This window comes from Eretmochelys imbricata, chromosome 6 (genome assembly GCF_965152235.1).
Source record: "Eretmochelys imbricata isolate rEreImb1 chromosome 6, rEreImb1.hap1, whole genome shotgun sequence".
NCBI classification, from domain to species: Eukaryota; Metazoa; Chordata; order Testudines; family Cheloniidae; genus Eretmochelys; species Eretmochelys imbricata.
In genome coordinates, this window is record NC_135577.1 from 6917243 (window position 1) to 6971316 (window position 54074).

Here is a 54074-nt window from a genome sequence, read left to right on the forward strand (position 1 = left end):
GTGTGGCTGGGCCAGGAGGCGGGGTATGATGGGGTGTGGCTGGGCCAGGGGCGGGGCCTGCTGGGGTGTGGCTGGACCAGGGGCGGGGCCTGCTGGGGTGTGGCTGGGCCAGGAGGCGGGGCCTGCTGGGGTGTGGCTGGGCCAGGAGGTGGGGTATGATGGGGTGTGGCTGGGCCAGGGGTGGGGTATGATGGGGTGTGGCTGGGCCAGGAGGCGGGGTATGATGGGGTGTGGCTGGGCCAGGGGCCGGGCCCTGTTGGGGGTGTGGCTGGGCCAGGGGCGGGGCCTGCTGGGGTGTGGCTGGGCCAGGAGGCGGGGCCTGCTGGGGTGTGGCTGGGCCAGGAGGCGGGGTATGATGGGGTGTGGCTGGGCCAGGAGGCGGGGTATGATGGGGTGTGGCTGGGCCAGGGGCCGGGCCCTGTTGGGGGTGTGGCTAGGACAGGGGGAGGGGCCTGCTGGGGTGTGGCTGGGCCCAGGGGCGGGGCCTGCCTGGAGAAGGGCGGGGCTCAGCCGAAGAGCTTGAGGAAGCAGGGGTGGCAGTAGGGCTTGTCGTTCTGCTCCTTGAAGGTGCCCTTGTTGAGCTGCTTGAGGCAGAAGGCGCAGACGAAGTGCTCGGGGTGGAACTTGCGGGCCATGGCGGTGATGCAGCGCCCGGCGATGGGCTTCTCGCAGCCCCAGCACAGCGAGCCCCGCTGCTTGTGGTAGTGTGTCTCGCAGAAGGGCCGCCCGTCATGCTCGAAAAAACTGCCCTGCAGGAACGGCGCGTAGCACTCCTGGGGGGGGGGGAAGGGGCAGGAGGGGTGAGTGCACGCACCGCCCCCCCACACGCTGCCCCGGCTTCCCTCCCCTCGCCTCTCCCTGCCTGGCCCCCTCCCCGTCCCCCCGCCTCCCACCCCCCGCACTGCCCCATCCCCCACGGCCCCTCCCCCACCTTCCCCAGACTCCCACAGCCCCCTGCACTGCCCCATCCCCTCATCCCCCACATTGCCCCCTCCCCCGCCGCTGCTCGCACTGCATCTTCCCCTCCCACTCCCCATCCCCCACAGCCCCTCCCCCACCTCCCCCCACACTGCCCCCTCCCCATTCCCCCCATCTCCCCCCACATTTCATCTTCCCTCTGCACTGCCCTATCCCCCACAGCCCCTCCCCCACCTTCCCCAGACTCCCACAGCCCCCTGCACTGCCCCGTCCCCTCATCCCCCACATTGCCCCCTCCCCCGCCGCTGCTCGCACTGCATCTTCCCCTCCCACTCCCCATCCCCCTGCACTCCCTCCCCCACCTCCTCCCACATTTCACCTTCCCTCTGCACTGCCCCATCCCCCACAGCCCCTCCCCCACCTTCCCCACACTCCCACAGCCCCCTGCACTGCCCCATCCCCTCATCCCCCACATTGCACCCTCCCCCACCGCTGCTCGCACTGCATCTTCCCCTCCCACTCCCCATCCCCCTGCATTCCCTCCCCCGCCTCCTCCCACACTGCCCCCTCCCCCTCCCCCACCTCCCCCTGCATTGCACCTTCCCTCTGCACTGCCCCATCCCCCCACTTCCCCTGTGCTTCCCCATCTCCTCCCCGCCCAGCACTGCACATTCCCCATACTCCCAGCACTCCCCCATCCCCCAGAGTGCCCCTCCCCTATTCCCTCCATGGTCCCTCCTACCCCAACATTGCACTGCCCTCTTCCCCCACCTCCTCCCCCGCTGCCCCCTCCCCTCCAGCCCCACAGCGCTGTGCCCGGGCGGGGAGGGGGGGCTCACCCTGCAGACAAAGCACTCAGGGTGCCAGAGAGCGCTGAGGGCCGAGATGTAGTTCTCCAGGATGGCCTGGCCACAGCCCTGGCAGCGCGTGGAGAAGAGCTCGTAGAAGTCCTGGCGGCAGTACTGCTGGCCGTCCTTCTCATGGAAGCCTGTGGGGGGAGACAGAGAGCAGGGTGCAGTGCGCTCCTCAGTGACTGGCCGCACTGCAGCAGGCTGGGGAGGGTCACTGCAAGTGAGGGGTCTGGGTGCTCCCACAGAGAGGTTGCAGTGGGGGGCAATGCTAGTTGGGGGACTGGTCTGCCTCATGGAGGGGTTACTGGGGCGCAGCCTAGGTCCCCTGAGAGGTGGGATACAGTGGGGCAGGGGTGCTCACTCACCTTCCTCCCCGAAGGGCCTCCCGCACTTCACACAGCAGAAATGCTCCGGGTGCCAGTTCTTGTCCAGAGCTGTCACCATTTTCTGGAAGGGACAGAGTCAGGGTGTGACACTCTGTGCCTCAAAATAGCACCCTGGGCCCCCCCACATTCACCACTGCAGTATGATTATGAAGTGTTTCGTACAACGTATGCCTTGTGAGGTATCATTTCAGAAGTCTTGAGCCATTGAACATTGCTATCCCGTTGGATTGGACATGTGATCGTTGTATCTGATGTTATGAAATTTTGCTATGCGTGTGTTACTGGAATAGGTGATGAGGTTGGGAATCGCCCACAGCGAGCCTTTGAGAGGCAACAAAGGAGCGCCTAGTAAGACAGATTTACATCAGGACCAACCAGACATGTGTTGATGGCCCATTAAGGGGAATCGACTCTTCCAGTGGCCATCCCAGAGACTCCTCAGAGAGGGCACGTACCCAGTGAAAGCCGCCTAACCCACATCACAGCAAGGATCATTCTGGCAGCTGGAGGAAAGTATAAAAGAGAGAGAGTGACATCATCACTTGGCCTCTCTTCTCCCCCGTCTCAACACCTGCAAGAGCATCTGGAAGACAAAGACTTTGAACTAGGGAGATTGGTCCCAGGCTGGGAAGGGAATCCAGCCTGTGTATTGAGAACTGTGAGCTGCCGGTACCATCTATTAGGGAGAGAAACTGCTTGACTCAAATCTTGCTTAGTCTGTAGACTTTAGAGTGCAAATTTATTCTTATTTCTTCTGTAACCAACTTTGAGCTCTATGCCAGCTACTTATAATCACTTAAAATCGATCTTTCTGTAGTTAATAAATCTGTTTAAATTTCGCCTAAAACAGTGCAGTTTTGGTTGAAGTGCTTGGGGAATCTCAGCTCAGGTTAACAAGGGCCATCGCATGTCCACTACCCTTTGTTGGCGTGGCAAACTAATTAATGAGCTTTCACTGTCCAAGAGAGTCTTGAGCAGTGTAAGACGGTATATTTCTGGGGTGCAAGGCTGGGGACTGGGGTGATTGGCTGGTGCCTCTCTCTTTATATTTCATGCCTGGCTGAGAGAGCCTTCATGCAATTTTGCTGGGTGTGGGGCTTCCCATGCTGATGGCTGAGTGATCACAGCACCTGGAGGGGTTTGCTGCTTGTCACTGGCATAGCTTTGTGAGAGACAGCCCAGGCTGGAGAGTTAAGGAGGCACAGTGGTCTCACAGTTTCAGGTTGTTCCCCGGGGGGTGTCTCATCACACAGGGTGAGATGACCCCACTTGCCTGAAGGGGGAGCTACCACCCTAGAGTCCACTGCACCACACTACACTCTGGCGCTGCATTGCCAATTCCCCACCCACAGCCTTATGTTACACTGCATTGCCCTGCAGTGTTCCGTGTACTGTTGTGTCACCCTGCATCATAGCACACTGCATCCCATAGATTCTCACTGCTTTCTGAGGCATTACCCTGCCTTCTCTAGCACTGCACTGGCAATCTGTACCGGTCTGTTTTATGTCAATGCACTGTATCCTATCACACTGCAATCTGCAGCCCTACATTCCATGTCATAACAGTGCAGTCAGTGCACTGCATTCCATAGCCTCACCACACATGCTGTTGGGTCTCACTGCATGCAGTCACTACATACAGTACTGCATTGCATTGTGTTTAACTGCACTCAGTCACTGCATTGCTCGCACTACACTCTATAGCACTATACCACGGTATATAGCACTGCATTCGACAGTGCTGCATTGCACCATGTGGCACACTGCTCTGTCACACTGTGTATAATTGCATGCACTACACTGTGTCTGTCTCACACTGAGGGTACACTTTTGCAATGTGCTGCCTTGTGTGGCACTACACTAACACTGCGCTGAATTGTGCTGAACTGTGCTCTCACACCGAATGTCACTGCATGCCCTAATGCTGTCACACTACAAGGTACTGCACAGCACGCTCACACTGCACTGCATTGTCTGGCACTGTGCTCTCACACTTCATAACACTGCATGGCACTGTGCGCTCTCACACTGCACTGCATTGTCTGGCACTGTGCTCTCACACTTCATAACACTGCATGGCACTGTGCGCTCTCACACCGCACTGCATTGTCTGGCACCGTGCTCTCACACTTCATAACACTGCATGGCACTGTGCGCTCTCACACTGCACTGCATTGTCTGGCACCGTGCTCTCACACTTCATAACACTGCATGGCACTGTGCACTCTCACACTGCACTGCATTCATTGGCTCCGTGCTCTCACACTTCATAACACTGCATGGCACTGTGCGCTCTCACACTACACTGCATTCATTGGCGCCGTGCTCTCACACTTCATAACACTGCATGGCACTGTGCGCTCTCACACTGCACTGCATTCATTGGCACCGTGCTCTCACACTTCATAACACTGCATGGCACTGTGCGCTCTCACACTGCACTGCATTGTCTGGCACTGTGCTCTCACACTTCATAACACTGCATGGCACTGTGCGCTCTCACACTGCACTGCATTGTCTGGCACTGTGCTCTCACACTTCATAACACTGCACGGCACTGCGCGCTCTCACACTGCACTGCATTCATTGGCACCGTGCTCTCACACTTCATAACACTGCACGGCACTGCACTCTCTTACACAGCACTGTGCAGCACTGCATTCTCCTGCACTGCACTGTGCTCTGAGGGAATGGCACCAGCAGGGTGCTGCGTGGCCAACTCACATCCAGGATGGGCTCGTTGCAGAGGCCGCAGCGGGGCGAGAAAAGCTGGAAGTAGTCTCTCTCACAGTAGGGGGCGCCATCCTTCTCGAAAAAGTTGCTGCCCCCCATCTCCTTCTGGCAGTGGGTGCAGACGAAGTGCTCGGGGTGCCAGGTGTTGCCCAGCGCCGTCACCACCTGGGCAAGGGCGGGTGGGAGGGCAGACAGATAGATGGATGCACACCCATTACCAAGAGGAGAAAAGACTCAGCTCCTCACTTCTCCAACTTCCCACACTGGCCCCTCCCTTTCCCCTTGCTAGTCCTGGACTCCCACCTCCACAGGCCCCTTCCTCCCTCCCCCCATTTCCCCCAACCCCTCCTCGTCCGCCAGATAGCCCCTCCCCTGACCTGCCTCCCCTCCCCCTCACACCCCACCTGGTGCTCCTCCTTTTCCCCCACCCTCCCCCTCCCCAGTGCTGCACGGTCCCACCCGCCGTCCACTCTGTGCCCTACCACATCCTCCGCATCTCCCACCCGCTCTTCCAATCTGTCCCTCCCCTTCCAAAACTGACCCCGCCCCCTCCCCAATCTGTCCTCCCCTAATCCACTTCCCAGTCCTACCCCTGATTGCTCCCAAGTGCCCTGCTCCTCTGCGCGCCCCCAGCCCCTGAGTCCTGTACCCACCTCCCTTATTTCCCCTCCCCCTTCCCCCCCAGGTGCCCCCAGTCCTGTCCTCACCTGCCCAGCGATGGGTTTCTGGCAGGAGGCACACAGCCCCTTGGTGCTGGTGGAGATCCCCTGGCGGCTCAGGTCCGACTGCAGCATCACCAGCATGCTGTCCAAGTTGCCACCCTGCGGGGCCGGCGCTCCTGGGGGGGGCGGCCCAGAGGGGCTGGGGCAGACGGATGACATCACCGGCTGCTGCGCCAGGGAGACTCGGGCGGGGGCCGGGGGTGGCGCGGCCGAGACCCCTGGGAGCTGGAAGGGAACCGGCTGTGATATGAGTGCTGAGACATGAACCAAAAGGCGCCCGGGCGATACAGCACCACGCTGTGTCCCAACGGAGAGCAATGCAGGGCACACCACACGGCGCCAAACCAAGCTGCCCGTATTGGCACCAGGCAGGGCTGACTATGGCCCTGCAGGAGCCGTAACCACAAATGACACCAAACTGTTCCACAAAGCACCAATCGCATCCCATTCATTGCCCCCATCTTCCCCCCCACCCCTCCAAGGAATGACACAGGACACCAAATTGTGCCCATCCCTGCCACACAGCCTCTGAAGCACCACAACGCCCCGTGCCCCATGGCCACAAACAGCACCCTAACTCCCTGCCCCCAACTCACTGTGCCAGGCGTTACGCCAACCAGCCACCCCAAACCTGGCCACAGCCTCTGCCACTCAGCCATGGTGTGTGCTGGCCAGTCTGTACCACAGCACCCCCTTACCCATGCCAGGGCAGATCAGAGCATGCCACCCCAATGCATTTCATGCCACAGGCCATGCCAGCCACCATTCCACGCCAGGTGATGCTCTGTACCTCGGGGGAACACCCTGCATCCCCATGTTCATCCTTATCATGATTGTGTGGTAGCCATTGCAAAGTTTGTCATGTCGGGTGTCTTCAGAAGGCTCATGATGGAACTGAGCATTGTTGTTGTAGTGATGTTATAGAAATTGTTGTTATAGTGATGTTGTAAACATGTTGTAATAGGTGTGTGATTTCATGTATGTAGTTATGAGGCTGAAAATGTGTCCTCACGGCTTAAAACAAGCCCAGGCAAAATCTCTCCAGGAGCAGAGGGGCAGTTCACACCTCATCAGGGCATGTATGGGACAAACCCAGCCCAGCCTCACAGGAACAAAGGACACTGGCCTAGGCAGCAACAAAGGATCTGCTGGGCTCTCGAGTGAGTCATCCCCCTTCCCTTGGTCAGTCAGGGACTACGATGAGGTAATGCTCACCTGACTCTGAAGGGGTGTGAGGGGCAAAGCCAAGAGGGAGGAAAGGACATGATAAAAGGGAGAGACATTTTGCCATGCTCTCTCTCTTCCACCTCCATCTACAGACACCACCACCACCAAGTGACTGAAGTGCTGATCAAAGGGGAGAGCCTGGTTGAAGGGCAACCAGCCAGCCTGTGGTGAGAAGCATTTAAGTTTGTAAGGACACTGAAAGTGTTAAGATCAGCTTAGAATGCGTTTTGCTTTTATTTCATTTGACCAAATCTGACTTGTGCTTTGACTTACAATAACTTAAAATCTATATTTTGTAGTTAATAAATCTTTTTGTTTATTCTACCTGAAGCAGTGCGTTTGGTTTGCAGTGTGTCAGAGTCTCCCCTTGGGATAACAAGCCTGGTACATAGCAATTGCTTTGTTAAATTGACAAACTCATATGAGCTTGCAGAGTCCAGTGGGCATAACTGGACACTGCCAGACGGAGGTTCCTAGGGTTGTGCCTGGAACCGGAGCTATTGGCTAGTGTCACTCGGTTGCACAATCCAAGCAGCAGCTGGCCAAAAGTGCTCACTCACGTAGCAGGGAGCATCTTAAATGCCAGTGGCTGTGCGTGAACAGCCCAGGAGTGGGGGTTCGCACAGCAGAGCAGGGTAAGGCTGGCTCCCAGTGTTGAGGATTGGAGTGACCTAGCAGATCACCAGTCCAGATAACACCAGGGGAACGTCACAGTGCCATGCCAGACTAATACAGGTTTCTGCACTACGCTGTACCCTGCTGCTGGGATATGGGGCACCACGCCAAGTCATCTGTTACCTACCTTGGCATTCGGTGCCACACCCATTCCGGTTAGACAGAGAATCCCACACCAGGCACTCGCTGTGTTCACCTGTTCACCAGGCCAAACCGGCAGCACTGGGCTGCACCATGCCATGCTATACAATACCCAATGCCATGCAGCACCATCCCAGCAAGCTACAGAGCCTGATGCTGCCCTGTGCATCACCACACCCAGAAGAATGCCACCCTGCCCTGTCCCACGGCGGCAGCTCGCCACCCCAGCACTGTCCAGTGCCAAACAGCACCACACGGCACACAGCAGCAGGCCAGGCTGAGCCACATACCAGAGTGTGGGCTGCCAGAAGGCTGGTGCCAGGGCAGGAATGTGCCCGGTGCCTGGGCTCCCGCAGGGCGGCTGTAGGCAGGGGACAGTCAGAGTCAGCTGCCCGCCACACGGGTGATCTCACCAGGCCACGTCTGATCCCAGGCAGCTGCCAGCTGTCCCCCAGACTCACCCCTCCTGGCTCCCCTGTGAGAGGGCACGCGCTTGTGCACCACCTTGTCCTTTTTCACACTCACAATCACAGCCCCCGTCACCCATGTTGGCACCAACACCTGTGGTTTCTCACCCACGCCCAGATACTTGCCACAGCCACTTCCACACTCCCTTGCCCACCTGCTGGGTCGCTCTTTCTTGCACCCCCATTTACACACACACAAACCAACCTTTGCACTTGCTTGCACACATATACTGCGTGCACGCCTGTGGGCTCATGAACTTATTCCCACATGTTCTTTCTTGCATGTTCATTTCCACATCCACACAGACCCGGGGTCCCTTGCACACTGACTCTCACACTAATTATTGTGCACACTTATGTGCACACACTGCCCCTTGCGCACTCATTTGCACACACTGCCCCTTGCGCACACACTCTCCCATGCTCATTTGCATGCACTGCATCTTGCACACTCATGTGCATTTGCTCATTAGCACACTTGCTCTTCCATGATCATTTAGAGGCTCACTCAGACACGCCATTGAACCCTCATTTGTGCATACATTTGCAAACACCACTTCTCACACATGCTTTTCTACACATTCTCCCTTGTCCACATACCAGCCTTTGCTCGCTCTTGCTCTCACGCACACACACACACACACAAGTCCCTCCTCTTGCACACACGTGCCCCCTCCCCCCATTGCTTCTTTTACTCCCACACTTACTGGATCCCATTGCGGGACAGGAAGAGTCCGAATCCCATTAGCCCCCACCCCCAGACTGAGCTTTGTCCCCCGTAGTGCCTCTGTACCAGACTCACGTTGCTCTGGACTCTGAAGTCCGACAATGAGGCCATGAGTTTGTCCAGCTCCAGGGTAGCAGATGTGGCTGATGGCTTCACAGGAGGGGGGGTGGAGCCAGCCGAGCTAGGAGGGAAACGACAGCATGGTCATTGGGCCCCCCAACTTCCCACCAAAGGCTCCCAGTGCTGTTTATACAGGAATCCCTCACCACGCCTGAAATGCATATTCTTCGGGGGGGGGGTGTGCAGGGGCTGATTATACAGGGATTCTTCACCTGACACTGAGATGCAGCCACCTCTGGGGTGTTGCCCATTCAGTACTGAGTCTGGACTCCCAACCAGTGGGATATTTAACCCCAAGGACCAACGGCCAGAAATGGGAGGGTCACTCACTGGCTTGGGGACCCCCCTTCCCCAGCATCCTCTGGTTTCTCCTTCCGCTTCTCCCCATCAGGGCCCTTGTTGGATGGGAACTGGGACATGATTTCGTCTGGGGAAAAGACAGACAGACAAACGCACACATACATACACAGTGTTTCCATTAGTTGCCTGCAGTGACCAAGCATATCCACCAGGGGAAAATATTTCACAACCATAGGGAGAGATGCTAAGGCCTAGAGTGGCCCCAATCCCAGGCCAATAGAGCATGCCAGTGCCCCGGAGGGGAGCCCGGATCCCGGACCAGCAGGGGGCGGCAGTGCCCCAGAGGGGAGCCCGGATCCCGGACCAGCAGGGCACGGCGGTGCCCCGGAGGGGAGCCTGGATCCCGGCCCAGGGGGTGGCGGTGCCCCAGGAGGGGAGCCCGGATCTCAGCCCAGCAGGGGGGCGGCGGTGCGCCAAAGCAGCAGTGCCAGGGGAGAGGATGGCAGCGCCCTACCTGTGATGTTGAACTGTGTGGCGTTGAGCTCCTGCAGCAGCCGGTCCAGCTCACAGAGGCCGGCACCCAGCACCCCGCTGGACGAGGAGAAGGGTGGTGCGGCTGGCTCCTTGGGCCGGGGCGAGCGGGGCTTGCAGACAGTGCTGGGGGGGAGCAGAGGGTGAGCAGAGTGCGGGGAGCAGCCCTCCTCCCCCAGCCACCTCGCAGGGAGGAGCCAGCTCCCACCCAGCCCAGGGAGCAGTGGGGAGGCAGGGCGGGATGGAGACGCTATTTATAGGGAGCCTCTTAATGGACCAGCTGGACCATGGCCAGCAGGGACTGGGCCAAAGCCAAGGGGAGGCCTGCCTGCTGCCACCCCTGCCCCATCCCCGCCCGCTTCTCCTTCCCCACCCCACACTCCCCACCGCACACTTCTCCTCCCCTGCCCCAGAAACCCCACCCCCGCCCGCTTCTTCTCCCCTGCCCCCACCCCTCCACTCCCACCTACTTCTCCCCCGCCCTACACACCCCACCCCTGCCAGTCTCTCCCTCCCTTCCCCCAATGAGCTCCCCCCAGCTCCTTACCCACACTCATACCCTTCACTCCCTCCCAGTACCGCCCCCTGTAGACCTAACCCTGCCGTGCTTGGGACCCACCTGTAGAGATGCTCTTTATCGCCCCCGCTGGGCGGGGCAGAGACAGGCAGAGGGTCCATGGACATGGCCTGCAAAGAGAGAGACATGAGGGGGTGCAAGGAGTCACTGAATGGGCCTCTATTCACCAGTGAGATGAGATTGCTGGGTCTCAGACTAACTAGGGAGATGCAGCCACCTCTGGGGTGGGGTGCAGAGCCTGATGAACAGCTGCACAGGGATTGATCGTCCCAGCTCCCTGCAGCTCAGCGCCCCCTAGCACCGCGCTGGCAGATTGGGGCCAGGCCAGCACTGACAGAGGAGAGCGCCCCCTACTAAGCCCTCACCCCACTCCCTGCAGTACCCCCCTAGTGTTACCTGCTGCTGAGGGTTGTAGGGTGGAGGAGGGGGCCTGGCCTCAGGCGTCCCATCCTGCCCCAGCCCGTTAGCGTGGGCTGCCCCAGAGTCCGTGAGCAGTACTGGGCGCTTGGAAATGTGAGAGGTGGTGGTCTCCAGATCAGCCAGCAGGGCATCTGTCGGGGGAGCAGAGAGAGGTGGGGGGTCGGGGAGAGGCTAGGATGGATCTGGGGTGGACTGCTGGGGGGGGGAGGGGGCACAGAGAGGGAGCAGGGGCTTGGGGAAGCAGAGACAAGGGACAAGAAAAGGAAGAGAGGATGCCCAGGCCCGGGGCTGTGGAATTAGCATCAAGATCTGTAGTTTCCCAAAGCTGGGGAAGGCCCCTGGAGTCCTGATCCTCTATCCCCCACTAGACCCCACTACCCTCCCGGAGCTGGGATAGAACCCAGGATTCCTGATTCCCAGCCCCCCCCCTTACCAAAATACTCCACTGCCCTCTCAGAGCTGGGATAGAACCCAGGAGTCCTGACTCCCAGCCCCATGCTCTGACCACTAGACCCCACTCCTCTCCCAAGAACAGATTCAACCTTTAGCAATACAAATGATTCCCCGAGGCAGTGCCCTAGGAATAGCCACGTGTGCTGTGAACATGGGGAGCTCATACAGTACGTACCAAACACCACTATACGGGGGCGAAGCAGGAAAGAAGGGGAGCCAGAGTCCCCTGGAAAAGGAGACGGGACAGAAGGAGATGGGGGGGCAGATGGGAGGAGGGACAGAGGGGCACTGGGATTAGCACATTCCGTGAAGGGACAGTTCCCCGCCACACTCCCTGCAGCACAGCGCCCCCCATTGAGCCCCCCCATCCACTCCCTGCAGCACGGCAACCTCTGCTGAGCCCCCCATCCACTCCCTGCACCTCCTAGCACCACAGGGGGGCCACCATTGACTATGCGGGGAGAGCACCCCTGCCCCTCTCCCACCCCAGCCAACTCCCCCCTCTCATACAATCACTCCTTTGTGGGAACATTTTCCACCTCAGACTGAGCCCCACAGAGGCCTTTTCATTCCCCAGCAGCCAGGAGCAGCCAAGCCAGGGAGGGGCAAGACCACAGATCACACACCAGCCCGACTCAGCCCTCACCAGAACCCTGGGCAAGCAACCCAGCACCGCAGTCAAAGGAGACCCTACGATAACAGAGTGTCCACTGCCCCCCTACCATAACAACACATTGCTCTGCTCACAGGAGACCCTACGATAACACAGAGTGTCCACTGTCCCTCCGACCATAACAACCCATTGCTGTGCTCACAGGAGACCCTACGATAACACACAGTGTCCATTGCCCCCCTACCATAACAACCCATTGCTCTGCTCACAGGAGACCCTACGATAACACAGAGTGTCCACTGTCCCTCCGACCATAACAACCTATTGCTGTGCTCACAGGAGACCCTACGATAACACAGAGTGTCCACTGTCCCTCCGACCATAACAACCTATTGCTCTGCTCACAGGAGACCCTACGATAACACAGAGTGTCCACTGTCCCTCCGACCATAACAACCTATTGCTGTGCTCACAGGAGACCCTACAATAACACAGAGTGTCCACTGTCCCTCCAACCATAACAACCCATTGCTGTGCTCACAGGAGACCCTACGATAACACAGAGTGTCCACTGCCCCCCTACCATAACAACCCATTGCTCTGCTCACAGGAGACCCTACGATAACACAGAGTGCCCACTGCCCCCCCGACCATAACAACCTATTGCTGTGCTCACAGGAGACCCTACGATAACACAGAGTGCCCACTGCCCCCCTACCATAACAACCCATTGCTCTGCTCACAGGAGACCCTACAATAACACAGAGTGTCCACTGTCCCTCCGACCATAACAACCTATTGCTGTGCTCACAGGAGACCCTACAATAACACAGAGTGTCCACTGTCCCTCCGACCATAACAACCCATTGCTGTGCTCACAGGAGACCCTACGATAACACAGAGTGCCCACTGCCCCCCCGACCATAACAACCCATTGCTGTGCTCACAGGAGACCCTACGATAACACAGAGTGTCCACTGTCCCCCCGACCATAACAACCCATTGCTGTGCTCACAGGAGACCCTACGATAACACAGAGTGTCCACTGTCCCTCCAACCATAACAACCCATTGCTGTGCTCACAGGAGACCCTACGATAACACAGAGTGCCCACTGTCCCTCCGACCATAACAACCCATTGCTGTGCTCACAGGAGACCCTACGATAACACAGAGTGTCCACTGTCCCTCTGACCATAACAACCCATTGCTCTGCTCACAGGAGACCCTACGATAACACAGAGTGTCCACTGTCCCCCTACCATAACAACCCATTGCTCTGCTCACAGGAGACCCTACGATAACACAGAGTGTCCACTGTCCCTCTGACCATAACAACCCATTGCTCTGCTTACAGGAGACCCTACGATAACACAGAGTGTCCACTGTCCCTCTGACCATAACAACCTATTGCTGTGCTCACAGGAGACCCTACGATAACACAGAGTGCCCACTGTCCCTCTGACCATAACAACCCATTGCTGTGCTCACAGGAGACCCTACAATAACACAGACTGCCCATTGTCCCCCTACCATAACAAACCTGCACAGCATGCACAGGAGGCCCTACAATAATGGGCACCCTACAACAACAAAGCAGTATTCTCAGCAACTGCTTAGGGGAGACCCTATAAAAATAAACCAGAGCTTGTAACCCCAGTGCTTCCAAGCACTCTTCAACAACAAACCATTGTGTGTAAATTCACCTCCCTACAACAAACTATCATGCGTAAATCCAAGTCCCTACAATGACAAACCGTGTGTAAATACGAGACCCTATAATAACAAACCAGCACATGCCACCCATATCTCACACGAGGCCCCACCCAACCAAACAGCTCCTGCTGCTCACGAGCAACCCTACAATAACAAACCAGCGTATAGAGCCTTGTGCTCACAAGAGACCCTACGATAACAAAGCAATCTCGTAAATGTCCCTGCAGCAAACAATTGGAGGTGTTCAGCCTCACGGCCCACAAGCAACCATATAAAAATAAAGGAGTCCTTGTGGACAACCCTACAATAACAAAGGAGTGTCAGAAGCCCTGGAGGTCCGGAAGAGACCCTACAATAATAACCCAGCATGGGTAGCCCTCCCAAGTGACCCTACACTAGCAAACCACTGCTTGTGGTCACAGCCCTCACAGGAGACCCTACAACAACAAACCACAATGAATACAGTCCCTCTGTCAGTCACAGGAGACCCTACAATAACAAACCAGACCAGGGGACAGAGGGGGAAAGTGAGATTCAGGTTTAGTGAGCCCAGGGTGAGGGTTGACCATCCAGCCTCCATGGCTCCCCCCGCAGCCAGAACCCCTCCTCACCCCGTGGTTCCCCCAGTCCTGGTCACACCTGCTGTGGGCTGTCTGCCCCACCCTGCTGGTTTGGGGCCAGGAAGAGAGGGCAGCAACACTCCTGCTGGGAGGGGGTGCTGGGGAAATCTGGCAAGAGGGGGTGAATCCTGGGGTGGGGGGCTCAGTGACCCCCCACACCCGTACCCCGGCACAGACATGTCTTCACTGCAGGACTCACTGGGGCTCTTACCTGGATTGGGGATGGACAACCTCGGCAACCCACAGCTCAGCACCCCATCCCCCCAGTTTAGCTCCCTCCCCTGGGATCCAGCCCCTGCTCTTAGGACTCAGACCCCCCCAACCCAGATCCTATATCCTGGGACCCCCCTCCCACAGCCCTGCCCCCCCAGGCTCCTTCCTGGGGTGCAGCCCCCAAACACTCTTCCTAGGACACAGCCTCCCCGCAGCGTGAAACACCCACCCATCGCCCAATAACACAGCCCACCCCCACCCCTATTCCTGGGACACATTCCCGGGACACAGCCCCACATCTCTTCCCACCTCAGCACTGCCCCCGCCCCCTAAGGCACAGTCCCCCCCCCCACACACACGTGTTAAGGGTGGAAGAGAAGGAACCCTGCAGCACATGGGTATAACTTTCTGAGGGGGGCAGCAGGGAGGGTGCTGGCGGGGGGTGGGGGGAGGTCCCTGGTTATTAGCGCCCCCTGCAGTTTGGGCCCCACCCCAGGCCCCATGAAGCCACAGGAATGTGGTGAGAAATTCCTTCTCCTCCAGATGGAGACAGGCTGGGGAGGGGGGACGCACCCCCCCCCAAAAAAAATCCTCCTTCCCCATGCCCTGCCCGCTCTGGGGAACGGGGGGCGGGGGGGAGAGAAGGATGGATGGGAGCAAAAAGCAGCCCGCAAGAGAGAAAAAGTTGAGGGGAAGAGAAAGAGAGAAAGACAGGAGCGAAAAGGAGAGGAGAGAGAGAAAGAGAGGGAAAGAAGGGAGTGAATGGGAGAGAGAAAAGAGGGGGAGAGAGAAAGGAGAGAGAGAGAGAGAGAGAGAGAGGAAAAGGGAGAGAAGGAGAGAGAAAAAGAAGGTAGCGAATGAGAGAGAGAAAAGAGGAGGAGAGAGAAAAAGAAGGAAGTGAATGAGAGAGAGAAAAGAGGGAGAGAGAGAAAGAAGAGAGAGAAAGAAGAGAGAGAAAGGGAGAGAAAAAGAGAGAAGGGGAGAGAAAAAGGAGGGAGCGAATGAGGAAAAGGGGGAGAGAGAAAAGAGGGAGAGAGGGAAAGAAGGGAGTGAAAGAAAAAAAGAAAGAAGGAGGGAGGAAAGGGGAGAGAAAAAGAGAGAGAGAGAGAAGGAAGGGAGGGAGGGAGGGAAGGAGAAAAGGAAGGGAGGGAAGGAGGGGGAACAGGGAGCGGGGCAGCGGGCGTAGGGCGAGGGGCTGGGGCTGGGGCCGGGCTGGGCGCGGCGGGTCCCAGCCTGGCAGCGGGTCCCTTACCCAGGTCGTCCATGGCGGCCCGGCCCCAGCGGCGGATGGAGGCAGAGCCCCCCCCGATCCCCTCCCGCCCCGTGACGCGTCTTCCCGGAGAGCCAGGGAGCCCGGCTCCGGCCCCTGCGCGCTGACCATGTATGGCAACGGGGCATCGCTCGGCGCGCGGGGCTGGGAGCCCGGACTCCTGGGTTCCAGCCCCGAGGGAGGGGCCAGGGGCCAGCGGGTCAGGACAGGGACGGGGGAGCCCGGACTCCTGGGTTCCATCCCCCAAGGGAGGGGAGTGGAGACGAGTGGGTGGTGGCTGTATGGGGAGCCCGGACTCCTGGGTTCCATCCCCCAAGGGAGGGGAGTGGAGGCGAGTGGGTGGTGGCTGTATGGGGAGCTCGGACTCCTGGGTTCTATCCCCCAACGGAGGGGAGTGGAGACGAGAGGGTGGTGGCTGGATGGGGAGCCCGGACTCCTGGGTTCCATCCCCCAAGGGAGGGGAGTGGAGACGAGTGGGTGGTGGCTGTATGGGGAGCTCGGACTCCTGGGTTCCATCCCCCAAGGGAGGGGAGTGGAGACGAGTGGGTGGTGGCTGTATGGGGAGCCCGGACTCCTGGGTTCCATCCCCCAAGGGAGGGGAGTGGAGGCGAGTGGGTGGTGGCTGGATGGGGAGCCCGGACTCCTGGGTTCCATCCCCCAAAGGAGGGGAGTGGAGACGAGAGGGTGGTGGCTGGATGGGGAGCCCGGACTCCTGGGTTCCATCCCTCAAAGGAGGGGAGTGGAGACGAGTGGGTAGTGGCTGGATGGGGAGCCCGGACTCCTGGGTTCCATCCCCATGAGTTGGGGAGCTGGGACCAGCAACTGGTGGGGCTGGGAGCCTGGACCCCTCTTCTCTTTCCCTCCCTCCCTCTCCCCCCCCAAGCTAGGCATAAACAGGCTAAGCCATTGCCTAGGGTCCCCTCTTCCTTTGGGGGGGCAAAACTACTCCTGCTGAGGGCCCCCAGTGGGCCAGCGCTGCCCTGGGAGGCGAGTGCAGCTTGTGGGTTAGAGCAGGGGCTGGGAGCCCGGACTCCTGGGTTCTCTCTTGTGCCATTCCCCTCTTGCTGCTGACGCTAAGGGAAGTGGGGAGGCCGCAGGGCCAGGGGGGGCTCCGGCTCGGGCTTTTCTGGCTGGGACGTTGGGAAAAAACTGTCACCAAATGAGAGAATTGGCTGACTGTTCACAGGATGTGGGGAGAGGGGCCGGGGCCGGAGCCAAGAAAGGGGGAAGAGAGGTCCCCCAGCCGGGAGAGCCAGAGGGGGGAGCGAAGGGCAGATCCCAGGAGTGAGGGAGGTGGGTGATGGGGGGGGGGAACAGAGGGAGCCAGGAGGGACCCCTGGCAGTGATAGTGGGGGCAGGGCAGGCTGGGGGAGGGCTCCCGGGGCAGGGGATGGAGGAAAGGCTGGGGGGGCTCCCAGTGGTAGAGGAGAGACTGGGGGTGGGGGAGAAGAGGAGAAGCTGGGGGTGAGGAAGAGAGGCTGGGGGGGCTCCCAGTGGCAGTGGATGGAGGGCAGGCTGAGGGGGCTCCCAGTGGCAGAGGAAAGACTGGAGGGGGAGGAAGAGAGGCTGGGGGGGCTCCCAGTGGCAGGGGACAGAGGAGAGGCTGGGGGGCTCCCAGTGGCAGGGGATGGAGGGCAGGCTGAGGGGGCTCCCAGTGGCAGAGGACAGAGGAAAGACTGGAGGGGGAGGAAGAGAGGCTGGGGGGGCTCCCAGTGGCAGGGGACAGAGGAGAGGCTGGGGGGCTCCCAGTGGCAGGGGATGGAGGGCAGGCTGAGGGGGCTCCCAGTGGCAGAGGACAGGCTGGGGGGGGGGGGAGAGAGAGGCTGGGACAGCTCCCAGTGGCAGGGGACAGAGGAGAGGCTGGGGGGGCTCCCAGTGGCAGGGGACGGAGGGCAGGCTGGGGGGGGGAATGACACATCCCAGGCCCCGCACTCAGGAAGTGGCCCTCCCTTCCCCCCCCCAGCCCATCTGGAAGCAGTTGAGCAGCAGGCCTTTCCTGTGACACAGGGAGGGGAGGAAGGGGGGGGGGGCCCAGCTGGAAGAGCAGCCAGTGCCAAGCAGGGAGTCCACAGCCTGGTTCCCCCCCACCCCCGATCCACCACCCCCATCCTTGTCCCCGTGTCCCCAGCCCCTTCCAGGCTCAGGCACCGCCCCCGCCCCCCCAGGCCGGGGGCAGATCCCACACTGCCACTGCCCCCGCCCCCGCCACACCCCAGCCAGGTGCAGAGATGGGAGATTAGCCTCAGCTGGGGTGGACGGGGACAGACAGGAGCAGGGGCGAGGAGCCAGGACTCCTGGGTTCTCTCCCCAGCTCTGGGGGGCCAGGATCAGGTCTAGCAGGCTGGGGAGTAGGAGCCAGGACTCCTGGGCTCTCTCCCCCATTCGAGGGGGGTGGGGGAGGAGATGATGATGCTGGGAGCCAGGACTCCTGGGTTCTCTCCCCCATTCGAGGGGGGTGGGGGGGGGGAGATGATGATGATGGGAGCCTGGGCTCTCTCCCCAGTTCGGGGGTGGGGGGGACGCAGCAGAATGAAGGGAGACAGACACATGTGCGTAGCGAAGCCCACCCTGTATTTCTCCACGTACAGTAGCTTATTCAATACGCTCCCATTGTACACACCCATCCCCTCGCCCGCACAGAGCAGCAACCCCGGCTGCCCCTCACCATTCCCTGCAGCATCCCCCGGGCCTACCCTACCGGGAACATAGGAAACAAGGGGGGGGCAGATCTCTGTGCAGACAAAGCCCACACACTGCCCTGCGCCAGCCTCCAGTCAAGCCCCCCCCCCCAGCTGCTCGCTGTGGCCTCAAGTGGGGAATTGGGGTGCCCTGTGCTGCAAAAGTAGGGACACCCCCCCCCCAAATACACCACAATCCCTTCCTCAGGGAAGGTTGCAGGCAGGCTCCCACCCTGTGCCATAGACCGAGGGAAGGGGAGATGGCTCACTCCAGAGAAGGGATCCCAAATTTTCCTGGGGGTCAGCGGCTCATCCCCACTGCCCTGATACCTCTTGCTGCATAGGTCCCCTATACCCATTCCTCACCTTGCCATTACCCCATTTCTCCCCCTCAGTCCCCCCCACTATCAACCTCCCCACAGCTTCCTGACCCCCAACCTCCTCTGTTCCCAAAGCCCGCCCCCCCCCCCGAGGGGTACAGAGAGTGCCCTAAGCCCAGCCCCTCCCCCCCACCCAGAGGGGCATGGGCGGTGCTCTCAGCCAGCCCCCTAGCCTAGGTCCCATCAGTGCCCATGCCCCATGGCGTCTCCATGGCAACCTCCAGCAGCTCCTGGGCCAGGCCCTGGGGGTCTCCGGCGACTCGGAGGATCCGCCCCAGCGCGGCCGCCCGGCCGGCGGGCTCCTCTGCCGCCCCCAGCAGGACGTAGCGGGCACAGCGGCGCAGCAGCTGACCGCGGCCCAGCCGCTCCGCCAGCCGGTACAGCTGGTCCGGGCCGGCGCCAGGGCGCAGGTGCTCCCGGCACAACGCCTCCTCCACCAGCTCCTGCAGCTCGGGCAGCAGGAACTGCTCGGCCACCGCCAGCGTCTGCTCCGCCAGCTCCCCCTCGCCGGGTGGGAACAGGCCCCCGAGGGCCGGGCACGGCTCGCCCCGGCAGCCATGCAGGAAGTGGGTCAGCACCAGGAAGGGGGCGGGTGCCGCCCCGCGGATGGGCACCAGGGCCTGGCGGGCCTCAGCAAACCCGCCCGCCAGCATGGCCCGCAGGACGTCGGAGCCGGCGCACGCGGCCGGGCGCGAGGCCGGCACCAGGGCGCCCGAGTCCAGCCGGAACTGCAGGTCCGCCCCGCCCGCCCTCACCAGCCGCTCGTAGGGGCACGGCGGGGAGGCTGCCAGCCGGGAGCGCTTGGGGGCGGGCGGGGCGGGGAGGGGGGCGGCAGCCCCCAGCAGCAGGGAGAGCGAGTCCACGGCATAGAAGGTGAAGGGCGGGTCGGCGCCACTTGTCAACGCAGCCAGCAGGAGGCGCAGGCCCGAGTGCTCCAGGAGCAGCCTCCGGCAGAGGGACTTCTTCCTGCGGGGCGGGGGGGGGGAGGGGGGGGGTATAGATCAGTCCCCGGATCGGCCCCCAGCCTCCCCCTCCGCTCCCCCCACCAGATGGGCCCAGGATCTCCCTGGATCAGCCCCACAACCTCCCCCGCAGCCTCCATTCCCACCACCTCCCCCGGAACGGCCTCCTTCCACCAGCTGAGCCCAGCCCCCTCAATGACCAGCCTCCTGCCCACCCATGCACCCCCCCCCCCCGGTGCCACCCACCTGCAGATGAGGGGCAGGGCCACGGCACAGGCCACTTGGTCGGCCTCGGCGCCCGAGAGCAGCATGTGGGTGAGGACGCCCGCCCCGAAGGCCGACTCAGCCTGAACACACAGATTGCACAGCAGGGTCTCGCCTGGGGAGGGGAGCAGCATGTCAGAGCCCCTCCCCCAACACCCCACGGCGCAGATCTCCCATCCCCCTGCCCTGCCCCTGCAGCATGAGCCCCCCGCCCCCAACGCCCCACAGCACCACAGCTCCAGTGACACAGCATCCCTCCAAACCCCCCCCAGCCCCAGCAGGGTGCCCAGCCCCCACCGCGCAGCATTCCCTGCCCAGCCCCGCGCCCTGCCACACAGCTCCCCCTAGTACCACGCCGGGGCACTGTGAACCTGACAGCGGAAGTAGGCTGCTCCCCAGCTCAGGGTGAGCCTGAGACCCCCATTAACCTAGAGCAAACCCCAGTTCCCTCAGTGGGGGGCTACCGGAGAGAGGACTCAAGTTCTTCGGGGACAGAGTGCTCTCACACTGGGATGCTGGGAGCCCCATAATGCAGCAGGGTGACCCCCATTGCCCAGGCCTGGGGCGCTCACCTACCCCTGGGGCACAGCGGGGGGATCCCCATACCCTGGGACCGGGGCTCAGCGGGGGAGAGGACTCACCCAACTCCTTGAACCTCCTGCCAGCCTGGTGCCTGCAGCCTGGGCTTCTGGGGGTCTCATGTCCCACAGCGGCAGCCTCCTCTGGGGGAACGCCCAGCACCAGCCAGGCCCGCAACATGGAGGGGGCGTAGCAGCGCACAAAGGCCTCTAGGCAGATGGGGTTGCACGTGAGCCGATGCAGCAGCCGCAGGCAGCGGGGTAACGGGACGGGGGCTCCAGTGACATAGGTCAGCAGCCCCCGCAGCACCGGGCCCGTCACCAGGCTGCGGCTGGGGTCCTCAGCCTGGGAGAACCGGGACAGCAGCAGCAGGGCAGGTGCCTCGGGGGCCGATAGCTCCTCCTCCCCACCCCACAGCAAGAACTGCGGGGCCAGGGCCTCGCCTGGGGGATGGAAGAGAGCCGGCGTGGAAGGGGCCACGTCTGGATGGGGACGTGATTTGCCACGGCGCCGCGAGGAGAAAGCAGCGGGCTGGGGCTCCAGGAAGTCATCGGCAAGGAGGCGCTGCTCAGTCCCGGTAGGAATCGGAGAAATCAGACATATATCCTTGGGAATTGGGCTCGGTGCTGGATCGGACCGGCTGGCCCCAGCGGGAATTGGTGACGCCGGACGCAGACGCTCGGGAACAGGGCTTGGTGCCCGATCGGACCGGCTGGCCGCGGTGGGAATTGGCGACGCCGGACGCAGACGCTCGGGAACGGGGCTTGGTGCCCGATCGGACCGGCTGGCCCCGGTGGGAATTGGCGACACCAGCGCTGGACCTGGCTCGTCTGATGGTGCCGTGACGTGCCAGCCAGGCCCGGCTGACACCAGGGTGCCTGGACACAACTCTTTGGTGGCTGCTGCAGCCGGAAACCATGCTGGATTTTGCAAGTCAGTCCGAGCGCAGTTTGGCGAGAGCTCCTCATTTGTGGTCGCCGACCATGGCAACTGAGCCTGCAGGTTCTGGGCGGTGCCGGCAGCATCCGGGGCAATCTGTGCCAGATTCTCTCTTTTGGTCCCAGGGGACTTTGGTGTAGCCAGCAGCACCATGGGGGCTGCGCTGTGCTCCCCTGTCCTGGCTGGATTAGGCAATGCTGTATGGTGCCTGGCAGCTAAATCCGGTGCCGCAGGTGGCAGTAACTCTGCTGGATGGTGCCTGGCAGCTCCGGCTGTAGCCAAACGTGCCAGGACCAGTGCCTCAACACCTGGCGTCTCTGCCACATGGCTCCCATCAGCCACAGTTGAGTCCAGCTCTGCCCCGGGTGCCAAGCACTGCACCCTGGCAGCCGGCTCCAGCGACGGAGGAGCTAAGCAGGTGGGCAAGCCCAGCCCCACAGGCAGCCGGCCAGGCCCCGGCGTGTCGTCCTGCAGCTCGAGGGTGGGGCTGAAGGAGCCGTCAGGGGACCACTGTGGGGAGAGGTCGCCGGGACTGGCAATGTAACCCTCAGAGAGCAGCCAGGACCTGTGGCAAGAGGGAAGGAGTGAGAGCTGGGGTGGGGGTCAAGGAAGCCCCAAGTGCAGAGAGGAAGGGGAAACCAAGGGAGCCCAGAGCAAGCGAGCAGGAACAGGGAAGGGAGACGAGCTAGTGAGTCAGGAGCACTGGAGCAAGCAGGGGGTGGGGAAACCAGGAGGGCCGGGGGTGGGGTGCGGGGGGGCGGGGGGAGCACTAGGGAGTGGGGAGGAGAACCCCTCAAGCGAGCCTCAAGCACACCAGGAGAGACGCTCACCTGAGTCTCTGGAAGCTGGGTGACTCCCCTTCCGGTGCCCCGCTCTCCCGTCGCCCCTCGGGGGGGAAGTCAAAGGAGGCAGCGTCCCGCTCGTCCTCGCTTTCTCCCTCCTCCTCCTTGTCCTCCTCCTCGCAGCGCGCAGCCCACTGGCCCTGGGCCACCAGCCGCCCCACCAGCAGGGCCACCAGCCCGCCGGCCTGCAGAACCTCCAGCGCCTCCTGGTCGTAGAAGAAGGCCACGAAGGCCACGACCACCCGGGCGTGGGAGCCTCGCTGGCGCCCATCCTGCAGCAGCGCCAGCAGCAGCTCCAGCCCGCCGGCCTCCCGTACCCGGCTGCGGTTCATGGCCTCCCGGCACAGCAGGCAGAGCGCCCTGACCAGGGGCTGCAGGACGGCGCCGGCAGCTCCCGCCCCTCGCCGGCGCCGGATCTCCCCCACCAGCACCGCCACGCCTCCAGCGTTGCCCACGGCCGGCCGCAGCATCCCTTGCAGGCAGAGATTGGACAGCGCCGAGACGGCCGCCTCCCGCACTGCCCGCTTGCTGTGGCCGGCTAATGCCACCAGGGGGGCCACCCCGCCCCCCAGGCTCAGCTGCTCGGCGCAGTCCCGGCTGCAGCCCTTGGTGAGCTCTAGCAGGGCCCGGGCAGCTGCGGCAGCCAGGGCGGGGTCGTCGGGGCTGGCAGCCAGGCGCTCGGCGATGGCCCGCACTGCGCCCTGCTGGGCCAGCGCCAGGCGGTGCGCTGGGGTGGCGCCCAGGTTGCGCAGGGCCCGAATGATGCTCTGCAAGCACTCGCTGTCCTGGGAGCTGGCAAGGACTTGAACCAGGGGTGGCACCGCGCCTGGGAGGGGGCGGAGAGAGAAAGGGGGTTAGTGAGCCCCAGATCCAGAGAATGAACCCCAATTACCCCCTCCCAGGTCAGCAGGGGACTCCTCAGTATGCAGGTGAACCCCAACATGGCTCCTCTCTGGTACGGGGTGAACGCCAATATTACCCCCACAAGGGATCAGAGAGTGGGCTCCCCAATATAGGAGTGAACCCCATTATCCCCCAGGTCAGCAGGGCGCTCCCGGTATGGGGGTGAGCCCCCCTATTACTCCCATGCAAGCAAGCAAAGAGGGGCTCCCTGTATGGAACAATTCCCATTACCCCAGGCCAGGTCAGCAGGGGATGCCCAGTACGGGGTGAGCCTCAGTACTACACTTCAGATAGCAGGATCCGAGGGGCTCCCCAATATGGGGCAAGAATCCCAGTTCCTAGTCTTCCCCCATCCTCCATTCGCAGGTTGGCAAGGGGGGGGCATGATCCCACTCACCAGCATCATGGATAGCCTGCAGGTTCTCTACATCAATGGCCAGGTTGCCCAGGGCCCGTGCTGTCCGGTTGTGGATACTTTCGACTCCAAGCGATTTCAGGATCATCACTGGGGGGAGAGAGAGAGAAAGAAATCATCTATGAACCATGGTGAGTGCATTATCCCTCGCACAGAGCTGAGATGCAGCCATCTCTGGGGGGGTCAAAGGGGTTGTTTATCCAGGGATTTCTCGTCCAGCGCTGAGATGCAGCCACCTCCGGGGTGGGCCACGGGGGCTGTTTATACAGCGATCCCTTGTCCAGTGCGGAGATGTAGCCGCCTCTGGGGTGGACATGAGACCCAAGGTAGTTCCACCCCAAGGAGAGATGGAGGGGGCACAGGCCTGTACCACCAGTGGGGACCCCAAATTGTACCATGCATGCACGGGGCGAACGCCAAGCCACGCCGTACCCAGGGAAGAGAGAAATCAAGGCACAGCACTATTGCGGCACCAATGGGGGAGCCCAAGTTCCACAATGTGAGAGCACAGGGGCCCCAGATGCAACCTCCCAGGGCGGGCGGGCAGGCAGGCGGGCGGGCGCAGGGCAACCCTGGACCGTGAGAATCCAGAAACACGCCACTTCGGCTGGGGGGCGCCCTGGACAGTACCATTTCAGCTCGGTGGGATTTAAGCTGCACCTCCAGGCTAACAGGTGCAAGGAGACCGCAGACTGTACCAATTTGGCCTGGCCATTGCAGGGTAACCCCAGATCATACCACTACATCTCAAGGGGACCACAGACAGTACCATTTTGGCTCGGGGGGGGGGACCCAGAGCAGGGTAACCCCAGACTGTGCCACCCTGGCTCGGGGAGGGGGGAGTACCCAGGCTCCACCCCCAGGCCTGGCAGGAATAGGGTAACCCTGGACTGTACCACTCTGGCTCGGGGGGGGGGGAACGACACCCAGGCTGCACCCCCAGGCCTGGCAGGTGGCCCCGGATCGTACCATTTCGCGTCGGGGATTCCCCGCCGCGTCACTCACCCAGCGAGGGGATCCCCCCCAGCTCCCGCACCTGGGCCCGGCTCCCCCCCTCGGTGCAGCAGTTGCCCAGGATGCTGAGGGCCAGGTCGAGGGTGCGGCGGGGCCGGAGGGCCCCAGCCAGGAGCCCCAGCAGGGGCCCCAGCCCCCCGCGGGCCCGGAACCGCTCGATCCCGCCGGGCTGCTTGATGTGCCGGGTCCGCAGGGCCAACAGGGCCCGGCCCAGCCCGGGCTCGGCCCCGCCCCGCAGCTGGGCCAGGCAGTAGCCCAGCGACTCGGCGGGGCAGCTCCCCCCGGCTGCTGCGGCGGCCATCGCGGGACTGGCCCAAGGGCAAGAGCAACGAGGGAAGGGGGGGGCCCTTGAAAGGGGTGCGGCCCCGGGGGTTTGTGGGAGTTGTAGTTCGGGCCCCGACAGGGTCCGCGCTAAAGGCGGCCGGTGGAACTACACCTCCCACGAGGCGCGGGGAGAGCGCGATGCATTGTGGGGGCTGTAGTTCTCCCCACCGGAGCTGATGGGGAAAGGACTACAGCTCCCAGAAGGCATAGCGCGGGGGGCTCTGCTCGGGCCGGGAGCAATGCCTGCCGGGGGCTGCGGTTCTCACCTCCGCTGGGGGCGTGGCTGCGGGGGCTGTCACACTGCCCGGGGGTCTGCCACCGCCCTGGCGCTGACGAGTGGGGAGGGGTCTACACGGAGGGGGAGGAGCCACAGAGAACCCGTGGGCGGGGTCAGACTGTTGGACAGCTGCTGTCACCCACCCCAGCGCCCACTCCCGGGTCCTGTCCCCGGCTCTGGCAGGGGAGTGGGTTCGAGGGGGCGCGGGAGCCAGGACTCGGGCTCTGTCATTGGCTGCCTCACTGACTCCCTTCCCCAGTTGGTGCCTCACTTTCCCCACATGCCACGCCAGGAGAACATGTCCGACTGCAGTGGGGCGCAAACTTACCATAGGCAGGGCTGAAAGCCCAGCCAGGCATCAGCACACACGCACTGGGTGGGGGGCCCACGGGTTGGCAGGGGGCAGCTGCACCCTAGGCTCCTGTTTGGTACCAGTTCACCTAGCGTTGCATCAGGGAGTTCGGAGGAACTGCAGAGAAGATGGGAACCCACCGCCCCAGGGTCTGATCATAGATTCATAGGGTTAGAAGGGACTGCAGGAGTCATCTGGCCTAACCCCCTGCAGGTGCCCAATAGACCCCACTCCCCTGCCAGAACTGGGATAGAACCCAGGAGTCCTGGCTCCCATGCCCCCTCCAAAACAATAGACTCCATCCCTACCATCTCTTCTCCGCGCTTTAGCTGTGCAGAGCACTAACCCCTCAGGGGCGCTGGGCCCCTGGAGAGAGACAGAGGTTATAAGCAAGGATGACGTGACCTCTGTCTGCACAACCCCCAGGCCTGAGGGGAGATCAGTTGTTGGGGTGAAGCACAGCAGAGTTTACACTGTCAGCAGCTGCCTGTTTACAGGCTCCCAGCGAGGAGAGGAAGACACTTCCCTCTGGGTACAACACAGACCAGTTCCCACAAGCTGGCCCAGTTATCCAGACTGGTTCCCAGTCAGACTTGTAGATGCTACCGACAAAGAGAGAGTCCTCTGTCCCCTGTCCCCACATGCCTTTGTGATCTGAGCCCCCTAACCCCAAACTGGTCCTGAGTCCAGACCCCCCTTGTTTAACTCATTGGACTCCACTCCCCTCCCAGAGCTCTGAGGAGAACCCAGGAGTTCTGACTCCCAGCCCTCCCCCATCCCACTCACTACACTAACCCACTAGACCCTGCCCCCCATTAATGACTGTCATGGTCAGTACAGGTCACAGTGGGGAAGCAGCCAACCTCATGAATTTAAAACCCTTGTATGGGCCGTGGTATGTCACCAAAATTATCTGGCCTCATCCTCCTGCCCTGTTTTCAGAGAGTCCCAGCGACTCCACATCTCCAGGCTAGAGAACCAGTCGGGGCAGGGGAGGGGGATCAACGCCAACTTTGACCCTTCTTGCACCCCATCCTGGGACCAGGACACCTGGTTCTCCCCCCAGCTCTGGGAGGGGAGTGGGGTCTGGTAGGTGAGATAGGAGGTTGTGAGTGAGGACTCCGGGTTCTAGCCCCAGCTGAGGGGTTCAAGGAAGTCTTCTGGCTCCTGGAGACCTGTGGGTATTCCCCACATGTTGAGCAGGGTGTATGAAAGACACCAGCCTGACACTGTTGTGAGTCAGTCTCAGCCTGTTAAATGGGAAATGAGAACCTGTAAACCCAGGAAGCACGGTTGCTCCATCCGCCCAGCTTGAGTTTCAGCAGATGGGGAAACAGATCTGGGTATCATGGGGTTACAGAAGATGACATCAGCATCTTCGCCTTGTACACCCGCCAGCTGCCGAACGCCCTCAGGGGGCTATGAACACACCTGGTTGTTCAGGAGAGGCGGCCGGCCCAGTGCCCCAGAGCGGCATTAGGGGGTGCTGTGCCGGGAGTGGAGTGGGAGGGGCTCAATAGAGGGCGCTCTCTATCCTCTGAGTGCCAATAACTGAGGGTGGCAAAAGTCTAGTCTAATAATTTAGACGTGGGGACTGAGAGCCAGGACACCTGGGTTCTGCCCTCAGCTCTGAGAGGGGAGTGCGATCTAGTGGGTTAGATCAGGGGGAGCAGGAAACAAGGACTCCTGGGTTCCATCCCCAGCTCTCGGCAGGCAATAAGGGGCAGTGGTTCAGGGACATCTGCTCACCCCAGGGTGGGTGTGAGGTACCCTTCCAGCAGCGGGGGACGTGCTGTGCCCCATGCCGGGCTGCCCTGTGTCACTTCCTTCTTGCGCCATCTCTCCTGCACATCCCTTCCAAGAAGAGCGAGAGCCGACGTGGGCATCTGAGACCAGCTCTCCCCCTACAGGGGGTGCCCACGGCCTCCCAAGTTGGCGCCCCTTTCTCCTCTTTCTCACCATCCCCCTCTTTCCTTCCCACTCCCTGGTTTTCTCTCTCCCTCCCTTCCCAACCTCTCTCTGTCACTGCCCCACCCCGTGGATGTAACTCATCCCTTCCCTGTAATTCCACCCCCCGGCTGCACTGGGCTGGACTGGGCGGTGACCCCATGTATATAAGGAGCTGCAAGGAGCCCTTCACCCCTGCAGTGTGACCTTCCCCCACCAGGCACAGAGCAGGTGAGAGCTGCTTGCTGCTGAGCATCTCTAGGGGCCTGTCTCCTCTAGGGGCGCCAGCTCCAGGGGTGGGAAATGAGGCATGGGGCCCGTCCCCTCTAGGGCGCAGGCTCCAATCTGGCCCCAGAGTGGGGCACTGGCTGGACCAGGGCAGGGGAGTTGAATCCAGACTCTCCAATCCTTTCTCCAGGTTGCTGTCAGCAGGTGACATCGGAGACATGAATCCTGCCTGGGTCCAGCACCTCATTGTCCTGGGGACGCTGCTGGGCGCCGGCTTCACCAGTGCCGATACAACAGGTAAAGCTGCTCCCCAGCCCGCCCCGCCCCTGCTCTACAGTGACCCTACCTGCTGGGGCCAAGCCCAGGGCAGGGAGGGGGCAGCAGGATGTGGTTATTTATCGGCCACCTCCCGGCTCTGACCCCCTCCCCCACCTCTCTCTGTCCTGCAGGTTCCTGGTGCTACGAAGACCCAAAATGTGGTAAGAGAACCCATCCATCCCCTGCGACACAGACATGCAGCCTTTGACCTCACCCAGAGTGGGATTAATTACTCTTTTCTCACTTTTTGGGTGGGTGGGGAAACTGAGGCACAGAGAAGGGGTGGGGCAGCCCCACCTCCCTGCTCTAAACCACAACCCCTCCCAGAGCCGTGTGTAAAACCCAGGAGCCTCCCCTGCTCTAACTCACTAGACAGAATTCCCTGGCCGGAGCTGCAGAGAGAACCCAGGAGTTCTGACTCCCAGCTCCCCCACTTTATCACACCAGAGCCCACTCTGCTGCCAGAGTCAGGGACAGAACCCAGGAATCCTGACTCCTGGACTAAAATTTGGGGTGAGGGATAGCTCAGTGGTTTGAGCACTGGCCTGCTAAACCCAGGGTTGTGAGTTCAATCCTTGAGGGGGCCATTTAGAGATCTGGGGCAAAAATTGGAGATTGGTCCTGCTTTGAGCAGGGGGTTGGACTAGATGACCTCCTGAGGTCCCTTCCAACCCTGATATTCTATGATTCATGCAGCCACCTCTGGGGTGGGTGACACCAGCGGATTAACATTCTGACTCCTCCCCCATTTTCTTCTGTGGCCCTTCCCCCTCCCTGTTGGCTTCTCCCCTCTTGGCAGGTCCAGAGACATGGGCGGCTCTGGGTCACTGTAACGGCACCAGGCAATCCCCGATCAACATCGTCACCCTTGATACTGTCCACAATCCCCACCTGGGGGCTGTGTCCCTCGCTGGCTATGGGGATGCCAGGAAGCTTATCTCCATGGAAAACAAGGGGACGACAGGTAGGTACAGACTGCCCCTAAACCGAGCACCCTGCACTGCCAGGCCAGATGCCTGGGTCCCAGAGCCAGAACTAGGCATTTTAGCACCTGTGGTGAGCAAACATATCTGTGCCCCCAGAGGCGACACATGGGGGGGCAGGCAGGGGGCCTGTGGGCCCCCCCCCCCGATTTTGCCTTCCATTTAGCACAGAAGGGGAGAGGAGCCATGCCACCCGCCCTGCCTGGGGAGCACCTGGCTGTGCAGAGGTGGCCTGGCTCGGGGCACAGGGCAGGGAGGGCTGCCTGGCAGCCAGCCAGCACCCTGGCTCCCCACAGCTCAGAGACCCAGGGGCCCAAGCGGGCAGGTCGCTCCCACCAGCTTCTGAACCAAACAGTGGGGCACACCTGGGTGGCTGCCCGGCTCACCCTGCCCATGTTACAGCCCTGCTGGGTCCCATTCCCCACCCTGGTCCCTGCCCCGGAGTGAGTGCCCAGCACTGCCACTCCGGACGCCTGGGTCCCATTCCCTGTGTTGGTCTCTCTCCCCACCCCCTACAGTGGACGTGCTTTTAGCGGATGGGCTCCGTCTCAGCGCCCAGGGGCTCCCAGCTATCTACACAGCCAAATCCTTCCACCTGCACTGGGGCCAGGGGGCAGCCCAGCCCGGCTCGGAGCATTTCATCAATTACCAAGGATTCTCCATGGAGGTGAGAGAGGCAGGGGGGCGCAGCACTGGTCCCAGTGCCCCAGTGCAGAGCTAGGGGATGCTGTGCGGTCTGGAGTGGGCTGTGGGGGCAGAGCGGGGGGCGCCGTGCTGCAAGGAGCAGGCAGGAGGCTCAGTAGGGGGCGTTCTGCTGCAGGGAGCAGGCGGGGGGCTCAGCAGGGGGCGCTGTGCTGCAGGGAGCAGGCGGGGGGCTCAGCAGGGGGCGCTGTGCTCCAGGGAGCAGGCGGGGGGCTCAGCAGGGGGCGCTGTGCTCCAGGGAGCAGGCGGGGGCTCAGCAGGGGGCGCTGTGCTCCAGGGAGCAGGCGGGGGGCTCAGCAGGGGGCGCTGTGCTCCAGGGAGCAGGCGGGGCCTCAGCAGGGGGCGCTGTGCTGCAGGGAGCAGGCGGGGGCTCAGCAGGGGGCGCTGTGCTCCAGGGAGCAGGCGGGGGCTCAGCAGGGGGCACTGTGCTGCAGGGAGCAGGCGGGGGCTCAGCAGGGGGCACTGTGCTGCAGGGAGCAGGCGGGAGGCTCAGCAGGGGGCGCTGTGCTGCAGGGAGCAGGCGGGGGGCTCAGCAGGGGGCGCTGTGCTGCAGGGAGCAGGCGGGGGGCTCAGCAGGGGGCGCTGTGCTGCAGGGAGCAGGCGGGGGCTCAGCAGGGGGCGCTGTGCTGCAGGGAGCAGGCCGGGGGCTCCGTAGAGGGCGCTGTGCTGCAGGGAGCAGGCGGGGGGCTCAGCAGGGGGCGCTGTGCTGCAGGGAGCAGGCGGGGGGCTCAGCAGGGGGCACTGTGCTGCAGGGAGCAGGCGGGGGGCTCAGCAGGGGGCGCTGTGCTCCAGGGAGCAGGCGGGAGGCTCAGCAGGGGGCGCTGTGCTGCAGGGAGCAGGTGGGGGCTCAGCAGGGGGCGCTGTGCTGCAGGGAGCAGGCGGGGGGCTCAGAAGGGGGCGCTGTGCTGCAGGGAGCAGGCGGGGGGCTCAGCAGGGGGCGCTGTGCTGCAGGGAGCAGGCGGGGGCTCAGCAGGGGGCGCTGTGCTGCAGGGAGCAGGCGGGGGGCTCCGTAGAGGGCGCTGTGCTCCAGGGAGCAGGCGGGGGGCTCAGCAGGGGGCGCTGTGCTCCAGGGAGCAGGCGGGAGGCTCAGCAGGGGGCGCTGTGCTGCAGGGAGCAGGCGGGGGGCTCAGCAGGGGGCGCTGTGCTGCAGGGAGCAGGCGGGGCTCAGCAGGGGGCGCTGTGCTCCAGGGAGCAGGCGGGGGGCTCAGCAGGGGGCGCTGTGCTGCAGGGAGCAGGCGGGGGCTCAGCAGGGGGCGCTGTGCTGCAGGGAGCAGGCGGGAGGCTCAGAAGGGGGCGCTGTGCTGCAGGGAGCAGGCGGGGGGCTCAGCAGGGGGCGCTGTGCTGCAGGGAGCAGGCGGGGGCTCAGCAGGGGGCGCTGTGCTGCAGGGAGCAGGCGGGGGGCTCCGTAGAGGGCGCTGTGCTCCAGGGAGCAGGCGGGGGGCTCAGCAGGGGGCGCTGTGCTCCAGGGAGCAGGCGGGAGGCTCAGCAGGGGGCGCTGTGCTGCAGGGAGCAGGCGGGGGGCTCAGCAGGGGGCGCTGTGCTGCAGGGAGCAGGCGGGGCTCAGCAGGGGGCGCTGTGCTCCAGGGAGCAGGCGGGGGGCTCAGCAGGGGGCGCTGTGCTGCAGGGAGCAGGCGGGGGCTCAGCAGGGGGCGCTGTGCTGCAGGGAGCAGGCGGGGGCTCAGCAGGGGGCGCTGTGCTGCAGGGAGCAGGCGGGGGGCTCCGTAGAGGGCGCTGTGCTGCAGGGAGCACGCAGGGGCTCCATAGGGGGCACTCTCCAATTTTTCTCTCTCTCCCCCTTTAGCTCCACATTGTTCATACCAAGAACAACCTGAGCGTGGCTGACGCCCTCAAGGATCCCGAGGGAATCGCTGTGCTGGCCTTCTTCCTCCAGGTTTGGCAGTGCGGGGCGACAAGCCCGGACTCCTGGGTTCTATCCCCAGATCTGGACAGGCAGCGGGGTCCAGTGGGGGCTGGGCAGCAGGACTCCTGGGTTCTCTGGATGGGAAATGGTATCTAATGATTCGAGGAGGAACCGGAGTCTTACCCTGAGTCACTCTATGACTCCCAGCCCTCCCCACGCCTCAGTTTCCCTATTTGCTGTACTCATGTGGTCTTGTCCCTCAGGCAACAGCCCACACACGCCCCTCCCACTCCTGGGATTCCTTCACCCAACACTTGAAGAAGGTGGCTCTGAAGGGTGAGTATCCCCTGAACTGGGGTGCGCGAGAGGTGGATTACGGCTGGCCTAGCATTGGGGCTGGGGACAGTACAGCTCTGTGCCACCAGGGGGCGAGAGAGACTAATGGATGAGAGGAGCGGGGTTGGGGCTAGGAGTCCGGGCTACTGGGTTCTGTCCCTAAAGCTGGGAGGAGAGTGGCATCTAGTGGGTTAGAGCAGGGGGGCTGGGAGCTAGGACTCCTGGGTTCTATCCCCAGCTCTGGGAGGGGCCCTCACTCTCCCTCTGCCCCTCCAGGGAAGAAAACAGATCTGGACGGCTCCTTCTCCCTGCGGGAGCTCCTGGGCTCGGTGGACCTAGCCCGCTATTACCGCTACCAGGGCTCCCTCACCACCCCCAACTGTGACGAAGTCGTGGTCTGGACTGTCTTCCCCGACCCCGTCCTGGTGCCTCCTGGCGTGGTGAGTGTGGGGCTGGGGGGAAGGGAGGGAGTCAGGACTCCTGGGTTCTCTCCCCAGCTTTGGGAGGGGAGTGGGGTCTAGTGGGTTAGAGCAGAGGGGGCTGGGAGCCAGGGCTCCTGGGCTCTTTTTCCAGCTCACCTCCCCTCTGCTGTTCAAACCCCCACTCTCTCTGCTCCAAGGTGGTCCCCATCAGAACCTTCCCAGTTCTCTCCATTGATGGGGTGTCCTCCTCTGCACGCAGTAGGGCACCCCAAGTTTGCCTCCCCCCTCAATTTGACACCCCCCACTAATCTGTCTCTCTCTCCCCAGGTGGCTGCGTTCCCCTCCATCCTCAGCTCCACAAACTCAGATGCTGGGCCCCGGCTACAGAACAACTACCGGCCTCTGCAGAGCCTTGGGAATCGCCACGTGCAGGCCTCCTCGGGCCTCCGAGTCGCCCCCAGCTCCTCTTCCACCCTGCGGCCTGCAACCTTGATCCCTCTGCTCATCAGTACCGCAGCAATTGCCTGGCACCTATAAAGGGACAGAGCCAGACACGGGGGGTGCTGGGAGCCAGGACTCCTGGGTTCCATTCCTGGTTCAGCCACAGACTCCCTATGTGACCGTCATCAAGCACCATCCCCGCTCTGGGCCTCAGTTCCCCATAGATAAAATAGTGATAGGTTTTGCTCCACAGTCCTGGAGACAGCATTGATCACAGTCCTCTTGGAGACTGGATGGGAACACAACCTTCAGCTAATATATCTGTTAAGGAAAAGTTAGCATATGTGACTCCATTTTGGTTTGGGGCCCACCATTGTCTAAAAGCAAGCAAGTTGTTGGGGACACTGGGTCATGGCCACTAGGTAACTCGAGGGGATGGAAGACCACAAGTGTCGATGAAGCCCCCTCGCACTAGGCCCAGGTGTCCGTGTCCTTGCCCCACCCCACCCCCGCCTGGAGGCACACACAGCAGTTATGCTGAGGATCTGCAACAATATGCTGCAGAGTCAGACTGCCTGAAACGACGCAAGGCCAAACAGGGCAGATATGGAAGAACAATGCTGAATAAAGCAGCTTTATGTATGGTATAAGAAATGATACAGAGAACAAGGGAACTAGCTGGGAACTGGATTGGCTGGCTATATGGATACTTAGGGCAGCTTGCTATTGGATAGGTATGCTGGGAAAAAGGATGTATAAAAGCCTGTGTAACTTCCTGCTCTGTGTGCAGGATTTGAGATTTTATTCTCCCTGTACCTTTTTGCAGCTACAAATAAACTTTTCTGCTTCTCCACCCTGTTGTGATTCTTGGGTGTAGCACACTGGGCAGCGAACCAACCTCAGCTGTTGTTTAGCCTCTCGGCACTGGGTGCTGGCAACAGCTTTGGCGTCCCTGGGTGGGTGACGAGGCTGCAATTTAGCCTTGCCCGGACCACTCCTGGAGGTCGAGGATTGCGGCGAGAACCGACGCCCAGCGCGCACCGGTGAGTTCACCGGGGGCCTCGGAGGAGACGCGATTTGATAGACCCCGGAGGGCACAATGGTGTAACACACTCATATAGTGGAGAAGTTGTTGTGGACGACGGTGAGGAACCGGTCCCTTAGACATGGGGGAGGAGCAGCTGCAGGTCACGGTGAAGAACTGGTCCCTTGGATAAGGTAGGAACCTTTTGAAATTGTATGCTCTGTTGCAACCTGGGGACGCCCAGAGTTACCCTGTAGGTATGGGACAGGGACAGAGCTCAGGGGTTAGGGCACGGTGTACGCCCCTAGAATGCATTCTAGCAAACTGGAAGGTATTTGGTGCGGATCCGATGACTAAGAGCCAATTAAAACGATTCTGTACAGTTGACTGGTTTCAATATCAACTAGAGGACCAGGAGTGGTGGCCACCAGGAGGGTCAATTAATTACAACATAATCCTCCAATTAGTTTTGTTTTGTCAGTGAATGGGTAAATGGAATGAATACTTGTATGCACAAGCGTTTATGGCTTTAAGAAATAGAATAGAGCTGTAATTCTGCAGAGATGTAATTTGACTCCGACTGGTTCGGTAGCAACTAATGTTAGTCCCCAGACCCCCACCCCCACTGTAATGGCAGAGCCGGTGTCCCCTTCGGCCCCCACGCCCCCACCTTATAAGGGTAGGATGCCTCGGGTTACAGAGATTGCCCCCTCGGTGGGACTCTATCCTTTGCTTACCGAGACCATTGTGGCTTGCCCAGGGGCAGATGGACGTCAGGCTACCACTATGCAAGTTTACACCCATGTGCCATTCAATCCAATAGACTTAGCAGCTTTTAAAACACAGGCTGGGGAATTCTCAACGAACGCAAGCAGGTTTATTTCAGTCTTTGAGGGGTGCCTCAGTAGTCACAAGCCGGACTGGGATGATTGTAACATCCTCCTGCGAACCCTATTGTCTGAGGTTGAAAGACAACAGGTTGTGTCCAAGGCAAGGGAGGAGGCGCAGAGACGGTACGACCGGGGTGGTATTAATATCCCTGACCCGGATGCATAGGTCCCCCGAGCAGACCCCAGGTGGGATCCAAATGATCATGGGGATATGACCCCCCTTACCTCCTATAAGGAGTTGCTTTTGAATGGACTCCGTCACTCGGCTGTCCGACATAATAATTGGGCAAAGCCATATGAAGTAATGCAGGATTTAAAAGAAAGCCCAGGGGCCTTTCTACAGCGTATTCGGGACACAATTCGACAGAACACTAATGCAGACCCCGATGATCAGGCAACTGAGTCAATTATTAAGGGAATTTTTATGAGCAGAGCAGCCCCTGATATTAAGAGAAAGTTACAAAAAAAAGAGGATTTAATGGGCATGACCATGGCACAAATCTTAGAGACTGCAAACCGAGCTTATAGTCTGAGAGAGACAGAGAAGGAGAGAGAGCAAGTGAGATTGATGGTAACAGCGGTACAGGCCGGCACTAAGAGAAGTGGCCGGGGAGGAAGGGGCCATGGACACGAACGTCCGGGCCCTCAGGAGAGACGACTGGGTCGCAACCAGTGTGCCTTGTGTCGACAAGAGGGACACCGGAAAAATGAGTGCCCAAAGAGGAAAGAAAAGGGGGGTGCCTCCGTGATGGCGATGGTGGAGCAGGAATAGGGGTGTCAGGGGAGACGGACCACCCTACCCCCAGAACCCCAAGTAAAGATGCGGGTAGGAAGCTCAGAAATAGATTTTGTAGTGGGCTCTGGAGCGGCACGAACTGCTGTAAATCAGCCTCTTCAGTTGCCAGTAGCAGATTCCCTTACTGTGGTGGGAGTCACAGGCAGGGACACCAAGTGCCCAGTGTATGCCCCAGCGGAATGCGCTTTGGGAAATAGGACTATATCCCACAAGCTGGTATACCTCCCTGAGTGTCCAACGCCTCTGCTGGGACGGGATCTGCTTTGTCGCCTCGGTGCCACCCTGCATTTTACTGAGGACGAAATAACCCTTACCTTACCCCCTGAGAATGCATGGATCATGACCCTTGCAGTTGAGCCCTCAGCCATGCAAGCCCCAGAATGGAGCCCGTGGGAAGACCAGGTGTACCCCCCCCGTGTGGGCATCAGGGATTCCAGGAAAGGCCACCCACCAGACCCCCATTGCTATTCAGCTCATACCAGGGAAAGGCCCAGTGCAAGTAAAACAGTATCCAATCAAGAGGGAAGCCAGAGAAGGTTTACAGGAAACTATAGATTGATTCCTAATATATGGTATTTTCCGGGAATGTCAGTCAGCCTGGAACACTCCCATTCTACCCGTACAGAAGCCTAATGGCACGTATCGGCTGGTACAGGACCTAAGGGCAGTCAATGAACGAGTTAAGACTCTGCACCCTCTTGTCCCTAACCCGTATACCTTATTGGCTTCTATAGGGGGACAGTATACCCATTTTTCAGTCCTCAATCTGAAAGATGCTTTCTTTACCATCCCAGTTGCCACCCCGTCACAGGAAATCTTCTCCTTCGAGTGGGAGGACCAAAAAGGGTTAAAAAGCAACTTTGCTGGACAGTGTTGGACCAGGGATTTAAAAACTCCCCCACCCTCTTTGGCCAGGCTCTGGCCAGGGACCTAGAGGAGTGGGATAATGAGGAGGCCCTCCTTCTGCAGTATGTAGATGATTTGTTAATTGCCACTGTGGGACAAACCCCCTGCCTTAAAGCCACCGTGAGCCTCCTGAATTTTATTGGACTCCGGGGATATCGGGTAGCACGGAGTAAGGCTCAAATCGCCCTCCCAGATACCTCGGGTTTCACATACGGCAAGGGGAGCGTCAGCTTTCAAGCGAAAGAAAGGAAGCTATCTGTCAAGTTCCTACTCCAAGTAATCGTAAGCGGTTCAGGGCATTTCTGGGTATGGCAGGATTTGCAGGATCTGGATCCCAGAGTTTGGACTATGGGCTAAACCCCTGTACGACTGTGTAAAAGGAGTGGATCATGACCCCTCCTATTGGACCCCAGAGGCTGACAGGGCATTTAAAATCCTGAAAAGAAAATTGATGAAAGCCCCAGCTCTGGGCCTGCCAGATCTCTCTAAGCCGTTTCAGTTGTATGTACATGAACGAAGGGGGATGGCCCTAGGAGCGCTTACACAGCTGTTAGGAGCATGGAGATGTCCTGTGGCTTATTTTTCTAAGCAACTGGATCAGGTTGCAAAGGGTTGGCCAGCATGTTTACAGGCGGCGGCAGCTACTGCCCTAGTGTTTGAGGAAGCCGAGAAGCTAACATTGGGAGGGGTTATGCAAATCTATACTGCCCATATGGTCCGAGCATTATTGGCTGCAAAGGGAGGGCTTTGGCTCACCCAGGCTCGGATTGCTCGGTACCAGGCTAAGCTGTTAGAGAACTCTGAAGTCACCTTACAGCCTTGCCCCTCCCTTAACCCAGCCACCCTCTTGCCAGAAACAGAGGAACAGAAACATGACTGTTCAGAGATCATAGATGCCCAGTACTCCAGCCGTCCGGATTTAAAAGATGTACCCCTCCCAAATGCAGATTATGAGTGGTACACTGATGGTAGCAGTACTGTAATAGATGGGCAAAGAAGGGCGGGTTATGCTGTTGTGACCCTCCATGACACCGTGGAAGCTGAAGGTTTGCCTGTTGGGACCTCTGCCCAGCTTGCCGAACTGATAGCCCTGACCCGTGCACTTGAACTGTCAAAAGGAAAGCGGGTCAACATTTTTATTGATTCAAAGTATGCTTTTGGTGTGCTGCGTGCTCATGCTGGCCTATGGAAGCAAAGGGGAATGCTGACAGCCCAAGGCTCCCCAGTCAAGTACGGGCCCCAACTCCTCCGGCTCCTAGAAGCCGTACAATTTCCCTCGGAAGTGGCGGTGGTACACTGTAAAGCCCATCAAACGGAGGATCAAGATGTGGCCAGAGGTAATGCCCGGGCAGATAGAGAGGCGAAGCATGCTGCCACCCTGCCATCCCCTCAGACTGAGAACGCCCATATGCTGCCCTTATCCCATCAGTAGGGGAGCTTCCAACCCCTCAGTACTCTGGGGAGGAGAGACAGCTAACTGACAAACTCAGTCTCCGGGAAAAGGAGGGATGGCTCCATTCCCCAGAAGGGAAGGTCCTCTTACCAAAGGGCCTGATCCAGCCGGTGCTGCAGAAACTACACCAAACCACTCATGCTGGCAGGGAAGCACTTATCCAGCTAATGGGAAAATACTTTATCACTTCCGGACTCCGACCCCTGGCTGCCCAGGTACAAGCGGACTGCTTAGTCTGCCAAAAGAATAACCCCCGACCGGGACATCCTGTGCCACCAGCTGCCCTAGAACCCACTCCGGGCCCCGGACAAGTGTGGCAAATAGACTTTACTGAGTTTCCCCGGACCCAAGGGTTCAAGTATCTCCTTGTCATAGTGGATCGGTTCAGCGGATGGCCAGAAGCCTTCCCATGCCGTAACTGCACTGCCAGAACAGTGGCCCTCAAGTTTGTTAAGGAGATCATTCCTCGCTTTGGACTCCCCCTGTGGATGGAATCTGACAACGGGACACACTTCACGTCAAAAATCATTCAAAGCATCTCACATGCCTTACAGATCCCCTGGAAACTCCATACGCCCTGGAAGAGTTTCCCTAAAAGGGGAGGAACCATTACAGCCACACTGCTGGCCTCCCCTGTTGGTCTTTATCCAATACCCATCAGCCCACTGTGTAATAACACAGGAGCTTTTTCCCACAGGGTGCCCATCGTGACCAGATTGGTTTCGGGTAAAACATAACACTCCCTCAGTGAGTACTGCAACTGAATACTCCTGGTCCTGATAGGTGGCTTGCTGTAAAGAGGTCTTATTCCAGAACGGCGAGTCCGCAAGCGTGGAGCATACCAATCAGACCCTTAAACGGCATCTCTCAAAAATGTGGCAAGAAGCCTCACTGCGATGGCCTGATGCTTTGCCCCTTGTCCTACTCCGTATCCGCGTTCTCCCTAAGGGTAGATTAGGGCTTAGTCCCTTTGAAATTATGTTTGGAAGGGCATAGCCTATGAATTGCACCCCGATTCTGTCAGGGGAATGGAAGTTGGGTAATGGTTTGTTGTCACAGTATATGTGTTCCCTGTCTGCTGTTCTCTTGTCTCTTCACAGGTATACCAAGGATTCCCAGCCTCTCCCCTTGGACTCTCCCGTCCACTCCTTACAGCCCGGTGACTCCGTGCTTGTTCGTACCTGGAAAGACGAGCCTCTCCAGGAAAAGTGGAAGGGACCCTATACCGTCCTGCTGATCTCCCACACAGCGGCAAAGATCGAGGGCCACAAGAACTGGATCCATCCCTCTCGTCTGAAGGCAGTACCCGCCCCCTCGCCAGCAGAACAGTGGACCGTCCAACCTGCTGACTCCTCCTCTAGTGACGATCTCGGGCTAAAGCTACTGTTTAAAAGACACAAATAGCGGGCACCTTAATGCTAAAATGGGCCCACCCCGGTACTGGAGACCCTGGGTTGGGAAGACTCTGGTGATAATTAGTTGGGTAACATTGTTGTTCTCTGTATTGGTATTTCCAAACCGTACATATCGGGAGCATAACTCCTTTGTTTCGCTTGCACACCATGTTGCTACTTTAACAAACCAGACTGATTGCTGGGTATGGGCTCCAACTCCACTGTCCCCCAAAACGGGAATGCCCCTTGACATGCTGCCCCTGACCCTAGCAGAATTAGCCGCCACCAAAGAGCAGGAAAGAACGGACTCGCCGTTCTGGAACAAGACCTCTTTACAGCAAGCCACCTATCAGGACCAGGAGTATTCAGTTGCAGTACTCACTGAGGGAGTGTTATATTTTACCCGAAACCAATCTGGTCACGATGGGCATCCTGTGGGAAAAAGCTCCTGTGTTATTACACAGTGGGCTGATGGGTATTGGATAAAGACCAACAGGGGAGGCCAGCAGTGTGGCTGTAATGGTTCCTCCCCTTTTAGGGAAACTCTTACAAATAATCTTACCACAAAAGAAAGGGTTTGGAAATATAACTTGCCGTCCAGTTAACATCTCCAATGTAGCAAGCCAATGGTGGGTTTGCAGTGGTCCCTATGGCGAGTGTAATTTGAACGGCACAATTAGAAACGCCCCCACTTGTACCCAATCAGGAGGATGGGATGCCCCCTTAGGGGCATATGAATTGTTTGGAAAAGCAGCCTTAAATATCCCAGGAATCCCCTTAAGAAACAGTCCTTACTGGGCCCTACAGGGTCACTATTTTGTATGTGGCCGAAAGGCTTACAAGGTGCTGCCAGCTGTTATATAGCTCATGGAGTTCCTCATCTGTCAATAACTGCCACACTCCAAAGGAAAGATTAGAAATGCCCAAGACACCTCTGTTGAGTCACGAGAAAAGACCCTGCGGCGACTGACTACGGCATTGGAGGGCAATATGAAGAATTCCCTCACAACCGAGAAGCTTGTAGGGTGCTCTGTACTGGGAATACTGTTTACCGGGCCAGCCATGGCATGCATAGGCCGCTATACAGTAAGGCTGCAAATGGTACTTGAGAAAGTTGCCTTAGAGTTGGAGGACTCGGTTAGTAATTTAGGGTCAGCAGTAAAAACATTAAATAAAGAGGTACAGCAGCTCAGGACGTTTTCCCTCCAAAACAGGCTGGCTTTGGACTATCTCTTGGCATCCCAAGGCGGGGTTTGTGCCCTCGTCGGGCCCCGATGCTGTGTATATGTAAATGATAGCAGTTATGAGATCTGTGAAAAGGTGGTACAGGCTGAGGCCCATGCCCGAGCCGGAGCACAGGTTGCCTATACTGCCCCCGAGAACGATTGGTTGCAAACCTTGTTTTCAGGCTGGGGTTTGTCATCTTGGCTTGGTGGTTTATTTAGCCTGCTATTGAAACTTCTCTTTCCTGTATTGCTTGTATTACTGGTATTGTGCTGTGCAGTATCATGTGTTAGGGCCCTTTTGCAAAAGTTAATAAGTCATTCTCTTCAGGGCTATCACAAAGTGCTTATGCAAAGTCCTATGGTAAGGAAATAAGTAGCCCAAGTGAGAAAACTCAGAGCCAAGGTTGTTGAGTGTTCTCAAAGGAGGGAGTTGTTGGGGACACTGGGGCATGGCCACTAGGTAACTCGAGGGGATGGAAGACCACGAGTGTCGATGAAGCCCCCTTGCACTAGGCCCAAGTGTCCTTGGGCCCCCTCCCGCCTGGAGGCACTCGCAGCAGCTCTGCGTACTAGGCCCAAGTGTCCTTGGCCCCCCCGCCTGGAGGCACACACAGCAGTTATGCTGAGAATCTGCAACAATATGCTGCAGAGTCAGACTGCCTGAAACTAAGCAAGGCCAAACAGGGCAGATATGGAAGAAAAATGCTGAATAAAGCAGCTTTATGTATGGTTTAACAAATGATACAGAGAACAAGGGCACTAGCTGGGAACTGGATTGGCTGGCTATATGGATACTTGGGGCAGCTTGCTATTGGATAAGTATGCTGGGAAAAAGGATGTATAAAAGCCTGTGTAACTTCCTGCTCTGTGTGCAGGATTTGAGATTTTATTCTCCCTGTACCTTTTTGCAGCTGCAAATAAACTTTTCTGCTTCTCCACCCCGTTGTGATTATTGTGTGATGCACACCGAGTAGCGAACCAACCTCAGCTGTTTAGCTTCTCGGCACTGGGTGCCGGCAACAACATCATGCACCAGGAGGAGTGTTCCTTAGATACTGCATTCCTGTGAAAACCCTCCCACTTGTTTCCAGCCTGTCTCGACTCCCGGTTTCTGTTCTTTGTCTATTTCTAACTCCCTGCCTCCTGGCCTTGTGATGTGGGCCTCCCATCCTAATAAGAAAGGCTACTGGTGCATTGCTTTAGGACCATGTTGCGTAGTTGAAGTAATAGTTTATCACGGGGAATGTACCTAGCAGGGATAGGGGGCAGATAAGGAAAGGGTTTGTCTATTGGCTAAGGTTTCCGATGCACAAGGGCAACATGCTTTGCTAAAAGGTATACAATCTTTGTATAACCTGCATTCGGGGTCCCCTTCTGGCTAGCAGGGGGGCACCGCACTCAAGCATAAGAAATTTAATATCTTTGGGAACTCTGCAGTTGGGGACTTTGTTCGTGTGCCTCAGCCTAGACTCGAACTGCGCATGACATATCAGGTATAATTCGCAACATATCTCAGGAGGACTGGATTACAAGCCCCCACCGCCAGGAGTTTGGACTGAGTGGGCAGAGGGGGTGTGACGTTGCACTCCATATGCTTTATAAAAGTATGCTTATGAATGTAAATATAATGTAACTGGAATATGCTTTATGCAAAAGGTCTCTTGTAAGGTTTCATTACAAAGGTTATAACATACTGAATATATTCCTCCTATTCGTATGCATGTATCATTCTTGTATCTAAGCTAGAAATATGAAGTATAACTCTGAGTTCCTATTGTAATTACGCAAAGTGTGGGCCATTAATGATGGTTTAGAATCTTGATGGCTCCCATTGACTAGGACAATTGGTTGTAGATGGTTTATTTACCTGCAAGCCTTCCTGTGTACATGTGGGTGTGGGCCAGCCCCTGGGTAATGAAGAATGAGGTATTACAGGACGTGTGACCATGTTGCATGATACTGGAATCCATCTTAAATCTGGTACTTTTCCATTTAGAAGGAGGGGCGGGGACCCAGACAGACAAAAGATTCCCGCAATGTGCCAAAGCTATAAAAGGGGGTGTAGCAGGACAAAGCAGGCCAGTCATGAGAAAGCCCCTGTTTTCAACCTAAGATGTCTGATGGAACTAATAAGGACTGTACCAGGGGAAAGGATTTTATGCCCCTCTGCCATGTACATTGGCCAAGAGTTTATGTTTCAGGGCCTCATCTTACTACAGCTCCCATTGACTAGGACAATTGGTCGTGAATGGCTCTGTTCACTTGCAGACCTTCCTGGGTACGTGCAGGCCAGCCCTGGAAGAATGGAGACTGGGGTCTCACAGGACATGTGAACATGTCACCTGATACTGGAATCCATCTTAAACCTGGTGCTTTTCCATTTAGAAGGAGGAGTGGGGACTCAGAGAGACAAAAGATTCCCGCCAAAGCTATATAAGGGGGCAGAACAGAACAACGGGGGCTGCCAGTCATGAGCACACCCCTAGTTTCCACCTAAGATGTCTGCTGGAACTAACAAGGACTGTACTGGGGAAAGGATTGGGCCCAGACTCGGAAGGAGTCTAGCCTGTGAAAGAAGCTTTTTGGAACATCTCTGAGGGTGAGATTTTACCTGTAAACAGCTTCTTAATGTATTAGGCTTAGACTTGCATGTTTTTGCTCTATTTTGCTTGGTGACTTACTTTGTTCTGTCTGTTATTACTTGAAACCAGTTAAATCCTACTTCTTATACTTAATAAAATCACTTTTGTTTATTAATGAACCCAGAGTAAGTGATTAATACCTGGGGGAGCAAACAGCTGTGCATATCTTTCTATCAGTGTTATAGAAGGTGGACAATTCATGAGTTTACCCTGTATAAGCTTTATACCAGGGGTCTCAAACTCAATTTGCCTTGGGACCAGTGCCAGTCCTCAAATCCTCCCAGTGGGCCAATAATGCCACTGAAGATGGTATTCAGAAAAGAAAACATTTATATTTTATTTCGATTTTCTTAGAAATAATAAAACGGTCATACAACTTGATACAATTCTTTGCCTGCCAGAGAGTTTTTAGTGTTTGCCAGATACCTGGCAACGCTTCAGTTCTGTCAGTCTGTTGATGTTTGGCCTCAGTGACTGTCCTGTCTCCCAAGGTCTATGAGAATAAGGGATTGTCCTTCAGGATAGGCTGTAGATCCTTGATGATGCACACGATCCATTGTCTATAGCCAAGCTCTAAGATACAACTGCATTTGCTCCAATCCCTCAGACAGAGACAAACACCTACAGGATCTCTATCAAGCATTCTTAAAACTACAATACCCACCTGGGGAAGTGAAGAAACAGATTGACAGAGCCAGAAGGGTACCCAGAAGTCACCTACTACAAGACAGGCCCAACAAAGAAAGTAACAGAACACCAAGAGCTGTCAGCTACAGCCCCCAACTAAACCCTCTCCAGCGCATCATCAAAGATCTACAACCTAGCCTGAAGGACGACCCATAACTCTCACAGACCTTGGGAGACAGGCCAGTCCTCACTTGCAGACAGCCCCCCCAATCTGAAGCAAATACTCACCAGCAACTACACACCACACAACAAAAACACTAACTCAGGAACCAAACCCTGGAACAAACCCCGGTGCCAACTCTGTCCATATATCTTTTCAAGGGACACCATCATAGGACCTAATCACATCAGCCACGCCATCAGGGGCTCGTTCACCTGCACATCTACCAATGTGATATATGCCATCCTGTGCCAGCAATGCCCCTCTGCCATGTACATTGGCCAAACCGGACCGTCTCTACGCAAAAGAATAAATGGACACAAATCTCACATCAGGAATTACAACATTCAAAAACCAGTAGAGGAACACTTCAATCTCCCTGGACACTCAATAACAGACTTAAAAGTGGCAATTCTTCAACAAAAAAACTTCAAAAACAGACTCCAAAGTGAAACTGCAGAAGTGGAATTAATTTGCAAACTGGGCACCATCAAATTAGGCCTGAATAAAGACTGGGAGTGGATTAGTCATTACAAAACCTAATTTTACCATACTAATTTCCCCCTACTGTTACTCACACCTTCTTGTCAACTGTTTGAAATGGGCCGCCCTCATTATCACTACAAAAGTGATTTCTCCTCCCTTGGTATTCTACTGTTAATTGAATTGGCTCGTTAGACTGACCCCCGACTTGGTAAGGCAACTCCCATCTTTTCATGTACTATGTATAAATATGCCTCTGATGAAGTGGGTTCTAGTCCACCAAAGCTTATGCCAAAATAAATTTGTTAGTCTCTAAGGTGCCGCAAGGACTCCTCATTGTTTTAGCTAATAATTAGTCTTTTGGGACTTAAACTATTACTGGTTTTGAAGCCACAGCTTAGACTTTGGGAGAAGGGGTTTTCAGAAAGTTAAGTGAATATTTTAGTGAAACTAAAAGAGTTTTACAAAACGGTTCAGCTCTGTGGATGTTGTTACACTGGTATAAAACTATGTTAAATACCTGCTCACAGATTCATTCATATCATTGTTTCTAAAACACAACTTCAGAATATGTTTTACTGATTGAGCTGAGTAATTGTTATAAAGGGATATTGGCAATCCCCCAAGTACCCAAGGAAAAATTAATCTGAACAGAGGTTATAGGCTTTGCATTTTTCAACACATTCTGCATCAGACATACTCTCTTCTAGTTTTCATGAATCTACCTTTCTAATCCAGAACATTTTTTGGCGGAGGCTGCAGGGTTAGATAATGGAATAACTTCTGTGGCTTCTTTGCTCAATAACATTCTTTAAAATATACGGAGGAAATCTCCAAAAGGTCAGTCATACCTTCAGTTTGATAAATAAATAACCCAGAAAGGGAGTTACAATTTGGAGGATTTAATCGACAACAAAAATTACTTTTGGAAATTTTTCCCTTTAGAAACGTTAGCAAGCATGGTTTTCCTTCTTGCTTCATTGGCAATTCGCTTGTCGACTGATTTGCTTTGAATAACTCTTGATAATATGCCTTTTGTGGTGTGAAATTGGAGCTGAATTAAAGCAAGACACAGGACAACTTCTGTTTGATTCACTACTGGCATGGCACCGCTCACTGAAGTGCCATTTGTTTTGCCAGGATTAGGGGCCATCCCTGGTGTTTTGCACAATTGCAAATAACTGTGTCAATGCCACCTACACTGAAGCTACCTTCACTTCCTAAATGAAATGCAAACAACAAAATCATCCCCGTGTTTAAAGAGGCAAACTTCATGCTGGTAAGTCCATTTGCATTAGCAAATTAGCAAAAACCTTTCATTTATTTTTACCCATCCTTCCAGTCCCTGCAGCCCAACCTCCACCCTAGCTTCTAGACACTTTGCCAGTGATTAAAACCTCCAATGTGGGTGTGACGTAGCACTCCATATGTTTTATGGAAGTATGCTTAAGAGCGTGAAAATGATGTAACTGCAACATGCTTTAGGCAAAAGGTCTCTTGTAAGGTATCATTACAAAGCTTATAATCTACTGTGTGTGGTCATCCTATTTGTATCCATGTACCATTCTTGTATCTGAAGCTAGAAATATGAAGTATAACTCTGAGGTCCTATTGTAATTATGCAAAGTGTGGGCCACTGATGGTGGTTTAGAATCTTGATGGCTCCTGGTGTCACAAGTCACGGGTGTGATGTTCTGCTCTGTTCAATGTTGATAACAGTTGGTTGCGGGGGGGGTGTTCCCTCTGTGTGCTGCCCCAGCTCTGTGCAGATCGCTGACACAGCAACCCCGAGAAAACCCCCAATGACCACAGACTCTGATAAGGTATGAAGGCACCCGGCCAGGTTTATTGCCAAACGAAACACAGTCTCTAGCTCCCCGGTTCAGATGTCTGCAGTTCTCCCAGTACATATGTGCTCCCTGACAAAGGACGGGCTCGGTCAGTGGCGGGATTTACCACTGCCCCCTACGCCAGACAAACATCCACTCAGGGATGCATTCTTAGACACAGGTTCAAACAAGTTACAGATCATTCCTGACATGTAGAGGTGCAATCCCCCCTACATGTGAGGCTGCTGCCTCTCACAAAACAGCTCTACCATATTACCTTCCTGCCCCTGTCTTTAGGATAGGTCAGCCTGTCCCTGTTATCTGGGGAATGTGCAAGTACCGGCATGTTCTGGTACTATCCTGGCACGTGTTTCCATAACTAGTGCCCAGTACCATTTTAGGTACGTGTATTTTTGCAACATTAGCCCTCTTCTTGCCAGATTCTGTGAGCAGGGCTTTCCTCTGGCTCACAGCTTAACTTTGCTTTATGTTAGCAAAGTCTTGACCATTACTTTAGTTCAGGCCTTAGGCGTCATACCAGGCCTCTAATGCAAGAGTTTATGTTTCAGGGCCTCATCTTACTACAGCTCCCATTGACTAGGACAATTGGTCGTGAATGGCTCTGTTCACTTGCAGACCTTCCTGGGTACGTGCAGGCCAGCCCTGGAAGAATGGAGACTGGGGTCTCACAGGACATGTGAACATGTCACCTGATACTGGAATCCATCTTAAACCTGGTGCTTTTCCATTTAGAAGGAGGAGTGGGGACTCAGAGACAAAAGATTCCCGCCAAAGCTATATAAGAGGGTGGAACAGAACAACGGGGGCTGCCAGTCATGAGCACACCCCTAGTTTCCACCTAAGATGTCTGCTGGAACTAACAAGGACTGTACTGTGGAAAGGATTGGGCCCAGACTCGGAAGGAGTCTAGCCTGTGAAAGAAGCTTTTTGGAACATCTCTGAGGGTGAGATTTTACCTGTAAACAGCTTCTTAATGTATTAGGCTTAGACTTGCATGTTTTTGCTCTATTTTGCTTGGTGACTTACTTTGTTCTGTCTGTTATTACTTGAAACCAGTTAAATCCTACTTCTTATACTTAATAAAATTACTTTTGTTTATTAATGAACCCAGAGTAAGTGATTAATACCTGGGGGAGCAAACAGCTGTGCATATCTTTCTATCAGTGTTAGAGAGATCAGACAATTTACGAGTTTACCCTGTATAAGCTTTATACAGAGTAAAATGGATTTATTTGGGGTTTGGATCCCATTGGGAGCTTGCGTATCTGGGTGCTGGAGATAGATAACCTGCTGAGCTGTTTTTAATTAAAGTCTGAAGTTTTGGAGGCATGGACCAGCCCTAGGTCTGTGTTGCAGCAGGCTAGCATGTCTGGCTCCACCAGGCAGGGTTCTGGAGTCCCAGGCTGGCCGGGAAAACGGGCTCAGAGGTAATTCCAGTACGTCAGGTGACAGTCCCAAGGGGGTCTCTGTAACTGAACCCATCACAGGGGGCAGGACATTGCAGGGACTATCACAGTTTAAAATAAAATACAGCTCCACCACCAAAATGCCAGTCAACAAAACAGAATGATCCCTTCCGGATTGCAAGCACAGAAGCCTGAGCAAACAGGGCTTCCGTTGTTATGACTTCTGTGGTCAGGTTTTAGTAGAGATGAGGCTCACAAAGGTTTTGGCCGCTGTGCTGTCTGGGAAAACCTGGACATATGGGAACCCTATTGAAATGATCCTGGGATCCTTCGCAGAGGACAGCCCACCAGCAGCCCCTCTCTTTTCAAGCAGGGTTCCAGCTCAAACGGGGGTGTTGTTTGCTATCATGGCACTGGGAGGCACCAGGTCTGGCAGGCAGATGCGTGCCGAGGTATCCACACACCCCCGTTCTCTTGCAGTGCAAAGCACCGCCCATCCCTGTCACCATGGACAGTAAACACAATACACAGGAGACTTCCTCTGTATTTCATGGTCTTCACACAGCCTTGAGCAGTGCACCATACCACATCCGGTCCACACTCACCCCCCTGCCCCGGCATCAGTCCCTGCTACACTTCCTCCAGCAATCTCCCTCCGCTCCTCCGACCCACTCAGCCCGCAAACTCCAGTTTTCTTCATCTGATGGCCTCAGTGATATCCAGGATCACTCCGGTTATGCCACAGATCTGGGCAATTACCTTTCTCTTAGTCATGTGCGAAGTAGAGCTAACACACAGCAATGGCATTTCAGGTTGAAGGGCCAGTCGCCTGCTGTCCTGTGTCTTTAGCATCTATGTCTCACATGCATCTAGCAAGATACTGAAGACCAGAAACTGCAGCAATTTCATTGGACACTTCCCGGTTACACTTCTGCTTTTTCAAAGCGGCCGAGTGTCACAAGAGCCGCAGTCCCGAACCCAATTCTATGTCGGATTTCTATATCCCTTGGGGGTCATACTACCCAGGCATCTGACTTGCTCCGCGCACTCTGGTGCGTCCTCAGATTTGGGTGGGAAGATCTTCTCCTTTTCAACAGACCCAGCTGTCACCGTTGTCGTTGAACGATATCTTTACACCAAACTTTTCTGGGTGCACAGCTCTTCCGAGCAATTATTGCTCCTCCTCGTGCGATGACCCCATCGGGTCAGTATCGGCGGCAAAGCACAGAGGACTCATTCAAGACACTGACCAAGCCATTAGGGGTTTTGCTATTTCTGGTAGGACCCAGACGCCTCAGCGAGGAACAGGCCCGCAGGTGAAGATGGAGACTGTGGCAGAAACCCGCAGCAGTGAGTCTCAGAGCCCGGGCTGACAGACTCAGGGTCATGGTGCTTGGCTCCAGCTCTAAGAACAGCCACGTAGCCACATGGGTTTGGGCTGGAGCTCGGGCTGTGATGCCAAGGGAGTGGGGTGGGTTTCAGAGCCAAACTCCAGCCTGAGGCCGACCGTCCGCTCGGCTAGTTTTAGTGCAAGAGCGCAAGGCCAAGTCTGTCAGGCCCAGCTCGGAGACTGGCTGCTGCAGGTTTCTACTTGGCAGGTAGACGTACCCTCAGCCCCTGCACCACATAGCTGACAGCCTACGATGAGCAGAGCTGGGGATAGACCCCCCCCCCAGGATGTGGCACTAAAGGGGGGGGAGGAAGAGAGAGAGAGAGATGGGAAAGCATCCCCTACTGAGCCCCCCTGCTCCCTGCAGCACAGCACCCCCTGCTGAGCCCCCCTGCCCCTCCGCAGCACAGTGCCCTCTGCTGAGCCCCCCACTCACTGCAGCACAGCACCCCCTGCTGAGCTGCCACCCACTCCATGCAGCACAGCGCCCCCTGCTGGGCCCCCCCACTCCCTGCAGCACAGCGCCCCCTGCTGGGCCCCCCACTCCCTGTAGCATAGTGCCCCCTGCTGAGTGCCCTGCCTTCTCCTTGCAGCACAGCGCCCCCTAGCGCTGCACTGGGGCATTGGAGCCAGTGTTGAGCCTCTCCACGCACACCACTCACCTCCACGGAGAAGTGTTTGCCATCAATGTGATGCTCCAAGCCAGGCCGCCTCCCCCTGGCCCCAGTGCAAGAGCCAGCTGATGGGCCAAACTCACTGGGGGGAGAAACGTCCATGTGCGTGATGTTGTTGATGGGGAGCTGCCTAATGCCACAGCAGTGTCTGACAGCGCCTTCCACACCAACTCCGGCATCATTCAAGCTCAGATGGCCAGGCACACGTATGGAGATGGATCGATAGATACAGATATAAATGGATGATGAGTACATAGCTGTGTGGACGCAGAGATAAATAGCTGGGACCACAGGGGGATGGAAGGAAGGATGGGTGGCTATATAGGCCCCTAGAGGGCTGGAGGGTCTGGATAACTAGGCATGACAGAGTCGACTCAGCACAGCAGCGCCTCCTGCTGGCCACCACAGGAATTAGCGCCACCAACCAGTGCGCCGTCTCCAGGTGGTGCCTCTCCTGATATTGTCTCTGACTGCAGACCCGCCTCAGTCCAAGTACCGCAGTGAACAGGTCCCAACTTTCCATTGTGCTGGGGGGCTGCTCGACCCCCAGCCCTGCCCCAGGCTCCAACCCTTCCCTCAAGGCCCCACCCCAGCCCCACCTCTTCACAGCTCCGCCTCACCTTTTCCTGCCCTGTTCTACCCGCTCCCCCGAGCCCTGCGTCCTCACCCCTCCCTCTCCCCCCAGCCTCCTGCACACCGCAAAACAGCTGATTGAGGCAGGCGGGAGGGTGGGAGGGAGAAGCACCGATCGGCGGAGCCCGCCAGCAGGCAGGAGGCGCTGGCGGGAGGGAGAGGTGCTGATAGGGGGGGATGTGTCCTCTTCTTGCCCTGCAGCCATGTCATCAGCATGTTTTCCCCCTTCCAGGGGTGAAGTAGCTCAGTTCAATAGACCAGCCCCTTCCACAGTGGCAAGTGGGGGGATACCCGGGTCCACCCACTACTCTGGGTCCTGACCCAGGGACCCTGTAGATAACAGCTTCCTTCAGCATCTCCTTAACCTTGCTCCATGCTGCTTCTATTTCCTGGGCCACTTCCCTGCCGCCCCAGCACCTTCTTCCCCCTCTTCTCAGAGTACCCAGCCAGCAAGTCCCAGCAGTCAGCCAGCAGCTCCCTCTCGCTCTGTGCATCCTCCCTCCAATTGGCTGCTCCCTGCACAGCCTGGCTAGGCTGCTTGGAGGACTTGCCTTCCCTGCACAGCTTGGCTAGGCTGCTTGGAGGACTTGCCTTCCCTGCACAGCTTGGCTAGGCTGCTTGGAGGACTTGCCTTCCCTGCACAGCCTGGCTAGGCTGCTTGGAGGACTTGCCTCCACTGCTTTTTTCTGGGACAGGGTGAGGAGGGCCCATGAGGCCTCCATTAACCCCATCTTCTCTGGTGTGGGGTGAACACCTGTAGCCAGACAGCCAGCCCCCCCCCCCTCCCCCCTCAGACCAGCATTGCTGGAAACACAGGAGGAAGCCGGAACAGGGCACTTAACATATATTCCAGCACAGCCTTTGAAGCTGTGAAAGCACAGGTGTGCTGCTACAATGTGCCTCTGGGAACAGATACAAGGATTAAGCTCACAGCAGGCAGAGGCCCTGTGACAGACATGGCTCTTAGCCCCTACTAAATAGCGTGATGCACACACCCCAACATCCTAGGTGGGAAAATATTTACCCTGATAAAAGAAATGTCCAGTAGTCAAAACTTATTGTTTCTCTCCCTTGCAAGTGTAAACTACTCTTGCGAAAGCTGGCGTCACCCAGACAGACCAGCCTCAATTTGGCATAAGAAAGGAGAAAGAGAATAAAGGAGTACAGAGGTATAAGTAGGGTATGGCGGTTCAATACAAGACAGGACACGGCTTTAGGCAAGCAAGCAGGATGGTCTGCTGATGGGATTACCCCTGTCAGCTTTTCCACCTCTTTTATTTCTCTCCCCCCTGCGCATCACATACCCCAACCGACCGCAAAAGGCATCAACAAAGGAAATAATATGACTTTGATTAATATTCCTATTTACTAGCCTCTATCTACTACAATCTTTATTCTCAGGCCTTGAGCTTCGGCCGAGGAAGCTTCCCACGGCTGATGTCCTTATTTTGACTTCCCAGATGGTCCATGTTTCCATGGTCCATGTCCTTGGATAGAACAGAGCAATGTGTGCATTGCTCCTACACAACCCTGACTGTTTCCAGGTGCATGAACGCTACATGAACCCTTCAGTAGGGGACCTACAGCACCATGATTTTTGAGTGCTTTTCACTATCTATCTACTGGTCAGATAAGTGACAGCCTCCCAAGGCTTCTGCAGCTAAGAGGGTCCCTAAGCCTTGTCCCTTATTCGTCTTTCCGCGGAATTGAGTGACCGATCCTGGCTTGGCACCGCTGGAATCGAGAGATGCGAGGAGGGTAAGAAGCACCCACACCTGATCTCCTATCTTTAGTGTACTCCTTTTCTTTTTGCGAATACAGACTAACACGGCTGTTACTCTGAAACATATTTTGAAATAGAGCTCTATACTTTGTTTTCTTCCTTTGGGATTGTGGCTTCAGTTTTGTAACTTGTCTGTGTGTGTAACATCTCTACATTTAAATAAGTAGGCACTAGCAATTTTGTAACCACATGATTAGAATCTAGCTTAATAAATTTTGGTAACCATTTGTGCGTAAGCCTGACTTGTTTTCTCTGGTTTACTGTAAAGCAGCCAACGCAATGAAAGAACCTCAGCCGTTTTGGCTCTAAAGCCTGGCCATTAGGTGAGAGTACTAAGAGCCTAGCGTTGAGTTGTGCCGCCTCCACGGGGCAAACTCTTGGGGCACCTGTCAGTCAATCCTGGCTGCCCGCTGCGAAGGAGCTCTGAGCTCTAGCAGTTAAAGTCACGGGTGTGGAGAGGCTCTTAGTGCTGCCATTGGGGCACCTGTCAGTCAGTATTGACTGCCCGCTGCGAAGGAGCTCTGAGCTCTAGCAGTTAAAGTCACGGGTGGTTAGGACCTTGGGGCATCCGTCAGCCTAGCCCGGGCTGCCCGCCGCGAAGGGACAGTGCGTCCTAGCGGTTAAAGTCACGGATGGTATAAATGGGCATAGCTGGCACCTCACCAAACATCCTTGGCCGTCGGCTAACACCACCCCATCACAGAGATGAAGAGATGGAAGGATGTGTGGGTGAGTAGGTAGGGGATATAGGGATGGGTGGGTGGGTGAGTAGCTGGGTTTGTAGAGGCTTGGAGGGATGGATTTTTGAGTAGTTGGGTCCATAGGGAGATGGAGGGTTAGATAGTTGGGTCCATAGGGGGATGGAGGGTTAGATCATTGAGTCCATAGGGAAATGGAGGGATGGGTAGTTGGGCCCATAGGGGGATGGAGGGTTAGGTAGTTGATCCGTAGGAGGTTGGAAAGATGGGTAATAGGGTCCATGGGGGGTGGAGGAAAGGATAATTAGGTAGATGGATCCATATGGTGAGGGAGGGAGGGAAGGATAGGTTGTTGGATCCACAGGAGAATGGAGGGAGGGATAGCTGGGTCCATAGAAGGATGGATGGAGGGACGCATGGGTGGGTAGTTGGTCCCACAGCGGGATGGGTAGTTGGCTCTGTAGGGTGATGGAGGGATGGGTAGTTGGGTCTGAAGGGTGATGGAGGGATGGATAATTGGGTCTCTCGGGTGATGGAGGGATGGGTAGTTGGATCCAGAGGGGGATGGATAGTTGGGTCTGTAGGGGTATGGAGGGATGGGTAGTTGTCTCTGAAGATTGATGGAGGGATGGATAGTTGGCTCCATAGGGTGATGGAGGGGTGGAGGGATGGGTAGTTGGCTCTGAAGATTGATGGAGGAATGGGTAATTGGCGATGTGGAGGGATGGACAGGTAGTTGGCTCTTAGAGGGATGGAGGGATGGATAGATAGTTGGGTTAATGAGGGGCATAGATACATACCTAGAGGAGGGTGTAGAGTGATGGATAGACATGTAGGTGGCTCAGCATGAGGATGGATGGAAGGAAAGCTAAATCAATCTTCTGGAGCCCTCCTTGCCTGACTCCCCCTTTGCCCCCTCCCCTGTGACAACCCTCCCATGGCAGAAGCCCCCTCCCCATCCCCTAGGAAGCACAGGGTAGTAGGGGGCACTCACCAGCAGTGCACGTTTCTGCCTGGCTCAGCTCAGCCTCACTCTGCTTCTCCTTGGAGAACACTTCAGCTGGCTCAGAACATGGGCTCTGCTCCACCCAGCTACCAGGGAACGGTGGGGCAGAGACGGCAAGGGAAGGAGG

General features: G+C 57.4%; 3 protein-coding genes across 6 annotated transcripts; 1 reads left to right on the top strand and 2 right to left on the bottom strand.

The window, feature by feature from the left end:
• Window positions 1-354: 354 nt before the first annotated feature.
• On the bottom strand, window positions 355-15674 carry TGFB1I1 (transforming growth factor beta 1 induced transcript 1). Of its 2 annotated transcripts, none has more exons than XM_077820681.1 (11): window positions 15662-15674; window positions 10772-10926; window positions 10418-10485; window positions 9782-9924; window positions 9298-9394; window positions 8923-9028; window positions 5596-5835; window positions 4880-5053; window positions 2135-2216; window positions 1758-1906; window positions 355-773 (listed from the first exon to the last, which is right to left on the bottom strand). In XM_077820681.1, the coding sequence occupies exons 1-11, from the start codon at window positions 15672-15674 to the stop codon at window positions 507-509; spliced, it is 1494 nt and encodes a 497-aa protein (XP_077676807.1). In that variant the 3' UTR covers window positions 355-506. The 2 variants fall into 2 exon arrangements, with proteins under 2 accessions (XP_077676807.1, XP_077676808.1); XM_077820682.1 differs by lacking the exon at window positions 15662-15674 and adding an exon at window positions 11424-11502.
• Window positions 15675-18875: 3201 nt separating this feature from the next.
• Window positions 18876-24983, bottom strand: ARMC5 (armadillo repeat containing 5). 3 transcript variants are annotated; one of them, XM_077820615.1, is made up of 6 exons: window positions 24647-24983; window positions 23624-23731; window positions 22312-23149; window positions 20605-22046; window positions 19946-20078; window positions 18876-19703 (listed from the first exon to the last, which is right to left on the bottom strand). In XM_077820615.1, the coding sequence occupies exons 1-6, from the start codon at window positions 24954-24956 to the stop codon at window positions 18911-18913; spliced, it is 3624 nt and encodes a 1207-aa protein (XP_077676741.1). In that variant the 5' UTR covers window positions 24957-24983; the 3' UTR covers window positions 18876-18910. The 3 variants fall into 3 exon arrangements, with proteins under 3 accessions (XP_077676741.1, XP_077676743.1, XP_077676742.1); XM_077820617.1 differs by having other exon boundaries at window positions 24678-24733; XM_077820616.1 differs by having other exon boundaries at window positions 24611-24660.
• A 3015-nt stretch (window positions 24984-27998) lies between these two features.
• LOC144267058 (carbonic anhydrase 4-like) lies at window positions 27999-32942 on the top strand. Its single transcript, XM_077820718.1, has 8 exons — window positions 27999-28080; window positions 28233-28262; window positions 28901-29065; window positions 29603-29751; window positions 31588-31677; window positions 31911-31983; window positions 32260-32423; window positions 32733-32942. Exons 1-8 carry the CDS (start codon window positions 28002-28004, stop codon window positions 32940-32942), a joined length of 960 nt encoding a protein of 319 aa, XP_077676844.1. The 5' UTR covers window positions 27999-28001.
• Window positions 32943-54074: the final 21132 nt, after the last annotated feature.

Bases quoted from the DNA above. Each gene is read 5' to 3' on its own strand.
- TGFB1I1 (XM_077820681.1), bottom strand. The intron at 9,925-10,417 runs GTGGGTCCCAAG...GCTCCCCCCCAG, and splicing joins GATAAAGAGCATCTCTACAG to CACTGTCTGCAAGCCCCGCT. The intron at 5,054-5,595 runs GTGAGGACAGGA...GCCCTTGCCCAG, and splicing joins AGAAACCCATCGCTGGGCAG to GTGGTGACGGCGCTGGGCAA.
- ARMC5 (XM_077820615.1), bottom strand. From the start codon at position 24,956: ATGGCCGCCGCAGCAGCCGGGGGGAGCTGCCCCGCCGAGTCGCTGGGC. The intron at 23,732-24,646 runs GTGAGTGACGCG...CTCTCCCCCCAG, and splicing joins GGGGGGGATCCCCTCGCTGG to TGATGATCCTGAAATCGCTT. The intron at 19,704-19,945 runs GTGGGTGGCACC...CCCGCCCCGCAG, and splicing joins GCCCTGCCCCTCATCTGCAG to GAAGAAGTCCCTCTGCCGGA.
- LOC144267058 (XM_077820718.1), top strand. From the start codon at position 28,002: ATGAATCCTGCCTGGGTCCAGCACCTCATTGTCCTGGGGACGCTGCTG. The intron at 31,678-31,910 runs GTTTGGCAGTGC...CTTGTCCCTCAG, and splicing joins TGCTGGCCTTCTTCCTCCAG to GCAACAGCCCACACACGCCC. The intron at 31,984-32,259 runs GTGAGTATCCCC...CTGCCCCTCCAG, and splicing joins GAAGAAGGTGGCTCTGAAGG to GGAAGAAAACAGATCTGGAC.